Below are 72,089 nucleotides of genomic sequence, written 5' to 3'. Positions count from 1 at the left end.
GTAAAGAAGAGGAGTGAACTTGACATTACCAGCATATTGGACAGTTGTACTATTACCATTAGGTAAAGTAATCTTAACAGGTGCAATTTTATAATATGAATGGAAAAATTGCAAAGAGGAACAAACATGGTCATTTTCTCCTGAGTCCAAAATCCAGGAATAAGGAGTTTTGAGCATATGCTGAGTAGTAGTGCAAACAATACCTGAGGGTTGATCACAAGGTATCGGGATGGTGGACACTTGATTGGTAGTAACACTAGCAGCAGGTGCAGGGGAATTAACATGTTGAAGTAGAGTGATCAACTGATCATACTGAGCTTGTGTGATAGGTGTATGATTCTGTGGCTCAGGATTTTCAACATGAGATTCAGTGGCTGAGGTTTCCACTTGACTAGCATTGACAGAAGTTTTGTTCTTATTGAAGTTGGGATGACCATGCTTTTGGTAACAAAAATCAACGGTGTGACCAGTTCTATTGCAAAATGTGCAAACATGAGGAGAAGATTTCTGAAAACCACCTTTGTGTTTGAAGTCATATTTCTGAGCAGCATTCACAAGGATAGAGGAGTCATCCGTTGATGTGGTTGTATGGTGGTGACTCTCTTCTTGCACAACGAGAGAGTAAATTCGATTGATGGATGGGAGTGGATCCATAATCAACACTTGAGTTCTTACGATAGAAAATTTATCATCAAGACCTGTAAGGAACTGTATAGCTTATTCCTCAAGGCGATGATCTTGAGCTTTTTGCACTGCATGGCATCTGCATCTATGAGCACAAACACAAATAGGTAGAGGTCTATGGGAATTAAGCTCTTCCCATAAGCCCTTAATCTCAAGGAAATACTCCATAACAGACCTAGAATTTTGACGCAGATTATTGATCTTGAAACGCAAAGTTAAGATACAAATACAATCTGCTTTGGAGAATCTTTCATGAAGATCGTGCCAAGCATCAATAGCATTTTCATGAAAGAGGATGGCAGAAGCAATTCTATCACTCACCGAGTTGATGATCCACGAAAGAATGAGATGATTGCATCGTTGCCATTGTGTGAAATTGAGATAATCTTCATCAAGAAGATCCATGGAACCATCAAGAAACTTCAACTTATTCTTAGCACCAAGGGCACGTTGCATGGAACGACTCCATGTGAGGTAATTGGAGCCATCAAGCTTCGGTGTGACTGTAACAGAATTAGGGCCTTCACTGGGATGAATGTAGAAGACGGAATCAAGGTCTAGCTGGGAGTTTGGTGCGGTACGCGGAGGCATGTTTGGATCGGTGAAGGATTCACAGGAATGTGAATAGAAAATGAGCAAGATGATGAAACAAGAGCGAGATGAAAAATCAAGAATAATATGCTGATGGAGACATCTCCGAAAAAAATCAAGGAAGAGGAAAACTCAACAAGATGAAGAAGATGAATGAGAGTTTCATCAAGTTGAAAACAGTTGAATGAGAAATCTTAAAAGGTTCATTGATAATGGCTCTGATACCATATTATAAATCTCAATGAACATGGAGAAAGAAGAAGATTCTCATTAAAGGAGAAACTGTTACAGTGTAGGTATTTATACAAACTAAGCTAAGTTGTACCATAAGCTAACTATATTAGCATGTATAGAATAAAAACACTTATGTGTGTGTTTACGGTGATTTCCGGTAAACAACCGCTAGTCTTCCAAACTATAAGTAAATATGATTTGGTTACTCGCAGGATCGACTAGATTGATCCTAGGACACATAGTCAAAAAGATTGTTATTAATGGTCGTTCGAACCATATTTATGATTTATCTTTGTCAATAAGAGTTTCTTCGAATAAAATAAGTAAACTTGATAGTGACTTTGTTATAGGCAAGTATAACTTCAACAAAAGGGTAAGTAAAAAGAAGACATGAAACGAAAGCTGTTTAAAGTGCAAAGAATCTAAAATTGCAGAAATATTAAATACTTCAAAAGTAAATGACATGAAAATAACAGTACAAGAATGTAAATGGCAAGAAGTAAATGAAATGCAATAATACTGAAAAGATATCTGAAAACGAAAAAGGAATACACATGTATTAAAATGGTGGTGTCATACGTACATTTCTCAGCGAACTCTTTCTCTTTAACACTTGATACTTGAGTAATATGTGAGTGATTTGTACAAAATGAACACACAGAATCCTAACATTAAGACTCCTATTTATACTAATTTCGACCTTAACGGCCCTACGCTAATCTAATGCCACGTTTCTCATAAGAACTCCAGGGATGCCATCTGTTGTTAGACAGTTACGAAACCGTCTTCGAATTTCAAATCTTCCCGCCTAAGTCCTTCTTCGACGCGTGGCAGTGTATTTAACATTAAAACACTACGAAAACACGCTAATTAGTAATACTTTAACATATTTCATGAAATTTGCCTAAGTCTTCGAAGACATGCACTCCTATGAGCTTCAGTGTTCATCATCTCCGCTGTGACTTAGAAATCTTCACTCTCGAAGCATGGCCATCAGGAGCCATTTTCTTATCTTCAAACGATGGTCATCAGTAACCATCTCTTCTTCGAATTTTTATTCTTCGAAGAATCATATATTTGCAAAACGAAATCTTCAGCTAACAAATTGCCCCCAATAAATGCCTGTTTCGAAAAAACAAGAGAAATAGGCGTTTCTTGTCATTGTAAGATTTCGTTCCTTGCTACTCTTTGAAAGTTCCAAGATTGATGACTAACGTCATAATCATTGATGACCATGTTTTCAAAACGTCTTGTCATTTTCAAAGATGTCTTCTCATAACTTACATTCCCACGTTTTTGACCTTACTTCTTGATCATTATTCCTACATACTAGGACTAAAGCTAATTTATTTGACCGTCGTTGGATTAAATCAAAACCCGCCGCGTGTCCTTTTGTTTTACCCAAAAGATTTAAAAAGGTTCCCGTTAAACCTTTAAATACCTGGTCTTCACTTTTATACAACTTTTCATTCCTATTTCTTCATCTTCTTCAACAAAATACTTTCTCAATCAAACTTCTCTATGGCTTCATCTTCAAATGTTCTTCAACCTGTTCTAAAGCTCCAAACAACAACGCGGTCTGGGGAACGAGAACACATTCCAAACCCTAACACCGCAGAGGTGCGCGCAATTTACGCTTCTCAGGTACTCATCCCCTTTGAACTTTCTGGAAAACCTCTTGCTTTTATGGGTCCATTGCCAGGTGAAATTAATCCATCTATAAACAAATTCTTCCCTTCTTATTACAAAATTAGACCCTTGGTTAGTAAGATTAAGATAGATGAAGATGGTCATTCCTCTTTAGGAGAACCTGATAATGCTGAAGAAACTTCAACTGCACCCCCTTTGGCTCTGGCACAAATTAGATTAAACTATATGACCAACTTTGTAAAAGTATTTAGGTCAATCCCTTTAGCCAAAGATCCTGATCTATACTATGCCTGGTTAGAAAAAGTAGAGAAAAAGAAAGAATCTTTCTGGAAATCATTAGGAATATATGATTTGATTCAATTATCAAAAACAGGCTTAGAATATAACCAACCCATGTTAGTAGCAGCGGTTCATTTCTGGGATGCTTCCCACAACACCTTCCATCTTCCATGTGGGATGGTTACCCCCACTCTCTTCGATATAGCTGCTATTACAGGACTTCGACCAACTGGGGAGACCTTCGACCCCAATGATATGGATATTGATACTATTAGCTTTAATGAATCAACAGTTACTTATACTGCATTCATCCAGAAGTACCACAACACAACACAAGCAGAAGTTTCTGATGAAGAACATATTGCTTTTTTAGCACTATGGCTCTCGCGATGCGCTTTCTGCTCAAGATCCATACAGGTTGCAAAGAGGTATCTTTGCATGGCTAATCAGCTACATGCTGGAAAAAAGCTCAACCTAAGCCAATTACTCTTGGGATTTCTTTATGAAAACCTCAGCGAAGCCGCGAATCTTACCAAAAACTACCAAACTGGCACTCTACTTTTTGCTGGTCCTTTTTGGCTACTGCAATTGTGGCTTAACGCTACATTTGAAACTCACCTTCCCTTTCGAAGCAACGTCAATGAAGAAGATAATAAAATTAAGAATCGAACTATAGAAGGAACTAGGTTGGCTTACCTAACGCCAAAAGAAGAAACTGGGAAACTTCGTGAACATTTTCTAGCATATACAATGATGTTCGCCCAGCGTAATCAGTTCGATCCTTCCATGGCTCCGTTTGTACACAGAACAATTGGTCCTGAATGGTTCACCCGAAGGTTCCCATCAACATCTCAGGATCGACAAACTGAGTCTATGGAAATTTGGGAAGCCTTTCTGACCCCAAGGTTGTTTTATCATCGTCTTCGACCATCAAAAAGTCAATGCGTTCTCGTATGCTACCAACCAAATCTGGTCTCGAGACAGTTTGGGCTGGTGCAGGTAAAACCCAAGTGTTTATATGATAAAAGGAACCATATGTGCTTCCATACCTTGCACCTGACTGAAAAGGAGTGTGAATCAAAGATCAACAAATATGTTGGCGTCACCAATCTTTCTCCTATTTCCTTCGAACCTGCCTTTTACTCCACACCAGACTTTCACCAATGGTGGACGGATTACTATACTTCACAAATCTTTGACGCCGATAGTCTCACTCAAGAACTAACTACAGCTTTTGATGATGTGCAGGAGAATTTCCACAAAGGTACCTCGACTCATATTAAAGAAATCCAAGCTTTTCAAAAATTCTTTGAAACTATCTATCGGCCTGATGATCTTAGTCGGACCGTTCGTGAAGCTGCAGTTATTTTACGCGAAAAGTTTTCCGCCAAACTGGATAAGTTAAAATTTCCCTCGCATGTTCGACCAGAACTACGCTATGAAGTGGCTTTCAAACTTAATCCTCCAAAATTCCCTCCACTACCAAGTGCGGATTTTGGTGTGGCTCTGAGCCCTCCTTTTCCAAATTGGTTTGTGTGTGGCAACGTTTTAAAAGATCTTCAAGAAAGTACTAAAAAACGTGCTGATCGAGTGGTTCCGACTAAGCATACCCTAGATACTTTCAAAGGGCATCTTCATATAGATCTTGAACATGTTCGTGTCTTGACCCCAATACCTGAAGGTTTGGACTCAGACAATCTTTCGACTGACTTTTCTTTTTTCTGTTGATATACTGATTCCAGTCTCAACTACAGCCGTTGCTCGAAGAAAGAAGATTAAAGAAGCTCCTACACAGAAGGACTCTGGGGCATCTAAAAGTAACAAGCCAAGTGAGAGTGATTCCATTGCCACTAGCAAGAAACCCACAGTACATACCCATTTTATATCATTAATCTCATATAATCTGTGAATAATGCTTATTTTACTCAATTTTATATTTCCCAGAATTCGAAACCCCCGGTAGGTTCGAAACGACAAGTCTCTTCAACAGTTGTCTCAGATGATGAAGACAAATCTCCTCCTCGTACCAGGCAAGGCCATAGAAAGAGACAGAAAGCTATTACTCCTTCGGGAAAAGAGAAAGGGCTAGGTTCCTCCAAAGTTGCTTCTCCTAGCGACAAGGCGTCTTCTGAGGAATCACCTTTAAAAACTGCCAGTAATGCCTTCGTTGTCGAAAGTCATAACTCAAGTCCAGACAATATTCCACCCAAGGTATTTGGGTTTCAACCCAAAATCATCTCATAATTTTAACTACATGATTAAGTTAACATCTTACCTTGTCATTGCAGGCTGATGCTGGCACTGCTACTTCAGGTCTTAAGACTTACAATCTCACCATTAATGTCGATAAACCTCAAGGTAATCATAACTCTTTCACTTTCATCGATAAACTTCTCAAGGCCTTATCGTTCTGATCAGTGCATTTTGATGCACATTCCTTTATGTTTGTACTTAGGCATTTCTATGGTTTAGTTTGTTTATTTTTCTATTTTATTATGTTTTTATATTTTAATTTATTTTTATTGTTATTTGATTTTCGTATTTATTTTTCAGCTTTAGCAGTCTGCACGGAAACGGTCATAACTGGAGTTCCAGGAGTCCGATTGAGGCGTTCTAATAATCGACGGAAAGCTAAGAGAAAGAGCTACAATTCTTATGTTGGAGTCGAAGTCAGAATCGGACTGTAGAAGAGCCAGAAAATTCGTTGAAGTTGCAGCACTAGTTATAGTTAAGTTTCGGGTCAATTAGTTTTGGGCCTGGGTCGTCTGTTTGACCCAGCTGGATTGTAAAACGGGTTGTGCTATTGTCCCTTAGGTTAGCAGCCGCGGTACAGTAGCAACCATCTTCCATTCACGAAATTTTCCAAGCTTTTGACGATCCTGTAATGGAGAACTAATCCTAAGGGCTAATCTGCCGAATTCGAATTCCACAAAACTTTGAGGTTATTATTACTTTCAATTTAATTCAGTTCCTTTCCAATTTGTTATACGATTTCGTTTGCTTAATTCGTTCTTATAGAATATATTGGATTTAATTCGATTGATGCATGTTCCTTACTTTAATCGCGTTTAAACTTAGCTTATTCGTTAATTCGCGCTATCGATAACCGTTTGCTTAATTCGGTGAACCGTTTGCTTAATTCGGTGATTAGGAACATAACTCGTTTAGTATTGTCGACGCTTGTTTCATCAATATTGCAATCGAATAGGAATTGGTTCCGCTTAGGGAATTGAAATTGTAATAATCAATGATAAGTTGGAAGTAGAACCGGTAGATTAACCTGTTATAATCACTTATTTCAAAACAGCTTATTTTCAGAATCACTTTTGATAATCATTTTTTTCGACCAAACCAAACCCCCCCTAAATCGATTTAGCTTTTAGTTAATAAAAATCAAGAATCCTTTTGAGAACGATATTTCGAGTCAACTGTCGCTGTACTGCTTTTATACTAAACAACTCATTTTTGACCCGCGCGCGACAGCGGATCAAATTGGCGCCGTTGCCGGGGATTCTTGTCGTTATTAATTGATTTTAGAGTCTTAGGTTTAGTGTTTGTGTGTTTAGGCCGTAGATTCCTCGCAGTTTCGGCCATAACGGCTTTTTGAGTCGAAAAATCGGTTTTTTTGGAAAATTGAGTCTGATCGATAATCTGTTTTTGCCTACTGGGAGCACAAAAATCGTGGGATCAGTACTCCCTTACTCTAGAAGAGTAAGGGAATTCGACCTCAAATCTCCAAATTCATCATTTTTCTATTTTTAATTAATTATTTACTGTTTTTGCTGTTTCGAAAAAATCCAAAAAAATTTCCATAATTCTTATTTCGTCTAATTAGATGAAATTTTATGTTTTTATAATTTTATGAATTTATTTTAATCATTTTTCTTCTTTCTATTTGTTTCTGCTTGTTTGGGACATTGTTGGTATTTATGTGTTTGTTGATAACATGGATGAACAAAGAACTTTAAGGCAGTTGGCTGCCCCTGATGCGAACTATAATGGTTTATGCATTGAGTATCCTGATGGTTATGTACCTTTTGAATTGAAATATGGTTCAATACATTTGTTGCATAGGTTTAGTGGTTTTGCAGGTGAGGATCCGCATAAGCATTTGAGTGAATTCCAGGTTGTCTGCTCTGCACCTTCTGAACCTTCACTAGAGGATATTGTCAAACAAATGGCTGCAAATAATCTTCAGTATCAACAACAAATAGATTATACTCTTCAGACTTTGCAAACACAGATTGGACAGCTTGCCACTTTATTGAATGCCATGCAGCAAGCTCAAGGATCAAACCAACAACCCTTGGAAGAGCATTCTGTTTTTCAAATAGAGTTGCTTTCTGAAACTGTTGATGATACTTGTACTGATTTGCTTGCATCTGATTTTCCATCACTGTCTGATTTTGATGATGTTTACTCATGTTCTGATTGTACTGACACTAACGTTTGTGTTGTATGTGCTGAGATTGATGCTGCCTTGCAGGGTAACATATTTACTATAGGTGAAGTTGTTATCGATGAAACTGTTCATGCAACTGATACTCTTGACATCCCGGCAACCCCAAACACTCCTTCCATTGAGCAGCCACCTTCCCCCGAGCTGAAGCAACTTCCTGAAAATTTGAAATACGCTTATTTAGAGATGAAGGAAAAGCTACCAGTTATAATTTCTTCTAACCTTGATTTTGATCACAAAAATAAGCTTTTGCAGGTTTTGAAGAAGCATAAGAAGGCGATTGGGTGGACATTGGCCGACATTCCTGATATTAGCCCGTCCATGATTTTGCGTAGTATCTCAATTGAAGTGGAAGGTGAAACAAAAGTAGTGAGGCATCCCATCAATCTTTTGATCTCTGAGGTTGTGGAAAAGAAGATCACATGCCCATTCGACACTTTCACTTATCGAAGATTCTTCTTTGATCCTGGAATAAACGGCAAAGACACTAATATAAATTCCAAGTTCAGTGGACATTACCCAAAGCTACTCCATGAGAGCCCCACTTTGGAAGAAGAGAATGTAGAAGATCTCTCTTTGGGAAAGGCTGCTTATGTGATCACCTATCCTCCTTGACTACTCGGGTGTGTTCTTTCCTTTCTCTCCCTCTTACTTTAATAATTATGTCCTTTCATTGAGGACAATGCTTGTTTTAGTGTGGGGGAGGGAATTCTTTGTTTTATTTTCTTTTGTTTTCTTGTTTTGTTTTCAGTTTAAAATAATAAAAATAAATATGCATCGTTTTGAAAGTTTTAGGCTATAGACTGATTTGAGTCGAGTTTACGGAGACTTGGAAAAATTCATAAGATCGGTACCGTTCTAACACCGTGAGTCTCCTGCATATGGAAATTGATTTAAATTTGTTATTATGTTTTAGCCTTAATTCTCATTCTCTGACAGCTCTTGAGTAGTTTATTTCAGCAGTCGGCACCATCTCTCACACACTTTACGCAGGGAAGCCGATGAATATAAGTGAATGTTCCAGAAAAAAAAAAAAATAATACACCTTCTAAGTTTGGTGACCCTCACCCGGTCACTTAACCCAACGGTTGTGTAATCTTCAAAAAAAAAGATTTCAAAACTCTTTGTTAGTTGGTTTAGCGGTTTCTGGTGCTGAACTTGGTAGGGAGGATTACGGTCCGATCCCCCGCAACTACATCTGAGTAAGCAAAAGGGTTATGCCACGTAAGTACCGGAACCCCATGCAAAAAAGGGATCAGAGTCACTAACCGGTAGCCTTGCTATAAGTGTGTGGAGATAACGGGCTTAATGTGATTGCGCCTGAATGAAAAAGAGCAAAAAAGGATGAGTAAGTTAGGCTATGGTATAATAATATGATTTGAATTGGTTTGTGTATTTAGGAGGCTTATGTCTGCATATATGTGGTTAGTGTTCTTACGATGCCCTTAGTGTGCAAGATTAGTACATGGCGATGCGAACTTACCCGAAGAAGATTTGTAGCCTAGGATGAGTAACTATTGATGTATTTATGCTTTCGTTGTTTTGTTTTTCATTTTGCTCGGAGTGCAAAAGTTCAAGTGTGGGGGAATTTGATCAGTGCATTTTGATGCACATTCCTTTATGTTTGTACTTAGGCATTTCTATGGTTTAGTTTGTTTATTTTTCTATTTTATTATGTTTTTATATTTTAATTTATTTTTATTGTTATTTGATTTTCGTATTTATTTTTCAGCTTTAGCAGTCTGCACGGAAACGGTCATAACTGGAGTTCCAGGAGTCCGATTGAGGCGTTCTAATAATCGACGGAAAGCTAAGAGAAAGAGCTACAATTCTTATGTTGGAGTCGAAGTCAGAATCGGACTGTAGAAGAGCCAGAAAATTCGTTGAAGTTGCAGCACTAGTTATAGTTAAGTTTCGGGTCAATTAGTTTTGGGCCTGGGTCGTCTGTTTGACCCAGCTGGATTGTAAAACGGGTTGTGCTATTGTCCCTTAGGTTAGCAGCCGCGGTACAGTAGCAACCATCTTCCATTCACGAAATTTTCCAAGCTTTTGACGATCCTGTAATGGAGAACTAATCCTAAGGGCTAATCTGCCGAATTCGAATTCCACAAAACTTTGAGGTTATTATTACTTTCAATTTAATTCAGTTCCTTTCCAATTTGTTATACGATTTCGTTTGCTTAATTCGTTCTTATAGAATATATTGGATTTAATTCGATTGATGCATGTTCCTTACTTTAATCGCGTTTAAACTTAGCTTATTCGTTAATTCGCGCTATCGATAACCGTTTGCTTAATTCGGTGAACCGTTTGCTTAATTCGGTGATTAGGAACATAACTCGTTTAGTATTGTCGACGCTTGTTTCATCAATATTGCAATCGAATAGGAATTGGTTCCGCTTAGGGAATTGAAATTGTAATAATCAATGATAAGTTGGAAGTAGAACCGGTAGATTAACCTGTTATAATCACTTATTTCAAAACAGCTTATTTTCAGAATCACTTTTGATAATCATTTTTTTCGACCAAACCAAACCCCCCCTAAATCGATTTAGCTTTTAGTTAATAAAAATCAAGAATCCTTTTGAGAACGATATTTCGAGTCAACTGTCGCTGTACTGCTTTTATACTAAACAACTCATTTTTGACCCGCGCGCGACAGCGGATCACGTTCTGACCAAGTCTGGTTTGTTTAATGCAGATATTTCCCAAAATAAATCCCATGTTCTCTCACCAGTTTTTGAAGATGCCAGGCCTCTTACCACCATCTTACCTAATGAGCCAGTCGAAGAAAGCCAATCCACTGACGAATCCCCAGCTACTCATCAAGATAAAAACCTGGAAGAAAATCATCCATTCTCAGGTAGTGACAACGTGAATCCACAACCACATGGTAGTGAAGATACTGTATCCGAACAAGATGCTATGGAGGAAATTTCTAAACCAGATAAACACAATCCTCCAGAAACTTCACCTCTTGACACAGAAACTACTCCTGGGGCAACTTCGATGCCTGCCCCTACGAAGCCCACTCCTTCGGAACTAGAACAGCTTAAGCAAACTGATCCTCTCAGTTTTCTAAAAGCTATGATGAATGTGAATACTACTTCGCCTTCAGAACTTGACATCTCTCCAGCTGTCCTTGTAGAATCTGGTGACAAGGAAGACATTCCTGACCTCCTTCGACAGATAAAAGAAAGATTCTTTGGTGTCAATCTTGTGGATGTTCTTAGTCAAGATCCTATTAAAAGTCATAACTTGAATCAACTCTTGAAGAAAGTGGATTTGTTTCGAGTCTCGAAAGAAGTTTCAGAGGTGATTGTTTTGCTAGGTTCTCTAGTTGAAAAGCTTCAAGCTAATATTCTTCGAAAACAAAATATCGAAAAGCAACTATCTGAAAAAATAGCCTCTCATGAGTCTTCATGGAACTCTGCTGTGGATGCAACGAAACAAGGTGAGGCCCTCAAGCTTAAACATTCAGAAAATCAGAAGGCATATGATAATTATGAGAAGGATATCAACTCCTGGAAACAAGAGATAAAAGCTCTCGAAGAAAAGATAAAGGAAGCTGAGAATTGTCAGGCAACCATACAAAAGGCCAATCAACAAGATCTGCTTGCAGTGGCGCAATTGGGGATTAAACACTTCGAAACCGCACAAAATTTAGTGCCAGAGATTGAAGGATTGAAGAAACACCGGGCGTTGCTCGAACTTCGTATGTCTTCATGGGAAACTCAATATTTGAAGATCAAAAATAGTCTCCCTGAGGATTTCAACTAGCTGCTTCGAACTCTGTATTTTGTTGCACTTTTGTTTTGTAATCGAACCTTTTATAAAAATATCTATCTGTATGCTTGACCTCTATTTTTCGTATATGTTTTCCATATTCGCAAGCACTATTTTTAGCAAATCTTTCATATTCTACCAAAATATATATCTTCAGATTTTCCACAGTGATTCTAATCAATGCAACACATAACCCCGACTACTCTTCGCAGTATCTTTATTCTTAGACTTGACGTTTCTACTTCTCTAGCCGTAATCATTATTAAACAGTGACGTCACTTTCTTCAAAACGCTCATTTGAGACGTGCGTGCATCAGTTTCATGATTACTTTTCAACTTCCAAGGGCGGGAAACGGCGGAAGCCTTAACTCCCTTTTTGGAATACCAAACCGCAGTCCAATCAATCATTAAAACTTTAAACCACCCTTCATTACCTCAGGTCTATATAAAGGCCTAAGATCGTTTTCATTTCTCCATTCTTGCATTTCCTCAAACACTAACAACAGAAGAGAGAAACCTTTTCTTCAAACTTTCTTTTCAAAAAAAAAAATGGCTGCGCCTCTCTCTTACAACAACATAAAGGCTGTTATCAAGAAGGAGTTCAAACTTTGTGAGGATGAACTTGATAGCAACTTCATCACTCTTGGCAATCTCTTTGCTAACCAATAACTGGATTTCTATTTTGAAGAAATCCTGGAAGGTCCTGTTTACCCCAACATGCTTGCAAATTTCTGGATGTTTGCGTCTCTACGCATAGATCCTGAAGGGAGGACCACCATAGTTTCTGAGGTTCGACACACTCATCTCAGCATCACTCCCACCACCATTGCTAACCTGATGAGATGCAACAATTCTGGGGAAACATTTGATGACAACAGCTTCAACATGACTACTCATCTTATGTTGAGGACTCTCATGGACAACGATCCTTTTAGTGCCAAGGTTATCAGGATCTGGCATCAAATGCTTGTGGGTAATTTCCGTCCTCGGAGGCTTGACGAAAACAACATCATGGTCGAAGACTTGGAGTTTATTCTCTGTGGTCTTCGAGGGAAGAAGATTAACTTCCCTTTGATGATTTTCAAAGGGCTTGTTGAGGCCGTTTCTGTGGCTACTGCTGGTCAGGGAAACGTAACCTGTCTTCCGTATGGTAGACTCCTCTCTTATTTATTCCTTAAGAAGGGTGTCGTGAGGCGGATGCGCACTTCTGGATCCATGGACATGTTCGAGGCTGAAAGCTTGCCTGTGCTGTCCTTAGAAGGATTGGATCAGAGGATTAATTAGCCAATATTTGCCCTAGGTTTTTATGCTTTCCCTTTTTTTTTTTCAGGAGTTCCTGGGTCATGTCCCCGGATCTCTTTTTGTAATGCTTGTACTTCTATGTTTCAATGACAAAATATTTTGGTGCTTCTCTGACTCTTTTTCTTAATTTACCATCTATTTTGATCGTAAAGCCATTTTGATCAATGCAACACATATACTTTGGTACATGTCTGACCATTTTGGCTTTCGTAGTCCCCTGAATGTCTACGTTTTTGCAATCTTTACTTCGTACATGCTTGGTTTATATCTCTTTAGATATTTTCCGTTTACTCTCAAGATCCTACGATCTTCTGCTAACTCTTCAATTTCATAAGCATTATTCGAAAATACCTTTAAGATTCGAAAGGGTCCTTCCCAGTGCGGGGACCATTTACCAAGTGCTTGATTCGTTCGATCTATAGGTAAAATAACTTTCCAAACTAGGTCATTACTAATAAACGTTTTACCTTTCACCTTTTTGTTGTATGCTCTGGATACTCTTTCCTTTTGCCTTTTTATCATTTCCAGCGCTCGAAGTCTGTCTTCATCCAAATCTACTAACTCATTCATCATTAACTCCCAGTATACGTTGGGAGGAATATCTGCTTGTCTTTGTACCCTTACTGACTGTAGATATATCTCGATTGGGAGTACTGCATCATGCCCAAACGTCAACTGGAAAGGAGTTGTGTTTGTAGCTTCTTTTGGAGATGTTCGACAAGCCCAAAGTGCTTGGTCCAAAGTTTTATGCCAATTCTTGGGTTTCTTTCCCACATGTTTTTTGATAAGGCCAATTATTATTTTGTTTGCTGCTTCAACTTGTCCATTTGCTTGAGCATAGTAAGGTGTAGAAGTAAATAACTTGAAACCTATTTCTTTGGCAAAGTCTTGCATTTTTCGTCCAGTAAAGACCGAACCTTGATCAGTTGTTATACTTTCTGGGATTCCAAACCTATATATAATATGTTTCTGAATAAACTCAATCACGGCCTCTTGATCCACATTTTCTAATGGTATTGCTTCGACCCATTTTGTGAAATAGTCTATTCCTCCTACTAATATGTATCTTTGGCCTTTAGACGACTTAGGGTGAATTTCTCCGATCAAATCTAACGCCCATCCCCTGAAAGGCCAAGGTTTCACTATTGTACTTAATTCGTTTGCTGGGGCGTGCTGGATACCTGCATGTTCTTGACATTCTTGACACCCTTTTGCAAACTCTATGCAATCTTTTAACATGGAAGGCCAATACATTCCATAACGAAATAAAAGCCATTTCATTTTGTGTCCTGCTTGATGTGCACCACATGCCCCACTGTGTACGTTCGACAGAGCCAAGTATGCTTCTGCTTCACCTAAGCATTTCAACAATACCCCTTCAGGAGTTTTCTTGAATAATTCGTTTCCCATCAGGAAATATGACAGGGCTCTATATTTTATCTTCCTGTCTGTATCCGTCGAAGGGCTTTTTAGATAGTTTATTATTGGACTCCTCCAATCTGTATCTGCTAATGAGTCTATGTTTAGCACTTCGAATTCTCCTTTGTTGGCGTAACCCAACTGTGAATTCTCCAGATCACTTGGGGAAAGTTTAGTAGACATTGCTCTCCCTCTTACTTCAATCAATTCTTCTAACTTTTCTTTTGATACCTTGTATCCTGAAGCTAACTGCGCCAAGTCGTTTGCCTCTTGGTTATTCATCCTTGATACGTGTTTTAATTCCACATATTCGAATTTCTTGAGTAGCCTATTTGCTATGACAAAGTACATGATCAAATTTTCTTTGATGCACTTGTATTCCTTTGTCAGTTGTTTAATGACCAATTCAGAGTCCCCTTTAATTTCGACTCTGGTTGCCCCCAATTCTAACAAAGCTTCAAGCCCAGCTATTAATGCTTCGTACTCAGCTTCGTTGTTGGAGCATAGCGGACCCTCGATTTTATACTTGAGCTTTGTTGGAATTCCATCAGGAGAAATTATCAACAAACCAACTCCGGTTCCCTCTCTGTGCGTTGAACCGTCGAAGTATAACTTCCAAGGTTTTAAACCCACATACTGTTGATGACTCTCAGCTACTGCATGGTCGACAATGAAGTTTGACAAATTTGACCTTTCATTGCCTTGAGAGGCTGAAATATTAGTGAATATTCAGTTAGGGCTAAAGCCCATTTACCGATTCGACTATGCAGTATAGGCTTGGATAACATATGCTTAATAACATCACAATGAGACGAAACATAAACATCAACTGGCTTTATATAATACTTAAGTTTGATACAAGAGAAATACAAGCACAGGCAGAGTTTTTCTATAGCGGTATATCTAGTCTCTGCATCATTGAGTACTCTACTTAAGTAATAAATGGCTCTTTCGATGTCGTTCTCATCTTCTTGCGCCAGCATGCTGCCTATTGTTTTATCTGAAGCTGAAATATATAGGCGCATGTGCTTCTTCCCATTTGGGGGAGATAGAATTGGTGGACAAGTCAAGTATTACTTGATTTTATCAAAAGCTTCTTGATGTTCAGCATTCCATTCGAATTTTCCTTGCTTAAGCCGCAGTAGAGGTGAGAAGGCTTGTGTGCGTCCACTCAAATTAGAGATAAATCTCCTTAAGAAGTTTATCTTTCCCAATAAAGATTGTAGTTCTTTCTTCGTTGATGGAGACTTGGTTTCCATTATGGCTTTCGTCTTATTCTGGTTAATTTCTATTCCCTTTTTGTGGACTACAAAACCCAAGAAATCACCTGTCTGCACAAAGAAAGCACATGCCTGCACAAAGAAAGCACATTTGAGGGGGTTCATCTTCAAGCCATGTTTCCTCATCCTTTCGAATGATTGGCTCAGATGATTGAGATGAGTTACATCTGAGGTGGATTTTACCACAATGTCATCTATATATACTTGCATGAATGTTTCTATGAAGTCATGGAATATAGAATTCATTGCTCTTTGATAAGTTGCCCCAGCATTTTTTAAACCAAACGGCATTACAATCCATTCGTAAGTACCTATTGCCCCTGGGCAACGAAACGCCATTTTGGATACATCATCTTCTGCAATAAAGATCTTATTGTATCCAGAATATCCATCTAACATGCTCAAATACTCGAAGCCTGCTGCTGAGTCTACTAGCATTTCTGCCACAGGCATGGGATACTCATCTTTAGGGGTGGCTGCATTAAGATCACGAAAGTCTATGCATACTCTTAATGAACCATTCTTTTTAATTACAGGCACTATATTAGCAATCCATTCAACATACTTTGTAGTTTGGATGAACTTGCAGCGTAGAAGCCTTTCGACCTCTGCTTTAATCTTCGAATGAATCTCTGGCGCGAATCTCCTGGGAGTCTGCTTTATAGGCTTCTTTCCTTCCTTTATTGGTAGTTTTAATTCGACCAAATCTCTTCCTAGACCGGGCATCTCGTCATAATCCCAAGCAAAACAATCTTTGTTTTCCTTCAACAGTTTGATGACCGTTGCCTTTAATTCTGGTTCTAGTTTCGCGCTGATATATGTTATTCTTTTTTGATCTTCGTCTCCAAGATTTACTTCTTCGAGTAGATCTTGAGCTAACATCTTTATATTTGGTGCCATTGGATCTTTTTCGAATCCCAAAGGCTCTTCATCGTAAATTGCATCTAACCTTTGACTCGATTCTTCTCTTATGGTTCTTTCGACTTGAAACGAATCTTCAGAAGATTTGGAACTCATATGTATCTCTAAATCTGTGACTTCCTTCTTGGTTAGACGTGTGTCAATCTTCGCATTTGATAGTTCGGCCTCGAGAGCCGCCTTTCTTTTATTCTCGGCCACGTAAGCCGAAATCTTTTCAAAGAAAGAAAACTCAGACATTATTAATGTCATCGTCCCAGCCTGTCGGCCGTTCTGTTGGATAATTCTCCAATGGTGTTGGATCTGCTGGGCCATCCATGATCTCTCTATCCCACTGGAATCCATTTGGGTGTAGAGTTAAATAGTACAACGCATTCTTATTTGGGGTGTACATCTCTTCTGCCGCATGACAAGGACTTATGTTTGCCAAATTCCTATCGAAGTTAGTTTTATTAACCTGGTTAACTTCAGCCATATAGTAGCTCTAATCTCCTTCGATATTCTCTACTATACCGTCTTCCCTCCAAATTGTCACCCTTTGATGCATTGTTGAGGGCACAGTTGCCACTCCATGAATCCATTCTCTACCAAGCAAAAGGTTGTAGTTTGCTTTTGCTGGTATAACCATAAACATAGTTGGCCTCGTGACTGAGCCTACTGTCAAATTGACCTGAACAACTCCTAGTGTTTGTCCTATCTTGCCTTCGTAGTTAGATAAAACCATGTTATGTGGCCTTATATCAGTATCGAACATACCAATTCTTTTTAGCATGTATTGAGGCATTAGGTTCACTGCTGCTCCCCCATTAACTAGGACTTTATTGATGCCAACATTCTCAATTTTAGCCCTGATATAGAGTGGCTTCAAATGATTTCGCATACCTTCATCAGGCCTTTCGAAGAAAGCGTTCTGTTCTTCAACTGCACCGTTATTCAGCACATAATAACACACAGGTCTGTGTTTTGCCATTTCTTCGATGTCAGCCTCCTCGCAGTCTTCAACTTCCGTTTCCTGATTGAACTCATGAGGAAGCACGAACACAACATTGCAGTTGAGGTTTATGGATGCATCTTTTCTTCTTCATCCAAGATCTTTTCAGCTTCGAATAGCCTGCGTTCCACTGGAGGTTTGTCTGACTTTGCCCCCTGGCGTGGGACTTGGTTGCTACTAGACTCTCCAGCTTCTCTTGGCATGTATTCCTTTTGAGCCTTTTTTATTCTCTGATGCCTTCTCCACTGGGATCGGGACATAGGATTTTTTCCTTTGTAATTCTCCAATCGATACACCTCTCGATTTGGTTTTTGAAATTGCTTCCTGTATGCCATTGCAGTTCTTCCTCCTTGGTCCCAACTCCGCCATTTGTTTTCTCTTGCACCAGCTTGCACCCATCTATCCCTGGGTGCATCTGCAGGGACTTTGAATGTTACCGTTCGAACTCTGGGGTGTGGACTATCAGGTCTCTTCGTGGGAGTCCATATGTCGAAACCGTATAGGTTAGGACGCAACCCCTGAGTTTCTCGACCCATGTAGCAGTACACACGTTCGAAGGATCGTGCCAGCATTTCATCATAGACTGCCCCACATCTGGGACATAGTGCAACTTCAGTATTGCCTTTGTGACATCTGACCAAAAATCCTACTAAGCTCTCCTCCATCCTTGGGTACACTTGTAGTAGGGGATTTGGTTCTCTCCCTGGGTGTTCCCATCTTTCGCGTCGAGCCCTTTCGAAGTTAGCTTCGACCCTTCGATTCAGCATGATCGAACACCTTGGGCACATCCATTGTTTTCCACCGTTCCTCTCATGACAACCCCAAAGGTAGTCCTTGAAGCTTTCCCCTCTTAAAGGAACTTCAATACCCCCCTTTTTGCCTTGTTAGCCATGTCTCTATTTCACCAAATTCAGAAACTGGACGTCTGGCGCTGACCATGCTAACGATTGCTGGAGGAACTTCAGAGATCTAGACTTTCTGGAGTTTCATTCTGAGGTCTTCAGTGGCCTCGCTGTTCTCTCCCCTCGAAATTTCAGTTATCTCTGTCCTTGGAGATTCTTCGACATCAGTATCGAAGATTATATGGTTATTCATACTCTCAGTAGCCTGCTCTCCATCGAACACTGCCTTAGTTTCTGCAACTTCGACTTCAGATGCCTCCACCATGTTGACATCCACTGGCTCACAGAGGCTAGAATCAGCGATGTTCAGAGGATTGGTATCGACCTTCATGTGACTCTTGGTCTTGTCAGCAAACTTCAACCTCCCATCTTTGATAGCATTTTGAATTAGATCGCTGAAAAGAAAACATTGTGAAGTTTTATGGCCTAAAAAACCATGATATTTGCAAAAACCTCTCTTCTTTCGTTGTTCTAATGGAGGAATTTTGGAATTTGGAGGCAGTATCATTTGGCCATCTTTTACTAGTAAATCAAATATCTCGTCACATTTGGTGATGTCGAATGTGTAAGTTTTCTTAGGGAACCTATCATTCTTATCGTTTTCTACTGGGTTTTTTCCATTTGCAGGGTTGAGTAATTTGCAGGCATAAGGTGGCTCTTCTCTTAATTCAGCCACATCTATTTCGACTTCTTCAGGGTTGTATGAGTCGCTAAGAGACTCATCACCAGCGTCCTCTGCTTCGACATACGCTACCCTTTCCTTCTTATAGTTTTTATTTGCCCTAACCTTTTCTGCCTTCAAGCGTTCGACTTGTCGAACCCTATCTGCTAACTGGGCCATATCCCTAAGATACTGAGTATCTAATTTCTTTCTAATTGAATAATCTAAACCCCCTGCAGCCATTTCGACTAATTCATGTTCTGGGACAGTTGTGAAACATCTAGATTTCAACAGACGGAACCTATTCAAGTAATCATCAATTGGTTCTGTAAACTTCCTCTCAATACTAGCCAATTCCTTCAAACTTATCTTGGTTTGACCCATATAGAATTGTTCATGGAATAACCTTTCCAAGTATGCCCATGCATCTATCGAGTTTGGTGGCAAAGTGGTGAACCAAATGAACGCATTCTTTGTTAGCGAACTAGGGAAGTATTTGATCCGTAAATCCTCGTTTCCTGCTAAATCCCCTGCTTCTGTCAAATATCTGGCAATATGTTCCACAGTTGACTCGCTAGTTTCGCCTGAAAACTTTGTAAACTTAGGTACCTTAGTGCCCCTAGGCAATTCTGTCTGCATAATGTAATCTGATATGGGGGACGTATAGTTTGGACGTCGAAGTCCAGTACTAAGGCCATTATTGGCCATAACCCTTTCTATCATGGCAGTTAGGTTATTTTCCGTAGCCAGATTTTCCCTTCTGACTCTCTGGACAATCTCATCTGGATGTTCGTTCCTACCCACAATCCTTAATCTGGGTCGCTCTTCTTCTTCCGTTTCCTGTCGAATGGGAACGGTTCTTTGATTCGAAGCCTCTAAATTAATCACTTGAGTTCCTTCGATCGTTTCTGTTCTTCGTGAGGGGCCTACATCCCTAGTGGCTGTCCTAGATGGGGGATCCACATCTTGTATACGCTCCAAAACAGGCCTCACTTCTTGATTCAAAGGCTGTTTGTCTTTTCTTCTAGGTGGTGGCACTCCCATGAAATCTGCCATTCGATTCATTTGAGATGATATCTTTTGGAAAGTCTCCACGTTTTCCCGATTTGTACTAGCAATATTCGTCGCTAGTGGGTTCAAAATTGAAGCCAACTCTTTGGCCAAAGCCCCTAACATATCATGGTTGCTTGCATCCATTTCTTGCCGGAATGCTGCTTGGTTATTTGTGGTAAACATGGGTATCTGGGTAGAAAAACTAGTGTTGTGTGCACTTCAACCCACTGAACCAACATTTGGCGAAAACGTCGCATTATTAGTTGTAGCATATGTAGGCCCAGCCCCTCGTACGCCTGTTCCATATGGGTATGGCATTCTGTATGGGTTATTTGGCCTCCATTCGAAAGCAGAGTTTGTGCCTTGACTAAACAAGTTATTTGCAGCATTTGTCGAGGAAAACGGTATATCCTCTGCGCTTGTGGATGAAGGTGCAGTGGTTGACACTGAAACTGGAACAGTCCCTAATGGTCCTGTATTATTCTCAAGGATGGCCTGGGAATTATCTGCAGGTCTTGACCCATTTGGACCTGGTATATCCCGTGCTCCTTGAGTGGAAGTCGAATTTGCTGCGCCTGATCCTGAACCTTGTGGGGGATCTTGATCTCACCCTGCACTGGTCGTGACGACCATTTTCTTGTTGTACCTTCGTTTGGGAATCGGTTGTGCACTGTTCGTTAACTTACCGTTCCTAAGGTTCATACAAGGTCTTGATATTTTCTAGACAAAAATAAAACAATTGATTAAAAACAATCTGGTTGACACAGTCCCACTGGGCGTGCCAATTTGTTTACGGTGATTTCCGGTAAACAACCGCTAGTCTTCCAAACTATAAGTAAATATGATTTGGTTACTCGCAGGATCGACTAGATTGATCCTAGGACACATAGTCAAAAAGATTGTTATTAATGGTCGTTCGAACCATATTTATGATTTATCTTTGTCAATAAGAGTTTCTTCGAATAAAACAAGTAAACTTGATAGTGACTTTGTTATAGGCAAGTATAACTTCAACAAAAGGGTAAGTAAAAAGAAGACATGAAACGAAAGCTGTTTAAAGTGCAAAGAATCTAAAATTGCAGAAATATTAAATACTTCAAAAGTAAATGACATGAAAATAACAGTACAAGAATGTAAATGGCAAGAAGTAAATGAAATGCAATAATACTGAAAAGATATCTGAAAACGAAAAGGGAATACACATGTATTAAAATGGTGGTGTCATACGTACATTTCTCAGCGAACTCTTTCTCTTTAACACTTGATACTTGAGTAATATGTGAGTGATTTGTACAAAATGAACACACAGAATCCTAACATTAAGACTCCTATTTATACTAATTTCGACCTTAACGGCCCTACGCTAATCTAATGCCACGTTTCTCATAAGAACTCCAGGGATGCCATCTGTTGTTAGACAGTTACGAAACCGTCTTCGAATTTCAAATCTTCCCGCCTAAGTCCTTCTTCGACGCGTGGCAGTGTATTTAACATTAAAACACTACGAAAACACGCTAATTAGTAATACTTTAACATATTTCATGAAATTTGCCTAAGTCTTCGAAGACATGCACTCCTATGAGCTTCAGTGTTCATCATCTCCGCTGTGACTTAGAAATCTTCACTCTCGAAGCATGGCCATCAGGAGCCATTTTCTTATCTTCAAACGATGGTCATCAGTAACCATCTCTTCTTCGAATTTTTATTCTTCGAAGAATCATATATTTGCAAAACGAAATCTTCAGCTAACAGTGTGTAACAGTAAGTAACTAACTCCTAACTAACTTTGTGCAACATTATTGAGTTGTTCATGCATAGTATTTGATAAGGGGGTTTAATAGTTTTTGAGTTGAGATTCAGAACCTATGTGTAAAAACAAGAGGGTTTGTGTTGTTGGGTTTTGAGTTTGGAGATGGTGTTGCCGGAGAAGATGGTGGCGACCACTGTACGCCGCCGCCTTTCTCCGGAGGATTGTGGCCGGGATTTAGAAAGGTGGTGAAGAAAAGAATATGAAGAGTGAGAGAGATGAGGGTGTGATGGTAGACAGAGAGTAAGATTAGAACAATAAGGATGTAGGTTTTGTTTTATGTTCATTACACGTAACAAGTGTCCACCGTGACACTGAAGGACTATCGGTGGATTCGTGCACGCGCGTCCACTCTCTTACCATACACTCATTATCATCAACCACTCACCACGCATACTCCAGTCAATGCTAGGAGATCAGCTGCCAGGATGGAGTCTTTGATCAACACGCGAAGACCACTCCATACAGGATTTTCCAACAACCTTTCATGTTGGGCTTTGGACGAGTTTCATAATCTCACTCCCAGCCCATTTATTTATTTCTTTCAGTAGCTTTACTTTATTTTAATTAATTTTCCTAATTCATAAAAATATAAAAATATATATATATATATTTAGATGATTAATTCTTTTAAATATGTTTTATTTAACACTATTAATTTATTAATTGGTTCTATTAAAAAGATTATTTAATTTAATTAATTATTTAAGTAATTCGATTTGGTTGTATTGTGTAATTTATTTATGGATTTTAATTGGTTTGGTTGTTCGATTTGGTTCCATTCCTATTCATAAACAATGTATCAAACTCCCCCTAAAGTTTTGTAATAATTAGTATTTAGTTTTGTCTACATATTTATTTAATTATTCATCTTCATTTGTATGTGCACAACCAAAAGATCATCTTGAAAATTAATATTCGATTATGAGTCATTTTAAACCCGTAAAGTGATAAAGCTTTTAAGTATCGCAATGACCACACAAGCACACTTACACGCTGGTTTCTAGGCCTTCTTACATTATGAAATATTCGATCCATTGTTCCAATTGGTCGTCTGGAGGCTAGTCCACTTTGCTAGCTTACACTTAAAAATTAGGTCATCTTTATGCACTTTATCATTTATGTTTGTGTGAGCCAAATTATATGGGCTTGTATGTTTTATTTATTTTACTCTCAATTATCCACACTTGTTCACTTCACACACTTAATAATTGAATCTAACTTTAGTGTCTTGGTTCATATACAAAATTCTCAAATAAATAAGGGTTTCATAGTTATGGATAGGCGTGCCTATTCTCACTAGATTAATCAAGGATAAGTCATATGGCTTGTGATGATTAATCATAACCTGACTCAAGTACTATTGGTCCATATACCAAATTCCCAAGTGAATAAGGGTTTCACACTTGGGAGTAGGCACGACTATTCTCACGAGATTAATTAAGGATAAGTTACATGGTATGTATTGATTAATCATGGCCCGAATAAAGTTCTCTTGACCCGTATACTAAATCTTCAAACCTCGATCTAACGTCGAGTGACTTTTTCTTAAAAATTTTTTTAACATAAAATTGGAAAAGATGGTTGGAATGCTTATATCCCCTCTTTCTCAAGTGTTTAGGTTATTAGTTCTTTTTCAACTTGCAATCCTACACTTGTTTCCTCAAATGAACCCTAAATAACAACCTAACTTTGTTTCACTTCACCTTCTTTTAATATTAAAACTATTTGGGATGAAAAAGATGGCCAGGATGATTATGTCCTCTCTGTCTGAGTACTTGGAGTGTTAGACGTTAATGCTTATGTTCCAATGCTTGTCACCCACATAAAAACAACTTCAATTCATCAAACTTGTCTTTTTGCTCTTATGCGACGTCGAAAACCTTTTCACAAAGAGGGTATGTTTGCGCCATTTCAAAAATGAATGCACGGCACTTAGCCTTTCATACGAGGTAAACAAGTCGAGGTTCAAATGTTTGAAATGTCTAACGTGTCATTCTTTAAAATCAACCCACAAACTTCTAGCTTTTTTCAACAAGAACTACAGAGTTCCGACTTTCCCGTTGCACAAGGGAGTACGTAGACACAAAGATGTGATATATTGGCGAACTCAAAATCATGTAAAAACAAAACCCTTCTTCTTTCTGCTTTCTCGGTCATTAAGTAGAAGTTAGCAAATTATCACACTACCACTCAAACACACACGAACTAAACGGTTCCCATCGACTACGATGGATGTGAGGGGTGTAATACATTTCTCTTACATAACCGAATCTCGTACCCTTTCTATTGGTTGCAATGACCATTCTTCATTGGATTTTACTCGATATTTTCTCGTTCCTTTTGGGACAAATAAATCTCGATGACGACTTAATTGCTCAATATTTTTCGAGGCGCTACAACAACCTAGTGATAAACACAACTTTGAAAAATTGTTACACTCGTCATAAGCAGAAAGGAAACCAGAATCCAGTCAAACTTTACTGCCAACCATGAGCTCAAAATTGGGCTAAAGGATTTATACATCAAATCAGCTGTGAAAGAATGTGTTTTTGTGTTGTTTGTTTGATGATACTAATGTTTTCTCCTTATCTCAATTTGTACAATTTTTTAATAAAGCACAACCATATTGATGTTTCTTGCAATGGCAAGGTTGTGCTTATAATGTAACCTACAGACTGAGGATGGCTTTCTGAAAGAATCATGTCAGGTTTGTTGGATAGCTTGAGAAGAAATTCAGTGCCAAGGTATGCAAAGTCATCCTTAGATTGCAAAATGTTATTTCGATCTAACATGTACCCTCATTATTTGTTTTCATCTGAGTTTAGGTCCTTATTTGGAATGCTTGTTGAACTTTCTAGTTGTTTTAATCTTTGACACAATTATTGTATCTTTACATATCAATAACATGAACAAGTCAAAGCCGGAAAAAGGTTGGTTAAAAAGTAATTTGGATGCTAATCTGAGTGTTGAAGGCAGTTGGGGAATTAGAGTTATCATTCCAAACGACCAAGGTCTCCCAATGGCGGCAGCAACTCATATCAGCAGCAACTCATATTATTTAAGCTTAAATGCAGTTTTAGTCCCCCTATTTTACTTTTTTTGAACTTTTAGTCCCCCTATTTTATTTCTCCGCGTTCTGGCCCCCTATTAAACTTTGACTGGGTTTTTTTGGTCCCTCCTCATTTTGGTCTATTTGGCAGTTGTAAAAGTTGATGTGTCACATAAAATATCCTGCCACCTCACTTATTGAAATTAAAAATCTTAAAAATCAAACATATCAATTTTTAAATAAGTTTACTATTAAAAAAGTATTTTAAAATAAATTAAAACTTGTAATTAATTTTTACTAAATCCTATTGTGAGTTGGATGTGTGAACCGTATTTTGCTTCTCATCCCCTCCCTTTTGTGAGCTCCACCTTCATCAATTTGTTCAAACCCTAATCCGTGTGAAACTTGCACCTTCATCAAGTTGTAAAATTTGCAATTCTCCCAAGGAAGCATCCGCAGCAAATTTGTTCAAATCCTAATCCGTGTGAAACCCGTGTGAAACCCTAATCCAACCATATTTTTCAAACAATCATGTCTCAATTTTCCCAAGTAAGCATTCGCAGCAAATCTCCTTTCATCCGTGACGAATGCAGATGTGGGTTGGATGCACCATTGATGACAGCATGGACTGATGCTAATCCAGGACGTCGTTTCTATGGGTGTGGAATGTATAAGGTATTGAAGCTCTATAAATCACTTTATTATACGCTTAAGCCCTGTTTCTGTTTGATTCGAAAGTAACTTTTTTCATGCGTTCTTTGTAGATTCAGGGACACAAAATGTGCAAACCATTTTGTTTGGTACGATGAAGAGATGACTCCAAGAGCAAAAGAGTTAATTTCTTCATTGAATGAGCAGTTAATTATAGAGAAGAATAAAGCCAATGAATTCAAGCAGAAGGAGAATGAATTGACGATGAAGATGAAATTTGTGAAATTGCAGTTGAAGTTTACAATTAGGATGGGCATTGTGTTATTAATGGGACTAGTTGCAACAATTGGGATGCACATTAGGTTTCGAAACAACCATGTTGTCATGCTGTTGATTAGTTACTTAGGTTTTTAAACCATGTTGTGATGTTGTTGTTTAGTTGGTTAGGTTTTGGAAACATCCATGTTGTGGCGTTGTTGTTTAGTTGTTTAGGTTTGTGAAACAACCATGTTGTGGTGTTGTTGTTTAGTTGTTTAGATTTGTGAAACAACCATGTAATGATAAATTATGAATGCATTAATATTGCTCCAAATTTGTGTCATTGCAGTATGTGTGAATTAATATTGCTCTAAATTATGAATGAATTAAATTTGCTCCAATTAACAAATTTGTTGTGGATGCTTCCTTGAGAGAATTGCAAATTTTACAACTTGATGAAGGTGCAAGTTTCACACGGATTTCACACGGATTAGGGTTTGAACAAATTGATGAAGGTGGAGCTCACAAAGAGGACGGGATGAGAAGCAGAATACGGTTCACACATCTGCACACATCCAACACACAATAGGATTCGTAATAATTAATTACAAGTTTTCATTTATTTTAAAATACTTTTTTTAATAGTTAACTTACTTAAAAATTGATATAATTATTTTTCAATGTTTTTAATTTCAATAAGTGAGGTGGCAGGATTTTTTATATGACACATCAGCTTTTACAACGGCCAAATAGATCAAAATGAGGAAAGACAAAAAAAACCCAATCAAAACTTAATAGGGGGACCAAAAAGCTGAGAAATAAAATAGAGGGACTAAAAATTTAAAAAAAGTAAAATAAGGGGACTAAAACTGCATTTAAGCTATAATATAATACGATAGTTAATTTATTTAAGTAGAAAAATAAGTCTAAACCTATAAAACTTTGTTTAACAAACCACATACTATAAAATGAAAGTAAACCATTCATATTACTATTTATATATTGTCAATTATATTTATTTATAACACTTTTGCTACAACTTCTTTAAAACACTTAGCTTTGACATTTTTAACAAAATGAAAGTACTTGATCCATGTACCTCTAAACTTCATTTGAGCATTTTTCCTAGTTCATTTTGAAGATGGAGGGTCATGATTCTTTTAGATCTACCTATGAATTATTGACCAATAAACACAGCTGGTACACTTGGTTGGCATCCAAATTGAATCAATGCTCTTTCAATTTGTGGCCCATTTGTCATCTCATCAAGCTCATAAACAATAGGGTTTGCACCAAAGCTTCGTATCAATGACAAGATGGAGTGACTCATACAACATGTGCTCTTGCTGAATATTACCACAGCCTTATCACTCACCAACGTTGTGATCATGTCCATTAATTGATGTTGGTAAAGTAAGCTCTTTATCTTATGTGTTATTTGGAGGAATCTTTGGAAGATTTTTTGAGCTAATTGGCTTGATGTAGAAACTAAGCTTGATAAAGGGATTTATATAGAGGTTGATTCATATTAGTTAACAAACAGATCACAGTCTGATTCAGGAGAAATTCCATCACTTTTGAAGGATGTTTATTCCCATTTAATTCAACTAAAATATTGAAAACGGGTTCATTTAATCTTTACCATATTCTTACAACTTAACTTCATGTAGATTCTTTCTCTCAAGTTGACATTCTATTCCCTTTGAAAGATCGATTGATTTAGAATATAAATAGGCTAGATACTTTGATTAGAAATGTCTTTAATATCATTTCTTAATGATTTTTTTAGTATTTAACACACAAAAAATATTCGATTACATTAAAATATGTTCACAGTTTATTTATTTTATATATTTTCACATAATTTTGTGTAAAAAATATTTACAAAATAACTTTTCATAAAGTTTTAAATAAAAATTTGATTTTAATTGCTATACTTAAAATATTATTTTAGATATTTCATCATTTTATTGAAATTTTTTATGGATATCGAAATTTCAAAAATTCACTTAATTTGGAAGCTATTTCAAATAATTTTTCATTAAAATAATTTTTGAAATATCAATTTTTGAAAAAATTGCGATTTCAACTATGTTTTAATCTTCAATGTTGTATGTTTATTTTATAGGTTGTTAAGTGATTTAAAAAATCCAATTTTAAAAACTGTATTAAAAAATCAATTTTTTATAAAAAAAAAAAATCCATTTTTTAAAAGCAAAAACAACCGTGATAGGAGACATTTCAACAAGAATAAAATTCTCGCACCATACCATTTAAAACAACAATTCAAAATAAAATATTATTAAAAACTAATAAGAAATCCGTGCTCTCGTACGAGTAATATATTTATGATATTGTCAAAATGACCCAAAGAAATCAGAGTATTTGACATTGTTCAAAGAACAATCATATAATAATACAATAATAATAAAAGTTTCGACAATCTGAGTGTTAAAGGTCTTCTATATGTATTGTATCAAGAGAAGAAATAAAAACAAAGAAGTGTTACAAACAATTATATCATTGTATAGACTTGTAACACGAATCTTCAAAATGAAGTGAAACGTTGGACTTGAAAATTTTAATAAGTACAACAATGGCATTTGCAATTTACTTTGTAGTTGGAAAAAAAAGAAGAGATATTTGTAAGTAACACACCTTTCAAATGTTTTGGAACACTTCTTTGAATACAACATTAACGGTAGTACTCATTGGTTCTCTATCTTGACCATGACTAAAAACTTCTTTTGGCAAATACAAACCAACATGGTCTAGAGATTGGCCTTGAGACTACTTCAAAGTGCATACAATGTTAGAAATATTTTTGGCTTATACAACAAATTCTAAATTTTGATTTTATAAAATAAGTTGATGTTTAAATGTCATTCATTCGAAGATACTTAAGTTTGAAAGAATAATTTTAAATGTGATTCTGCCAAAAATACTTGAAGTTTTATAGAATTAGTGGAGAAGTAAGGATTTGTGATTTAGTAGTAAACTAGATTTAATTAGATATTTTTATTTTTTTAATTAATTAATAGAGAAAATATGAGAATATGAGTTTTTGGGGTAGTAAAATAGATTTTTAAAAAATTAGGGAGGTGCGTGGAGTTATAAAGAGTTGAGGGAAGTTTTTAGAAATTAATTAAAATCAAGGAGAATTAGGTTTTACTTATTTAAGAAATAAAATTAGGGAGAATTTGTCAGCATGTGAAAATGTTGTGAAAGAGGCAAAGGAGAGTATAGCAAATCCTAGGAGAAGGGGCTTCCATAGCCAAAGCTTCAAGTTTCTTTAAATTCGAGGTAGGGGAATTATTCATGTATGCATGTTTAGAGGTTAACCAACCTAACCGAAACCTCATCGTGCTTAGCGATAGTTCTGAGTCTCGTGAGAGTTCTATAGAAGATTGTGATGAAACTTATAGTGCCTCTTCTAATGTGATTAATAATGAGTCTTCTGAAGAGGGTAATGGATGGGTTATGATAGTCCTGTTGAAAACGGCGTAGATGATGTGATTTTTTCCTAATTCTACCTATTGAAAATTCGTATTCTATCGTAGTTTCTCGTGATGTGTGTGTCAGAGCATTCCTCGAGTAGTTTATTTTGAGTGATGTCAAAACTAGGTCTTTATAAGTAGAATGTATTGGACGATATCCTTTTAGCCTAAGGTGCACTCTTGAATAAAAATATTTCCATGATCATTCTAAACCTGTTCATATGCTTGTGGATCAAATTCACCAGACAAAAACATGGTTTTGGATGAAAATGCATACCATAGGTCGATGCATAACTCTTAGAGGTCGACATCCACTGAATAAGAAAAGGAAAACTCCATGAAAACACTTCTGCCAGGCATAGGTCGACGCACATAAGTTGTAGGTCGTCACATAGTCCTGTGTAGGTCGACGCATGGGGTCCCAGAGGTCGGCACATGTTGTACAAGTCACATCCAGACCTCACTGCCTTGTGTAGGTCGACACATAAGGACCTAGAGGTTGACGCATGATGTGCATGTTTACCTCTAGACCTCACTGCCTTGTGGAGGTCGCGCATCACTACTATTTTGGCATTTTTTGGCACAAATTTTCCTTCTTTATGCCTCTTTCTCACACACATATAAACACATTCATGCATCTATGTCAATAAAAATTTGAAATCTGAAAGAGACAAATATTATTCTCAACTTCTTTCTTTCTCTTGTTCATTCATCTAATACACATAATCATATCTGCTAGAGTGGTCATAGATTGAGAGTGATAACGTCCAAGGTTAGGAATTGGTATATTCCGATTGTGTGAATAATTTTGGGGGATTCATTGAATAAAACCATTAGGATTTTTTTCCTCCAATGTCGGATTAACTTGAGGGTTTTTGACAAGAACCTTTGGATTTGTTTCAGTCGAATGAAAGCCTTGAAGAATGGTGGGTTCGGTCAAGGGAGTAACGGTAGATAGAAGATCAATCAAAGTTTTGGGTGACAATAATTTGTGATTGTAATTTAAACGAGTGAAAGCCTTGAAGAGTGGTGTGTTCGGTCAAGGGAGTAACAATAACCAGAGGATTGATTCGACATAGTTGGGCGACTTGATCTTGCTTAAGATCAAGGAGAGATAAGATAAAAAATAAACATCAAAACTGAGTTTGTTTGTTTGTGGCTTTAACTTAAAACATTTTGCAAAGAAATAAAAACTATCTCAATTCCCGTTTTGGAATTGGGGGCAGACGTAACCGTAGAGAGAACGAACTATGAACTACCTAAAAAAATATTTATGTTCTTCTCTCCTTATTTCTCTATTACTTGCTATTAACACTAGTATACAATTGCTAAATTGTTAATAATTCTAAGTGTTTAAATTGTGATATAAAACAATTTTTGTTTTGAGAATTGCAATTGGATTTCACAATCAACAACACTTAGATAATATTGGCTTGTAATCAATTTCATACCAAGTGTTTGTGAAATTGATTATGCATAATAACATTTTCACAACAAGTGTTCGACAAATTGACTAAGTCAATTTTGTCAATTATATATTTCATTGGAAGCAGGTGCTTGAGTGATTAATTGTTCAAATAACTATATTTCAAAACCAATTGATTCAAGATACTTCTCATCTTTAGTATCTCTCACATTTATTAAAGGTTTATTCGTATATCCGATTCTACCAATAGCAGTTCGGAATAGACGCAAGTCATCGATCCTGGAGCACTTCCGTAAGCCATCTTTGAAAACAATTTATAAATGAACAATTTTTTTTGTGGATCTATTCATCCCCCTCTAGATCGTAGCCTAGTCTCTAACAGTGGGGAGGATTCATTGCCACAACATTTTTCGAAGGCATTCTCAAGTTCATAATTATAATATCTTTTTCATGATAGTTGGACGGACATGGTTTAACTAGAGCATGAAGTTCTCGTAGAGTCCATAAATGTTGAATAGTACCGCTGGCTGGATCATGAATTGTTGGGGACGATGTCCACCGTTGGTTGCGCCCAAAGTATGGATAGTTATCGAATAGATGTGGGTCCATCTTCTAACTGGTCGGTCTCCCACATCGATTCGATAAAGGGGAATTGTAGTTGTTTTGATGGATGTTCCATCTCCTTTTACGAGTGCATATTCTCTAAGTGAAAATTCACACAACCCTTCGACGAGTTGGTGTAAGGCGTGCTAAGGCATATGAGAATAACCATTTTTAACCCAAATTTTCAATATCTTCAGTGTGACGTGTACCTCCGTATATAGTTTTCGAGGACAAGGTTGATCTTGCAACGCCAACTAGTTAAAGTGTCTGGTGTATATCTTGAAAGTTAGAAGAACTTGAAGGATCATTACTTATTCTTAACCCCTCAAACTCCGAGGGCTCACTCCGTATTTTGAAAGGTCCCTGAGGGAGAACCTTCCTTAATTAGCCCCCTGGTTCACAACCAGCAAATTGTAAGGATTGGATCCAAAATTGTCGGGTTCAGAACCGCTTCGATAGGGAATCAAACACACATATTGTCCCCTCTTAATCTCTGACTTTAAAAAAAGTCAACAAAAAAAGATTTGATAGCCTTTTATGAGCAGTTGGGTTATGAAGAAGGAACCAACCTTTCAGATTAGTGTCTGATATAGATAAAAGGCGATTCTTTAATAATGGGATATTTTTGGACAAGACCACTTCTCAAGAAAGGACTAAGATTTGAGGTCATTATGGACTACATGATTCCAATATGCTTTTGAAACGAGATCTACAGTTACTTGTTCCATCTGAGTGTGACTATTACAACGATAAAGGCTTTGAATCGGAAGAAATCTTATTTTGAAAATTCACAGTGATTTGAATTCAAATTCCCACATATGGTGTTGTTGTTTCTTTCAAGAAATAGAATTGTTGATGAACTAATGAGATGGACTATCACTTCAATGGTGTAGATATCTAATGCAGCAACAAATGAGTAAACCTCGGAGATTAATACTTTAACGCTAAAGTCATTTATGAGTCAAAAAGAGACAAAGTGAATTGTGGTGAAAATCATTCATCTAATTTCATGTGATGATATATATATATATATATATATATATATATATATATATATATATATATATATATATATATATATATATATATATATATATATATATATATATAAATATTTGAGAAATGTTAACCAGTGCCCTTAAGTCATTCTTTAAGTGATTAAAGTAGTAAGTATTTTAGAAATACGTATATTCAATATATTGAAAATGCATTGAAAATTGAAATATTAATTTTTATAAAGAATATTTTTTTTATATAGTATCCCTAAAGAATGTCCTGAGGACAGTGGTTAGTATAACCATATATATATATATATATATATATATATATATATATATATATATATATATATATATATATATATATATATATATATATATATATATATATTTATAAAAGTCATTTAAAAAACAAAAAAAAACATATATTATTTAATTATTTTAAAAATACACATATTTCCGCTTTAACGAAGATTTGCCACTGTGTGAAGTGATTTCGACTGCGGTGAAGGATTAATATTGTGGCCTACATCTCAATTGTGAAACTTTTATCAAAACTGCCTAGGGTACCATACGTAGAGTCTTAGGTATCCCATCTATACCCCAAGGAGCCATATATAATATACATAGTATTGTCGACTAGTATAACACTGTTTTGTATTCCATGAACGATGAATCCGATATCAAGACTCAAGTGAGAAAGTGGAAAGGCATTGAATTAAACAGTTATCTTTCTCCGCATCATCATATCTGTTTAAGATCAAAGAGAACCAAACCCAACTTGCATGATACAAAGAAGGCAAGAGATGATAAGAACACATCACCATTTTAGCAAGTGGAGTCGATTAATTAATCAAGATTCTCATTTATTTATTTATTTATGTGCATATTTAAGAGGTAGGTATGTATATCTTTCATTTTAGATAAATAAATGTGTTCACAATATAGATGTAAATATTTTAGTGCACAGAGGGGGAGTCCTATTTGGGGCCCACGTATAGAATTATTTTCTCTCAAGACGGGAACATGAAAGAAAATCCTTCCAAAGAAAGTTTAAGGATGGAAACAGAATCCACGCCCTCTGTTTCACGCACTACAGGAAAATTTAATACTTCCTCCGTTTTTTATTATAAGTGGTTTGGAAAAAAAATTTATATTTAAATATAAGTCGTTTTATAATTTCAATGAATAATTAATACTACTTTTCCTATTATATCCTTAAATATTTATTATTCTCTCCTTTCAATTATATAAATTTATCTTCCACATGTCATTAATGAAGGATAATTTTGTAAAAACCTTCATAATTTCTTATTTTCATACAACAATTATTATTTTTCTTAATCTGTGTGAAAAGTCTAAAACGACTTATAATAAAAAACGGAGGGAGTATTAGCTACGACAAAATTACAAGCCATTGACAAAAATTAAAGAGATAGAGATTTTGAGTTTTGCTCTGAGTATTATTTAAAGAACGATTTGAAATTACACGTGTTTCTCAAAACTTAGAGAGAGAAAACGAGTGTCTCTTATATAACTATAAGGAAATAAATAATCTAATATAATAATGATTAATTTGTTAAAAAGTTAAAAAAATATTATTTCAGTTAAAAATTCATTTTGATAACTTGAGATTAACCGCTATTTGGTAGCTAAATTATGGTAGTTAATGTGACATTTTCTTGTAGTGAAGGTATCTCCCTTACTAGAGAATAAAACATTGTTATTTTATAAAAGTAAAAACATATTACAAATTATTCCCATAGCGAAAGGTTCAAGATGGATTAAGTAAATGAGGATATGAAATATGGGGTTTCTCATTCCACTAAGGGCAGACAATCCGTCCTTTAGATACGTTGATCATCGTCTGATTATATTCAACGATCATCTTCACATCACACCTCATTTAATACGAATGATTTTAACCGATCACACTATATAAAGAGGATAATGTATCATTATTGGTTTTAAACCCTTTCTCATTCTTACACTATTTCTTATTCTCTCGTTAACTTGGACGTTGGACGTTGGAGTGTTAACTTTGTAGGTTAGCCACTTCTCTACTATATTGAAAATTTGCTCCACCAATCTAAGATCTCATCTCACCATTTCACTTGGTTCTCTAACCTAATAGTAATGTCATTTCGGGGATTCAACTTCAAATTCATAAAAACTCCAAAAAGAACAATTGTTTCTCTGTCAAAGATCTAGGTCTCCAATTCTTTCTTCGCGAACACCAATCTCTTTTTGGATAACCTAATACTGAACTCCTAAAGCTATTGTGAACTAAAAATTACTTGATTTTCCAAAGTCGCTGCTGCAGATGGTGAAGCTATCAGAACTCATCCTCCTCCACCGAAGATGGAGGATCTAGTCTTAGAAACCCCACCCTTTATTACAAGGCCATGAGATTTGGCTCCCCAAGGGTTAACTAGGGAGCATCCTAATATTTTTCAACCTCTCAACCATTACCTATGTCTTATCAAGGCAAATCTTCAAAGTGGTCTCCTTTACAACCTATGGTACCTAGACAAGAGATGCTTGCCTACCTCCAAGTGTTCAAGCCAATCTAGGCATGCAGGCAGCTACTAACCTATTGAATAGTGTGTACATCTTGGTGCACCAGCAAAACTCTTAACTCCTAGAAGATAGGATCTTGAAAATATGAAGAAAACTTACAATATGTCCCTCCGAGAGATAGCAAGATATAAGAGGTGGCTTCACGTGAAAGACCCTTTGTGATACCAGAGTCAATCCCAACCCAATCTTTGTCTTTTATTTATAAAGTAATAATGTTTAAGACATTGCCAACACATCAATCCACAAGAAATATCAATTATTCACATGAAACCTTACCATCTAATCTGAACATGAATGCCACAACTATAAATCTTGGATGTTACATCATGAAAGAAAAACATTGATGATAAAAGCACTTGAATTATATAGTTATATATTTGTAAAATCAACGAATGAGGCGACACAGGACATTCTTCATTAGGCTCCCGCCCAATAACTCATTGCCTAAGAAGAGCCCCCACGTAATAGGGAGCCTGCCCTGAAGGAAAAGGTGGACTATGAGGTATACCTAGCCTATAACCACAAATTTAAGAAGTCTTGGTAATGATTCCCTAAGAAGTATGCAGTACGCAACTTCTCTAGTTAAGGTGGAGCGATTACCGCTTCTTTGGAGTTTCCAAATCCAAGTCCATTAGCTTTTATAAATATCTCAACCTTAAAGTTGATGAGATATTCTAAATACACCAGAAAATACCCTACATAATACACAACTTCTCACGTCCCTTGAGATTGCTCTCTCCACCAAAATCACCTAAGTTAAAACCACCAAAAATATTTAAAGCCTCTGACCACCCCTACCAGCACAGGGGTGCAACATTTTTGTAATTTTCTAGCTAGTACATTGGTGTCCACCGTGGAGCCCTAGTAAAACAAACCTAGGCCATACATTTTATCAAAACCACAACTTCGACGCTTACCAATATTACCACAACACTCTACTCCGCGTCATTATAACATCTGCCAACATCCACCAACCGAACCCTCATACACCACCGTCGTGACTACCTCAATAGTTCCACCTAGATTTGCAACCCAACACCACCAACCACCCTTTGGCGATCTGTTCGCAACTAATTCCATTAATTCAGCTTTGGAGTTGCATTATACAACAACAATAACTCAACAAACCACGGTCAGCTTCAGTGACAACTCGTCGGTAGGTAATATATTAGCTCCAATTTGTTTACATGTTGTTGCGCATATTATTTCAAATATATTTGTTTAATATTATCGCTAGATTTTGCTGGACTTTCGTTGATGATGTTCAAATATTGTGGTAATCAGGGCCGACCCTGGGCCCGGACAAGCAGGCCCACAACCCAGGGCCTCAAAATTGTAGGGGCCTCAAATGGTGGTGGAATTAGGAAATTATAATACTAAAATTGTAAAATATATATTTGTCCGCTAAACAATTAGACAATTCGTTGCTCTTAGCGCAGCGGATAAGCCATTTATTTGATTCCATAGTGTTAGCAGTTCGAGACTCAGTGGCTTTCAAATTTTTTAATTATTTCCTTTTAGTTGTTCATTTAAATAGGCAAAATTAGTCAATTATACTTTAGTTCCACCTAATTACATAGGTTTGCAATGAATTTCTTATATAATTTTTGTGATAATTAACATTCCTTAAATTTTAATTATAAAATAATTTATATATAATTGATTACAATTTATAATGATATATTAAATCAAATTTTATTTTAAATGATGATTTATTGTTACTCCTATTATTTTTATTTTTATTTATTTTAATATAAATTTTAAAGACTATTTATGTTATAATTAAATATTTAAAAATTTATCACACAATTAACTCATTTATTATCAAATTTTTATAATGAAATAAAATTCATTATCATTTGTCATATAAACTTTTTACCAATCAGGTAAACCTGCGTATTAGGGTCAGGACATGATTTACGACTACTACTCCTATATGTTTTAGCCATACGATTTGGTTTTCCGCAATTAAAGCAGAGAAAACGTCACTTTCATTTCTTTGAGATTGTGGATGTGGCCTAAAAATTGGAGCAACATTTAAAAAGATTTTCATTTTTTATTCAATTGATATATTTTAATTTTGAATTCTTTAATAATTTGCAGATGACTACTTATTTACATTAAAACTTTTTTTTGTTAGAAACATCCAAAACTTCATATTTTTGTTATTGTCTCCGAAATTGTTCTTCATTTTGAAGGCGAGTAAAACATATTTTTTTTATTAGGGGTCTATTTATTTGTTTGTCTTGGGCCTCTAAAAAGTCGGAATCGGTCGTGGTGGTAATAATATAAACATATCTGCTTGTATATGCCTCTGTTTGCACTGATTCAATTCCCATAATGTCGAATTCATGTCTCAATCCCGTTTGCATAGATGCTTGTTATATCTTTGGAGTGATGTCGATTTGAACTTGTAGGTGACAGTATCTTACATTGCATTATGCATACACTATAACAGTTTGTGTTTTTAATGGATTATGATGAGCACATTGTACATTAGCAACTTCTTGGATTTTCTTGTATATGCATGCGACATGTGGCTTAAGTTGTCCTTGGAGCAATTCTTGCATGGACACGACCCTAAATCCACATTCTTAGGAACAACCAATAAAAAATAGTACTTTTAAATTTATTTTAATTTTAATTTTGTTTTAAATTGAATTCATGGGGTGGTTGAGATTATGAAGGAGAGAGAAAAATCAGTATTTATTTTTTAATTAATTAAAATTTTGTGATTGGTTGTGTGTAAAACAATTTCTTAGGTATGTGTCCACCTAAGAATTTTCCTTGTCCTTGTGTCTCATTTAATTTTAAGTACTGTGTTAAAGGACTTCTGTTACATTTCTTCACATTATGGTTACTTGACTTTATATCTACATTATACTATTCGTTACTTTACTTTGTTGGCACGTTACATTTCGTTATCGTTTCCCTTTCATTAAAGTTTACGTCCCATATTACGACTTGGTTGCCATGATTGCGTCTCGTGCTAGCAATCTTTTGTTTTATTTGCGTTGGTGCCATATGTTGATTTCACTGTGTATATATCTAGATTTAAATCTTGTAGATGATTTTGAATTTGCACCCTCGCCTTACGTGAACTGAATTCACGTCCTCGCGTTATGGGAACTCAATGTTTGTCCTTACTTGACAATTCGCATGTGACGTTACTCCGTACTTTTACTTAATGTGTGCGTTGAGACTTTTTTGTTCTATTTATCCCCATTTTGTAAATGTACCTCCATTTCTCAATTGTTGTACTTTACTTCTATTTTCTTTTGATTTTCATTTTTAGTTAGCAAGTCAATTTAGATGATTAAATAATGTGACAACTAAAATCAACCTGTTTTCTTGAATAAAACCACATGATCAATATCAAGTGCTTTTTAAAAAAACAAACCAAAACACTTTGCGATTAAAATCAATCATCGATTCGAAGACATTTTCAAATCTCTTTTTAAATCAAGCGCAAATCAAATACTTGGTCAACACCAAGTCCATTTTCAATCCAAATGGAAATAAACACTTGGTCAACACCAAGTTCCCTTTTCAAAATCTTTTAATAATAAAACCGGTCGAAAAAGGAATGGTTATGTTGTACTTATCCTCTCTGTTTCCCGAGTATTTGGATGATAGAGGTACCTATATTATTGTTTAAACACTTGTCTTACGTGCAAAACACATTAAATAATCTAATCTAGTTCGGTCTTTAATGGATGAAAAATAATGGTTTGGACGTACTTATCCCCTCTGTTTTTTGAGCATTTGGATGATAGTCGTACATAGATTCCCGTTTGAATGCTTGAATTCCATTAAGGACGTATAACTTAATTCGTCTTATAAATTTCATTAAAATTGATTTGGTTGACAAAGGAATAGTTAGGACGTACTTATCCTCTCTGTTTCCCGGGTATTTGGATGATAGTCGTATCTATCTTCCTGTTGTCACCATCTAGAAACAATTCAACTCATCAAATCATATTTTTCAGTCTTAGTGCGACACCCAAACGTTTTCATAAACAAAAGATGCTTCGTCCATTCCAAGGCGATGCAAACAACTCTTGGTTCCTACCACATGAGAATAAAAAACATTTTTCGCTCGAATGCGACGAGGACATAAATCTGTGAGAATCCAATTTTTTTATCCATTCTTGATGCGATGCAAATGTTCGCTTCTCGATGTTTTGGGTATCAAGAAATGTTTTCCATTTGAATTCGATCAAGAGTCTTTTCCTAAAATTAACCAACACACAAACATTTTTTACCACAAACTACGAGGCTCTGATTTTCCCATTGTACCAGGAAATTCGTAGACACAAGATTTTGAAATCTTGTCGAGCACATTAATTAAAAACCAAAAAAAAAATTTCCTTTTCTTTCTCTTGTAAATAATTTGCAATAAGTAGAACATCGCAAGTAAATAGTCGCTAATATTCTTTCACAAGACTAGCTAAATTGGTCCCGTTAAATACAACAGATGTGAGAGGAGCTAATATCTTTCCCTTGAATAACCGGCTCCCGAACCCTAATTTGGGTTTGATGACCATATCGTCGTTCTTTAAGCTTTTTATCGATATTTTTCCATTCCTTTTGGAATATATAAAGTTCGATGTCGACTCTGTTGTATTTTAAGCGTGCAGGACGCTCAGGTATTTTTTTCACCAAACATTTTTCCTTTCTTAAATGCTTGTGTGCCAATGTGTTTTTATATCTAAATTATTGCAATGCAATTTTTCCCGCCTTTTTTATTTTGACAAAGGTGGGGGGATTATACTCTAATGGGGATTAGAATATACTTTCTACTTAATTAAGGGGCAGTTTAACTACTCCAACAATATTTGTTTATTTCTTTGACCATCTCCTTGAGAGATGCGTTGTCATCATAAAAAAGGAGGAAGAATGTGGAACCATGTTTTGTAGATTAAATAATCAAGAAGCTCCCATTAAACATGCTCTTAGTGATACATATTCTTTAGATGATGAAAACTAAAAGGAGTATCTAATTCAAACGATTAAATATGCTAATAAAGAAGTTAGGGCTTGATGATAACTAGAAACATCTTCTAATGATGGAACTGGAAGTGAAGAAATATGATGACTCATTCAAGCAAGTGTCTATATGACAGGATTACCCGACAAGTCTTGAAGCTTCAAAATGTGAAAGAGAGGAAGTGTAAAAGGTCTCTTTGTCACGTCTGAGTGAACAATGTGTTGTTAAAGCATAAATTCATTTTCATATAGTTACACGACTAAATCACACACATTAAAAAAAGTTTTGAAGTCCTACAAGTTGAATCAGGATCTGTCTCAATGTTTTTGGACAAAATTTGCACTATCCAATTGATTGACACGTATACCTAATCGATTTGGTTAGAGCAAAAACTCTCCTTATACATTTAAGACATCATCTTAATGAACTAAAAAAAGGCTACATATCCTTTCCCTCCATTTAAACTAGCTTAAACATGTGTTTTGAGGCCTTCCAATCGGTTGGTGCATGATGCCAATTGATTGGTACATTAAAATTGGCACAAGAATTTTTTTTTTCGTTTTTGTAAAAATCTCTGGCTTATAAACAAAGGTTCTTCCCTTCATATTTTCACATCCAGAAAATGTAAACCTTCTAATCTCACTCATCACTCTCTCTCTCTCTAAAAATTATTTTATTTAATTTCTCTCACTTGAAGAAATTAGATGTAGCTCTTCAAGAAAGTCTCCGTGTATAATGAGGTATATGTTGTAATTCTAGAAAGATATTTTTCGTAAATTCACCAAGGAGTATTTTCTACCGGTTGAGTATTTTATCCATATAGGATTTTTTGTTTGGGTTAACAGCTAAACTTGTTAAAAGCTTTGTTTTAGGGAATTTAATTCTAAGTCGTCATTTCGGTTCGTAAGCTCAGGCCGTTCAAAAGCTTACTTTGGCTTGAGATTATTCCGGTTTAAAATCTCAACTTGGTTTTCGTTATTTTGGTCGAAACCTCGGTTCGGTCCATAACTTTATCCTAGTCAAAAGCTTTCTTTGGTTTGAGATAAGCCTAGTCTAAAATCTTAGTGGTTCGTGGCCAACCTAGTCAAAACATCACTTCGGTTTGTGGATTCATCCCATTTCAAAAGCTCACCTTGGTTTGAGATAAGCCGGTGGAAAATCTCGATTTATCTTAGAAACTAACTACTTCCAATTGTTGTTTGGAAAGAAGACTAGCTGCTTCATTTCGATGTCTTGAAGGAAGACTAATTGCTTCCCTCAGATGTTCATTGTTTGGTTGGAAGTTAGCCTTAAAATTCTTTTTTTCTTGTATAAAGGAGTTCAAGAGTTCAACTTCCTAAAATCTCTTAAGTATTATTGGATACTCTCAAGATTAAATCTTGGGGAGAGGATAAGGTTACTTCATTTCGATCAAACCTCTATAATTTATGGTATTATCTCTCTTACCCTCAACTCTTTATTTTCTGCTTATTTATCTTTCCGCTGCTAATATATTAAATCATTTTTGAAATCTTTTTTAACTAGAAAATAATTATAAAGGTTTTTCAAACTACCATCTTTTTGAAGCACACAATTCACGCCCCTCTTGTTTGTGGAGTCACATGTCCTACATATTTTAGATCAACCAATAAATTGTTGACCAATAAAGATAGTTGGTACAATTAGTTGACACCCATTTGAAAAAGTAGTGGGGAACAAACACACAATATGCAATCCCAAAATTGAAACGTTTCGTAGCCTTTATGTGACACAAGTGGTAACGTGACTAGCTAAGGGAAGGCGTAGTTTATAGTTTATTCGAGTTTGTGTCTATCCACACGGAACTACTACAAATTATGCTTCTAACGTCGGACATGAAATGCGTTTTACCTGGGCAATAAAAGCGAGGAAAAAAATGTCGTCATAAAAAGTAAAGCCTTATCACCCCCGGTGTTTAAAACCCCGGGGTAAAAGTTTATGAGCGCATGAGTACGAACCCCAATTTCTGAAACTTTTATTATTTGCAAAAACTAGCATATTTTTATCTCGGTTTATCAAGAAAATCGAGGGGTCATTAGTTTTTTTGAATCAAACTAGTTACAATGTTTACCTTAATATTACATTCTTTAATAAAACTCGTTATAGTGTTTACCCAAAATATTACATTAATTGTCCATGAAGATCAAATGTTGGATCTTCTATTCCTTGATATTCTAGGAAACTCTTTCCTCAAAACCAAAAAAAAGGGTTAGGTAAATTAATTTTCGGAATATCTAGATTTTAGATCTTCAAATCATATAATTTTAGGATAGATCGAATGTTGGGTGCAAGGATGTTTTTAATCGATTTTGCGTGCATTTGTTTTTTATGTGAATAAAAAAAGGGTTATTCAGAATAAGGGTTAGATAAATAAATTATTTTTTTGCTCAAATAAATATTTTAAAACACAAACCTTAAACCCAAATAATTTTATGCTCTTGCAATCTATCATAGAGAACTCTTCATGGCAAACACTCTTGTAAACCTTAAAATCTTCACGATAATACTTGCTTGAGAGGCACAATTCTTGGTATTCAGAATGGAATCCATGATAGAGAACTTCTTTATAATGGAAGTTATTTATGTTTCATGCGAATCACTAATGATAATATCTTGAATGTTGATAGTCATGAAATGGACGACGAGGATTTGATAAATTCCTTCAATTTTAATGCTAAATTATCCCCCGATTTTTAGAAAAAATGACGAGTTAGAACATTTAATTTACAAATAAAAATTACAATTAATATAGAGGTTCCAATTTTAACGCTTTATTTTATCACTAAATGACACCTCGATTTTTAGGAACACCGACGAGTTAGAACATTTAATTTACAAATATTGTTTTTTATTAAAAGAGAGGTTAGAACACCGACGTGTAGCACATGCATTAGAATCATATCACTAGAATAGCAATATAATCAAGTTTTAACGTTTCTTTTAGATTTTCAAATCGTTGTGTCTTCAAAGTATGAAGTTCAAACATTGTTTCAAAGTCTTTGCCTATTTTCAACGTCCTACAACCAACTTTATGTTTCATTGTTTCAAATTTATTTTTTTCTTATAAAAAATGGATGCAAATCTATTGTTCATTATCAGTGAAAAGTATGTTGATTTCAATGATTTTGAATGTTTTCAATCAAAATTGAGGAAAGCTGTTAACAAACAAAAGTTGAATGGTTACTTTAACATTCTACATGGCCCCACATACACTAACTTTGTTAAATAGTTATGGTTGAATGCATCCGTTGTTCCAGCTGGTCATCAAGATATCATCAAGTCTTATGCCAATGCCACTCATTTATACATTACTCTATTACTGACTGCTATGACAATCAACTGTGAAGAGTTTTGTAGTTGTATTAAGAATTATGAATTTAACAATGTTTACACAACCCACCTTCAACGAATTTTTGCCAACCAAAATAATCTCTCCAGTCCAGCTTCTATAATTTCAATTGCAAAATTTTGGTTTCAACTTCTAGATGCAAATCTGTGCCCAAGAGAGAAAGAATTGGAAACGCTTACTTGGAATGATAATCATCTCGTGTTATTCCTCACCTACACCATTAGAGTTAATCTTCCTCTTACCATTTTCAACTTCTTGAAGGAAATGATAAAGACTTCTCGGGAGGAAACAAATTTTCTCATACCTTATGGAAGAGTTCTTTCTAATTTTTTCTAAAAGTTATGGGTAGTTAGGGGTGATGTTGAAGTTGAGTTCACTGAGTTGTTTGAATTTTTTTATTAGTTTTCTTTGTTGTGTTGCTTATTTATTATCAATGAAATATTTCCTTTTTCTATTATTGTCTATTCTTGTTTAACAAAGTTTTTGAGAATTACTGATTAACTAAACAAAACATGGCATCTAGAAAAAGACGCTAAGTGATAAATCTTTGAAAAGAGTTTTAAATGCGGCAAAGGGGATTCGAAGCGAGGTTCCTTATAGCTCTATTACATGGGTTCTCAAAAAATATAACAAGTTTATTATTTTTTATGGATTTAAAAAGGAGCTAAGTTATAGTTGTGTTATAAAAATAAAACATTGCGCTCCCAGGACATATCCTCTCTGTTTTTAGGATGTTCGAGATGAAAGCTTTGTCATAAAAAGTGTTATTTGTTGTAGTAAGGGAAAATATAGATGATAATATTGTGACTTATTTTTCTAGTTGGTATAAATCCTTCAATTGCAACTGCTTATAAATAGGGGATTTGAGTGTTTAGAGGTTTACGTAACTTTTGGCATTCAAACTTATGATCTCTTTCCCAGAAAAACATATTCATTTCCTCATCTCTGAAAACATAAATAGAAGCAATCTTTAATTCCTTTCTCTTAGTGTTTTCCTTTCTTACTTTTCTTCTGCTTAATAAATCTCAAATAACCGGGTACCATCCAATGTAACACCCTTCTAAAACCCCATAATTTTCACGAATATTTTAATAAATAAATAAACGTAAAACAAAGCAAGAATGTCACATATTCATAAAACTTCATATAACAATTAATTCTGCTCCGTAACACGGGTTGTAAAACATTTAAACATAATAGCATCTTTAGTGCCATGAATCAAATTAATTCAAATTTCACAGCGGAATAAATATCTCTTAGAAACTTCTTCATAAATTAATCATTATCATGAAAGGTAGTTTAAACATCGAGAAAATCATCATACTTTATGTTTATAACATCATGATTATAAAAGTAATATAAAATCTTCAAAATAACAAAATGCTTAAGGTTCATAATCAATCGATCCCAACCCCGATCTTACATATCAGAGCAAGGTCCACTAGACTCAACGAAAACTAAATAGCGCACTCCGAAGCTACCTCTTATGCTTCCTGCACTAAACTTGACCACCTGCGCGTTACCCACGTGGAGGTAACATTCAAACAAAAAGGGTGAGTAAATCATAATCATTATAAAAGACATAAGGAATAGATATAGCAATCATATCAAGGAAACAACAATCATATAACATCATTTAATGCATTCCATCACATAACAACAATTACCAGCTCTTCACGTCACAACATCATCAATCCAAGAATAAATAAAATACATCACTTAAAATGTACCAAACATCATCTTCCAAGAATCAATCAAGGATATCACTTATTCCAAGTATTGTGCAATACTACAAATAATGATGTGTAACTTCATAAGACTCATGCATGTGATACCAAAACATCACTGATGACTTAGTCATCGTTATCTCCAAAGATCCCACCAATAGGATCGATTCCCGCTTGGAACCGGAGCACATCACATGTTTCACTCAATCCATACTATGGGATTGAGGCCATCACTGGACAAAAACGTCCTAACATCACTGGATAAATATCCTGCAAACTTCACTGGACAAAAGTCCTACAAATTTTATGAATGCATGATGTGCAACACCACATAAAATACGACCACGACTAGTCAAAACGCATCATCATTCATCATACTCATCATACATCATCACATACTTCATATTACACACATCGTCATATCATCATCGATTCATCATATTCATCATGTACTTCATACATACATATATCATCACAATAACATCAAACATCATAGTACACAAGTCAAGTAACGACGTGACACGGTTAATTCAACTTCGTAATAAAAACATATTTATTATTAATTCATCACAAGGCATCGTTATCTCATCATAAGGAAAATACACATCATATCAATAACATCGTTATAAAGAAAACACAATTCAAGTTGCACTATGACATGGTTACGTCAAATCGTAACAAAGGGCATACTTCTTATGTTAACACTACATAGCTCATCTCATAATCATAATACAAGTACTAAGAGACTACATATTATGAATCCTTTTATTCCACCATGGTATAGTTCAGCGTGTTAGCTTTCCAACGCTTCAAACGATGCATTAATCGGAGTCTAGAAACTCAAGTTATGGCATTCAGAAAATCTATAAAAAATTGGAAGCTGTGAGTCAACGCAAAACCTCCTTAGGTCGACGCATAGATAATTTTGTCTCCCTCGGGTTCACTCAGGCCGACCGTATGGTCGACGTATGGCTGTTTTATGCAGAATTTTTCTGCGATTGTGTTTCTAGGTCTGCAATTTTCTTGACCCCAAAACCCACCTTTTCCATTATTTTTGACAATTTTAAGCCTTCTAATACATGCCTAAATTATGGTTATCAACTACATCATCTTAACATAATTCTTATTAATCTATAATATCAAAACCCCAAAATTCCAATCAAAACCTAAATCATCTCTTCGATTCTTTTCACATCAGTTCATCATAAAATTCTAAAATCTCCATGTACTCCACATCACAAGACCATCATCATTAACATACATTAATTTCATCAATTTCATGCCATTTATCTCATTATCAAAATTTCACCAAAACCCCAATAATCCTACAATTATATAAGCCTTAAATCAATTATAATAACAATGATAAAACTCCCATTACCTTAGATTGTAGTTAGCTTTGATTCTCGTCGTGTTCTCTCTACGAATCCTTCCGTGTTCTTCGTGCCCAAACTCTCTCCCTTTGTCTCTTCTCTAAACTTCAATTGCACAGAATGAATTTCTCTTCCATCTTTTCTCTTTTTACCCTTAGGATCCCTAAAATGGCTTTCCTCTTTTTGTCCTCACTTAACCTCTTACAATTTACTATTTCTCCCTTATCATCTCAAACACAAATATTATTCTATTTTATTAATTAAAATAATATTAACTAATTATCTTAATTAATATATATCATCTAAAACACTCTATAATTCCCCAACACATCAACATCATCAAATAAATCACCAAAACATTATATCACACCTCATCTTCATCAAGTCATCACAAATCACCACAACATCACATGAATCATCAAAATATCACATAAGTCAAATACTTCACCAAAAATCACTAAAACATCATCGATATCAAATGCTTCACAATGACTCATACATTCTTGCTAAATTAATTAAATAAATAATTAATCTAGAATTCAGGGTGTTACATCCTAAACTCAAGCTTTTATCTTCAACATTCCCTATTTACTAGTTAGTATAAGTTATAGTACGATTGACCTAGTGAGTGATTCCAAAGGTAAAAATTTGTCTGCCTCTATACTAGGGACATTTCCTAATTCTTATATCCCTCCTCTTGGTCATAATCACCAAGAACCAAAAATCATAACTTTAGCTGATTGTTCTGACTCAGAAAGGGTATCTAGGAATTCCTTGGAGGAACGAACTTCTTCATTCGGCTAATTAGAAGCCCTTTTATCAAATATTGACGGAGAAGTTAATCGTGTCGGGGTTCCAATTCCCTCATCTTGACCGAGGATGAGATACTAGCTAACTAGAAGGGGATACAATGCACTAAGGATTATATTTTGATTCCCTTGAATACTGATAATTGTGAGCCCAAAGATGTTGAAAGGAAGGCCTACTTGGACCTTCTAGATTGGTCAGCCACAACGGAGCATGAATGGATAGATGCAAAAGTAGAGGGTACTCCATTTGTTATGAGCACATAGGCTGCCATGGATGCCACTAGAATTGTGGTTGGGCATCAACTAGAACGATCAATACTTCAAGTGGGATCATAAAAGATGAAATGTAGTTCCTTGACGATGGAACAATCTCGATACACGAGTGTCTGTTCAAAAAATAGTACTATAGTTGCCTTTTTCTGCATTTGAGGTACCCGTCGTGAAGCACTTAAAAGTTTGTCCTTCTCAACTTCATCTGGGGTCTTAGGCATTCATGAGGGTGTTTCATATGTGTTTACAATATAAATTTCAGAAAACTTCCCTTGGGCTACTCTTTGATATATTCTATCGAAGAGCACCTCCGAGGACAACTTATGTGATTAGGGGCTCATTAGCTTCTATCGAGTCAATCCTTAGTTTGACAGCTTTACCTAGGACTAGGGGATTTTCTAGGGCATTTATTGGTGGTGAGGCCCCTTATGTTGGAGGCCCATCTCTTTTTGGTGTTATCTTCCTGCCAAGTCTTCTAACTTATGCAGGAGTTCATTCTCCGATGCACTAGTCTAAAATTCACTTTAATCGAGACGTTTATTCCTATCGTACCAAGTCGAAATTTCTTTCTCAAGATGATATGGAAATGAAGGAGGGAATGCAATCTTTCTTCCTCCTTCTGAAGTGCAGTAAGCCATGAGGAGAGGAAAGAGATATTTGGTGAAAGTTGAGTCCTTTTGTTTTTTATGACATGTTGATTGCGTTTTGCACATAACATGGAAAATATGACCAAGATGAAGATGGTCTATGACCTTGCAAGTGCTCAAGGAATTCATGTTGTGGTCTCTCCTCCAGTGATCATGACTCCTTTTGCGACCCTTGCTCTAATTTCGGCTGCCAAGACTTCTACTTTTGCGCCTGAGGTAGATCAACTTGTGAATGTTGTAGCCACTTTGATTATGGAGGATTCGTCCCCGTCTTCGGTTTCAACAAAGATGGCCCGAGATGAAAATCAATGATCACCTCGAGATGAGGGGTCTCCAAAACGAACTCGTGTTACTGGAGATGATGTCTTAAAGGAGGTTTCTGATATCATCTCAACATCGTATTTATCCTTCGTTCAAAATATATCTAAGGAGGATAAGATGGAACTTGTGTCCGAGATTACTTAAAATATATTCAAGGCTACTTCTCTATTTTCCCTTGTTTCTGTTAGAGGGGAAACATTTGGACTCCAAGCAATCCAACCAAGGAAGGCATACTTGGAAAGGAAAATATGAAGCTATGGAATTAAGGTACTCTACTCTCCAGGAGTAGCTTGTTGCACTGCAGAAGAAGTTCAGGATGCCAAGTCTTTGCAAGAGAAGGCAAAAATCCACGACTCTCCTTCTACTATGACTGCTCTGGTTACTAAGTTGAAGGGTGCCGTCAAAGTGGCGAAGAAGCGGTGTTAGCATGTTTCTGATGTTGTTGAGAAAAAGACAGGGGAGCATCAGAAAACTCCTATTTGATATATATATATATATATATATATATATATATAGTTGAAGGATATTCTTACTTTATGAGTAAGTTAATAATAGTTACTCCAAATCTGTATCATTGATTCTTCTTAATCTAATGATTAAAAATAATAAATAATAATTTAATTATTTATTATTTTTAACCATTAAATTAAAAAGAATCAATGATACAGAGAGAGAGAGGGGGAGAGAGAGGGGGAATTGATTCATATAATAGTGAAGTCTTTTGCACGTGGTCATGTCAATGTAGGAAAAGAATAATTAAGATATTATGAGAAAATTTCGGAGAATTATCGATCAATTGTTTACTTTCATTATGTGTTACATGAAAGAGAAAACTAAAAATTGATTTTCAATATTCCAATTAAATACCAATCAACTTCGGCTTCTAAAACTAATCTTGGATTTGGGTAACAAACATACCTCAGTCTGATGCAGGAGAAATTCCACAACATTTGTAGGATGTTTACTCCCATTTCACTCAACTAATCAAACATTGAAAACGGGTCCATTTAATCTTTACCATATTCTAGAAACATAACTTCATGTTGATTCTTTTTCAAATTGACATTATTCCTTTTGGAAGACGATTGATCGTAATGTTTTTATCATCATTATTTAACACACCGAAGATATTCAATTACGTTTTAATTTGTGCAAAATTTATTTTTAGCTTAGTTTTTAATATAAATCAGCTAAGCACACAAGATTTGAAAGGATACATCTTAAAAAGAGAATGAAACTCTCACGTTTTACTATCTAAAACACCGACTCAAAGAATGAAACTCTCACTTAGAACTGATAATGAATCAAATTAATTCGAAAATAGTTCAAAATTCGATTCGAAATTGTTGAACTAGATTCATGAAACAAATGAGCTGAATATGAGCTAAAGACTAAGTTCATTAACAAAATGAGCTGAACTTAAACTATACATAATTCGACTTGTTATGTTCATGAATCAATTCGATTATATATGAGATAGATTATATTGTCTTTTAAGAGTATGTTTAAAGATTTGCTCTTAGTATCATATTTTCTTTTAATTTAACGGTTTTAATTGATAATTTATATTCTCAAGTCAGAAAAATATTTCTACAAATAATTATACAAATAAAATTAACATCGAATAAATTATAATCTTATAACTTTTATTTTATTTCTATATTTTTTATTTTAAAAAGTATTGATTTAAAATTTTAATTGTTTATATATATATATATATATATATATATATATATATATATATATATATATATATATATATATATATATATATATATATATATATATATATAGACTTTTAAAAATTATTTTTAAGTCCGTGAAATAAACAAGTTGAACCTAATAAGATAAATCTAACGAGTTGAACCGAGATGTTCGTGAACTTCTTAACAAGTCGAATTTGAGTTCAAAAAAAGTTTGTGATGAACTCACTCGAACTCGGCCAATTCTTAACGAGTCGAGTTTGATCATGAACTCGAATTCGAACTCGGCCAATTATTAACGAGTCGAACTAAGTTGAGGCGAGTTCTGTAACAACCAGATTTTATTAATATTTTTATTAATTATATTAGTAATTATACTATTTGGTATTTTTAATAATTATTTATTTAGTTAGTTATTATGTGATATAATAATTATTTGAAATATTTAATTGTATGTGTGTTTGTGTTATTTGGGTTAATTATGTTGTATAAGAGATAAAGTTAATTGAGCCTTAGTAGTAGAAACATAATAGATGAATTATGGTTTAAGTCCATTAAGAAAAAAGAGATAGTAAGAGTAGAAAATTAGGGTTTTAGAGTTGGAGTCTCATAACTTATTTTTGGGGAGAAAGGAAAAATAGAAAAGAGAAGAGAAAGAAGGAAGAAACACTTGAGAGAAGAAGAAAATTATGGAGGAAGCCTTAATTTTCGCAGCAAGTTTCAGCATAGAGTCACCTTGGAAAATCGGGCATATCTCTCAATCCAACAGTTGGATCATTATGGTACTTGGACACAACGTTTCTGACTCATAGAGGTAAGTTCTGACCGGAGCGATTTTGATTTTGAGGGTTTTAAGTTTGTCTGATAAGTTGATTCCCGAACTGGTGTTTAGGCGTGTCTCCAATTGATGTTAGAAATGATTTCTTTTAGAGAAAAACTTAGAGCTATGATGAAAGAGTCCATATTTACCAAGGTAAGGGTGGGCTTCAAATTATATAACCAGAAATATGATGATTGTATGTGGGATTAAGGTGTATGAATTTTTCCATGGATTATTTGTTGTGATTCTGTCGTGTTGATTCGATGAAATTAGTTGTTGTTGTGGTGATAATTGTTGTTGTTTTATGCGAAGTTGCAGGATGTTTCATTGACGATGTATACCTCTATTTATTGGTATAGCGACGATATAGGCTTATGCCTTTATGACGGTGATGTTGTTTGTTGTGTGTGTGTTTGTTGCATTCATATACATATGCAGTTTTGGTGACGACATGGATTGGCAAATTAGTGACGAAGGCTTATGCCTTGATACCTCTGTTAATTCACAATTGGCGATGGGGGCTGAAGCCCTAGATACCACATGCATGTGAAATTGTAGAGTCTCATTATATGTGGCATGAGTGTGATTTAATTGTGACGTGATGTGACTTGAGTTGTTGTTGAATATGACGATATGAAGTGAATTGTGATAATGTGAAGTTGTAATTATAGGTTGTTATGCTAATGACTTGTTGTGACAGGTACCGTATGGAAGATGAAAAATAGTTGTTATAACTATTATTATTATGTTGTTGATTTTGTTATTATAACTGTACAGTTTTAAATTGTTGTTATAGTTGTCGTCTGAAAGTTGTAAAGTGATAATTTTGTATGATTTAATTCTAACATATTAATTATCATACTTTTGTTTATATTTTTCGATATCTCACCCCTTCTGAATGATGTTTCCCTTACCGTGGGAAACGGACAGGTACTCAAGATACACTACGCCAAATTTAAGCTGTAGCAGCACAGCTACTAAAGCGCTTTTAGCAAAAGCGCTCTCGTAGGGTTCGTTAAAAACAAAATTAATAAACAAGGGAAAATGATGCAAAAAAGCGCTCTGGTAGGGGGGGGGGGGGTATGAGAGCGCTTTTAAAAAGCGCTCTGGTAAGGGGGGGGGGGGGGGTATGAGAGCGCTTTTTAAAAGCGCTCTGGTAGGGGGGTTATGAGAGCGCTTTTCAAAAGCGCTCTGGTAGGGGGTGGGGTACAAGAGCGCTTTACCCTAAAAGCGCTGGTATAGCTACGTCTACTAAGGTTCTTTTCAAAAGCGCTTTCATAGCCTTTTTAAAATTAAAATTTTTAAAAACAAAATTCGTTTCATAATCCCTAATTCCTCATTTTTCTGCCATTCACGCTAACTGCCCAGAAAACCCAGAAAAGCTTTCTCCCTCAATCGTTCACGAATTCAACTTGCATTCAACCATTCACGCATTCAACCCAGAAAAGCTATCTCCCTCAACCTTCGAATCTGCAGAAACTCCCTCAACCTTCGAATCTGCAGAAACTCCCAGAACCTTCGAGAGAAGACGAAGGAGATTTTGAAGTCGAGAGAAACCAATCTCCCACAGCTCTTCAATCTGTATATCACAAGGTTTTCCTTCTATATCTTACTTATTTTACTTTTCAATGGTGACAGTTGGACTTTGTGCATGGCTGAAGAGAAGAGAATCATTTATGAAGTGGCACTGTTATAATAGAGGTTCTTACTTGAAGTATAATAACAATTGCACAATTTTGGTCCCTATTATTTTCTCCCTGTTATCTGTATGAAATGATTCTATTTCTTTAGGCATTTTGTTTTGTGTTAGGAGCATTCTTGATACTTGAATTGTCAGTGATTTTGTGTAGTTTTGGTTTTGTGGTTGGTTTATTCTAATTATGTGTGTTTATTATAAGTTATCGTGGAGAGTTTTGTTGAAATAGGTAGAAAGCAAATTGTGAACTTGTTATAAGTTGATCCTATAACCTTACTCAAAAAATGTTTATGCAAGTTGGTAAGATGAAATAAGTTATTCATAAGTCAATCCACAGTCCAAACACATTCTTAGTAAAAAAATGATTATAAGTCTCTGAAGAGATTTTGAAAAGGTTGAGGTAAAGAACCTGATTACAATTTATTCTAGTAAGGTTATTATTTAAAAGACTTTTCATTGCATGGTCTAGAAAACTCTGTAATTTTTTGTTGTTATTGAAATAGTACCTTGTAATCTATTTCGTATGGACCAAAGCTTGGAGAATATAGTATTATGTTTCTGGGGCTGACATTTTTAGCTTGGAGAATATAGTATTCTGTTTCTGGGGTTGACATTGTTACTGCTGTTCTTTAAATTATCTTATCATGCTGAATTAGATTTTAAATCGTTTCTTTAGATAGATTTAGAACCCAATGTTAGTTGACTTTTTTTTTGATTATCTGTTTAATTCTGTTAAAAAGCTTATGTGGCAGCTTGTATAGTTAACAAATTTAATTTTTAATCTAATTTCTGCTAATTTGATTCATGAACTAAGTCTAACAAATTAATTGTTGAGTCAAGTTTGAACTATGTTGTAGTAGTTAGAATTTCCCCTAGTTTTGTTGTTTAGTTTAAAAGTTCTAAAGATCTTAAGACGGATATTTGCAAAGAAATCTAGTTGAATTTGCCATGTTAGAATTTCCCCTAGTTTTGTTGTTTAGTTTAATAGTGCTGTTTTGAGAATGTCTGTCTCCAAATGAATATTTTCCCTTCATTTTGCTCCAACAACCAAAGGTGAATAATAATGAAGAGTTAAAGCATTTCAATTTGTGTTTGCCTTTGCTATGCTAATCTACTATTGTTTCGTGTGTAGTGATGTATTTGTTAGTAGTGGTGTATTTAACTGCATCGTGTGTGTGTGTTTAATTTTACAGTTACTTTGAAGTCTCTGGTTTCTACTTGTACAACGCCGATTCAAACCTACCCGTCTCCCACATAAAGTCTAACTCAGGTTACTACCCCTTTCTTCTTGCTTATAGTTTGTTATTTTCTGCTTATAGTTTATTGTTTATGGTTCTATTTAATATCAATTTAGTGTCTCTCAACCAGTTTTTTGGTTTGTGGACTTATATTACCTTGAAATAAGGTAATGTCTTCTTTAAGAAATCGGGTATTCTGATTAGGTATTCTATTATGATGATAGCTATTTATTATCTTGACAGCATTCCTTAGTACCTGATAGAGAAACCAAGAAGCATTTGTTTAGCTTAATTAAGACATGGATAAGACATGGATGAATTCAAACCGATTGTCGAAAGAGTACGAGAAAGGGGTATGGGAATTCGTTGAGTTTGCGGTTGCGCACTCCGAAGACCCGCTTCGAATGCCGTGTCCTTGCCTGGGTTGCTGTTATGGGGGTAAGGTTGACGGGAATAAGTTGGCATCCCATTTACTACGGTTTGGAATTGATAGAAGTTATACATGTTGGACAATGCATGGTGAGAAAAGTAACGGGAATGCTGAGTCGAGTTGTAATAGGAAGTATGCTTCAAACGACGATTGCACAGACACATACGATTGCGATCGAGTCGAAGAGATTGCAAAGCGCTTGAAGAAGATCTTGCGGATTGTCCCAAAATGTTTGAGAGGTTGGTAAGCGATGCAGAGAAACCGTTGTATGAGGGTTGTACAAAATTCACAAGATTGTCTACGGTGTTAAAGTTGTACAACTTAAAGGCGGACAATGGATGGTCGGATAAAAGTTTCACAGAGTTATTAGCCCTTATGAAAGATATGCTACCAGATGATAATGTTCTTCCCAATCGAACGTATGAGGCCAAAAAGATGTTGTCCTCTATTGTCATGAGCTATGATAATATACATGCATGTCCAAACGATTGCGTTTTGTTTCGAAACGAGTATGCAGCGTTGAATGAGTGTCCTAAATGTGGTGCCCCTCGATATAAGAAAAAGTTGTCTCCTGATAAAGTCTTATGGTATTTTCCTATAATTCTGAGATTTAGACGCATGTATCGTAGTGAGACCGATTCAAGACACTTGACTTGGCATGCAGATGAAAGAATTATTGATGGAAAGTTGCGACATCCGGCAGACTCACCACAATGGTCGAAAGTTGATACTGATTATCCTGAATTTGGAAAAGAAGCAAGAAACCTTCGGTTGTCATTGTCTACTGATGGAATGAACCTGCATGGTATTCAAAGTATCTCGCATAGCACATGGCCTGTGATTCTTATGATTTATAACCTACCTGCGTGGCTATGTATGAAGCGTAAGTACATGATGTTATCTATGCTAATTTCTGGGCCTAAACAACCAGGGAAGGACATAGACGTATACTTGGCACCCTTAATCGAAGATTTAAAGTTTTTGTGGGAGAACGGTGTGGAGGTTTACGATGGGTATAGGAAGGAAAGTTTCAACTTGAGGGCGATGTTGTTTGGAACAATTAATGATTTTCCAGCATACGGAAATCTATCCGGGTACAGCAATAAAGGTCAAAAGGCGTGTCCTGTTTGTGAAGACGAAACCGATACGACTTGATTGGAGTTTTGTCAGAAGAATGTCTTTCTCGGCCATCGTAGATTCTTAAATTCTAATCATCACTACCGTGGGTGGAGAAAAGCATTCAATGGAAAGGCCGAACATCGTACAGCCCCGCCTTTTTTGTCAGGTGATCAAATTTTTGAAAAGGTGAAGGATATGAGCACTCAGTTTGGCAAGCCTTTTGCACATTCACTTGTCAAGGGTGGGTGGAAGAAGAAGTCAATTTTTTTTGAACTTCCATATTGGAAGTCGTTGTACGTAAGACATTTCCTGGATGTTATGCATATTGAAAAAAATGTATTTGACAGCGTCATAGGTACGTTACTCAATATACAAGGAAAGTCTAAGGATGGCCTCAACATAAGGAAGGACATGGTAAACATGGGAATGAGAACTGAATTGGGACCCGTGACGAAAGGAAAACGAACATATCTGCCACCTGCTGTTTACACTCTATCTAGAAAGGAGAAGAAAACATTGTGTAAGTTCCTCAGTGAAGTTAAAGTTCCAGAAGGCTACTCTTCAGATATTAGAAGACTTGTGTCCATTAAAGACCTCAAGTTAAAGAGTTTGAAGACGCATGATTGCCATGTTATAATAGAACACTTTTTACCAATAGGTATACGTTCTATTCTGCCAGAAAAAAGTAAGAAGCGCAATAACTAAGCTATGTTTCTTCTTCAGGTCTATTTGCAGTAAGGTGGTCGATCCCGCGATCTTACCAACATTGCAAAAAGAGATAGTTGTTACTTTATGTGATCTTGAAATGTATTTTCCTCCCTCGTTTTTTGACATAATGGTTCATCTAGTCGTTCATCTTGTGAAAGAGACACAATTGTGCGGACCAGCGTATATGAGATGGATGTACCCTGCTGAACGTTATATGAAAATATTAAAAGGGTACGTGAAAAACAGAAGTCGACTGGAGGGTTGTATTGCCGAACGATACGTTGTTGAAGAAGCGGTTGAGTTTTGTACTGAATATCTGTCAAATGTTCAATCAATTGGACTCCCCAAATCTCATATTGTCGAAAAAAAAGAAGGAAAAAGGCTAATTGGAAATAAAGTTGTGACAGTATCAATGGTCGAACGGGATCAAGCGCACTTGTATGTTCTGCACAATGAGATTGAGGTTGAGCCGTATGTTGAAATGCACAAGGTTGTTCTCCGAGATTTAAATCCAAATAGAAATGAGAGCTGGATAGTACGAGAGCACAATCGAAGTTTCATACCGTGGTTTAGGGATCATATTTATTCAAAGTATCGTTCAGATCCTGCTTCAGTAACAGAAAGGTTGAGATGTTTAGCCTATGGTCCAAGTGTAATTGTGCTTTCTTATAGCATATACGCAATTAATGGATACACATTTTATACCAAAGAACAGGATGATAAAATTACTATGCAAAATAGTGGTGTTACCTTGGTAGTTGATACTGATACTCAAGAAAGAGATGCTCCGGGTACAAATGCTCCACCTGATACTGAAGCAAAAGAAGTTGCACGAGGCATCACCATTATGAAGGGAATCGTACGACATAGAGACCAAGGATTAGTATACCATTTGGAATGGAATTCTGAAAACCAACCAATTGGTCCTAATTCTGCAAAGTTGACAAGCTATATTGGTACACTTGTTCGTATGCATAGTCCAGTCTCCGTAGCTAAATGGAATCTGAAAAGCGAAGAATTGGATGCGAAAAAAAGCGATTTGGGACGAGCTTCAGGTATATATCATATATGGTTGTTGTTATTATCTTGACGATAAATTGTTTAAATTACTTATACTAACACACTATGCGTATGTTTTTTTGCAGAGGACTTTTGAGATACTAGATGATCGTAGACGCTACATACTTAGTTTGGCCGGGAAAAGATATAGAGGGTGGAAAGCTTTTTTGACAAACACCTATCTTAAGGATAAAGATGGAAACTTTCTTGAAGAGGCACCGGGACGGCCAAAAAAGTATGAGATCTTCATTGATGAAAAAGATTGGGTTGAGTTTGTAAATCAAAGAGATGAAGATTTTCGGAAAAGGAGTGCCACGAATAGTGCGAGAGCATCCAAACCCGCGTATCCATACAAAAAAGGGCGTTTGGGATATGCACGCTTAGAGGATAAAATTGTAAGTAAATAGAAATGCGTTTTAATTAATTGTCTAAATGTGTTTTATTTGACGATTTTATCATTTGTGTCAATGCATAGTTAGAGGAGTCTAAAAGTGAGGAAACTTCACTTCCTGAACATGTGTTGTGGAAGGAAGCTCGTGTGGACAAGAATCGAGCTGTCGATCCCGATGTTCAGAGAGTTTATGCTGAATGTGTAAGTATAATATTGTGTCTTTAATTAAATCAAATGTTTTTTAATATATAAATGATTTTTTATCTCCACTAATAATTATTGAAATGTAAATGAATTACAGAAGACATTGTCGCAATCGGTGTCCACCGGTGAGGACCAGGATGATAGGAGCATACTTAGTAGAGCACTAGATGCTCCTGAGTATCCCGGTCGGGTGAGGGGTAAGGGTCATGGTGTGACTCCAACCTCTTTTTACAAGCATCCTAGGAGAAGAAATCCTTCAACTGAAGAAGTCTTGCAAAAATTGCAGGAATTGCAAGCACAAGTCTCTGAATTGCAAAGAGATAAAGATATGTATATGAGAGAAAAGTGCAATACTGCATCGATGAAAGAAACTAGTGATAAAGCTAGTTTCAACTGTCAAAGAAAACTTCCCGAGGTAATTATAAATTTCTTTTCCTTACAAATTGTTCTATTTTATTAACGATAATGACTTTATATTTACTATTGGTTTAGGGCATTTCTTCTTGCCAACTATACTTATCGTCACCGTCTTATCGCCTAGTTGGCAAGGGAAAAGTGCACAACACTGTGGGAGATTTACTTCACCATAGACCGCTCCCGGATGGACACTTGAAAGTATCGGTGGATGTTGTATTAGATCATGATGCGGTGCTACCGGTACCTGACATGGTTTCAGAGACGACATTGCTGCGAGATGCAATAGGGTCATTTGTTGCATGGCCCTCGGAGCATATTATCATTGGTGATGAGGTATATTCAAAACCATTATGAATCATTTAGTTTTAGAATGTCAATTTTGCACCGTTACTTTAATTATTTTTTACATTTTAATTTTAGACTGCTCCTACAAAACCCGCAATTAAGGGCAAAGGGATTTTACAGGAGGAGGAGTCTGTTGCATCACTAAAAGAGGTACATTTAAGGTGTTAATATATAATTTGAATGTAAAACTCCATGATTTTATATTTTATCGATCGTTATTTGATTTTTAGGCATCTGCTCGGGAGTCACAACAAGTGACACAGGTCGTTCGTAGCGTACCGCCTAAGGGTCCTCCGAAGCAAGCGGCAAAAAAAGGTGGTTCTTTTTTTCCTCGATATCGGACGATGCTCGGAACACTTGTTGATATGTCCGATTTGAAGGAAGGTGCTCTCCGTCAAATCAATATGGAGGAAGGTATCTTTGGTGTTGAATTCATTTCACATATTGCAATAGATGATTTGGAAGAGATTTTTACACAAGAACAACTAGGCGTCGCTAATATGCACTCGTACATCCGGTAATATTCACTCATCCGATATATTATTTAATTAGTCGAACAATTTATTTACACATTATGTTTATTATGTTTTTCACTCATCCGCTAATATGTTTATAATGTTTTTATTTAAGGTTGTTGCATGACAGAGTGTTGCGCGGGACTGCATTGTCAAACAGATTCCGTTTCGTGTCTTCCGCCCATTGCAGCAGAATGACAATTGATTCGGAACCGGAATCAGTTAGACAGCGCTTAGTCGATAGATTCATGTCATCCGGCAATACAGAAAGTCTGATTCTTTGGGCGTATAATACCCGACCAGTAGGGTTAGTTTCTCATTCTTGGTTCATTTAATCTTTGTTTCTTTTGCGTAGCAAAATTTTTATATAACCTATTGTTTTAATTTATAGAGCACACTGGTTGTTGCTTGCTATAAACCCGATAAGAGAAGTTGTATATTTTCTGAATTCGGTAGATGGTGAGTGGAGCAATTATCCGACTATGAAGGAAATTATTGATTTGTAAGTGGGATCGTTCTAAATATTCTTGTATATTTATATATTTAATTATTTGTGAGATTGATCTAAATATATGCTTTTATATTTTTGTTAGATCAATACAAGTGTTCTGAAGTCAACGAGACGCACAGGTATCCCGGACTAAATCAAACAACATTACTTGGATCAAAGTGCAGGTACATTATTTTTCACAATTTTGCTTATAATATTTATGCTACTTGATAAAACAAGACAACTATAATTTCTTATTTGTTTTTCTATGTAGTGTCCGATACAGCGGAACAGTTCAGACTGCGGATACTTTGTTTTGAGGTTTATGAAAGAAATCCTTCAAATGAATCAATTACAGATTCCAATCACGGTATGGATTTATAACTTAATTAGATAACTTCTTATAATTTATTACATTTAACTAAATCATTCATATTATGTTTTTATTCTGTAGTACTTTGACGAATTCCGTGCTGCTTCTTACCCGAAACTTAAGTTGGAAGAAATCAAAGAGGAATTGTGTCAATTTTATATTCATCAGCTATTCATGTAGTAGGATTTGTGTCGATTTGAAGAGAATATTACAGTACTCCAGAATATATGGTTACTAACTTTGTTCATATTGTTGCCAATTAATATTTGAAGTATAATATTGTTGATGTTAGAGATTTAGTTTGATTGACATAATGATGTATATATATATATATATATATATATATATATATATATATAATTTTGGATATTATAATGGTATTATATTAGTATATATATAGTCCTACCTATGGTTGAAAATATATCGTCGAAAATATATTACTGGTCGAAAATATTACAGGTTGAAAATATATTACAGGTCGAAAATATTACAGGTCGATCTGGGAGGCTGAAATTATAGGCTGCACTTTAAAATATCTCATTTAGCAACGACAGCGCTTTTAAAAAGCGCTCTTAAAGGTCCACATACGAAAGCGCTTTGTTACAAAAAGCGCTGCCAAAGATAAAAAAAAGAAAGAAAAAAAAACGCAACCTACCAAAGCGCTTTTGGAAAAGCGCTCTAGTAGGGGGGCTACCAGAGCGCTTTTTCCAGCAAAAGCGCTCTTATAGGGGGTCTACCAGAGCGTTTTTTCCAGAAAAAGCGCTCTTATAGGGGGGTCTACCAGAGCGCTTAGCGCTCTTATAGGGGGGTCTACCAGAGCGCTTTTAAAAGCGCTTTCGTTACCTACGCCAGCGCTAGCTATGAGAGCGCTTTAAAGCGCTGTTAAAGGCCAAAAAAGCGCTTTAGAAGCCCTTCCGTGTTGTAGTGATAGCGGTGGAAGTTTTGAAGTGATTTTATGAAGTCTTTAGTTGCTGTTAGTCGAGTTGGTGTCTTGCTCTGATACGTAGCACTCGGGGGGATAAAACGATTGTTTGAATTATTATTTCTTTTGCTGAATTTTTATATGGTTTTGGTTTAAATTGTAACTTAAAGTTATCGTGCAATGATGCTACGACTTGAATTGAATATTTATGAAGTTGTTGATTCTGCAGCGAGTTAATTATTGAATTTAAACAAAGTGATTTTTAGTAATGATTTGATTATCGTTTTAAATTTATGTGCTATGTATATATGTGAAGGCAAATAAGCCGTAACTGTTTTTAAAATGACGAATATGTGATACCTCAAATGAACTTGTTTGAAATTTATACTCCAATTTTTTGTATAATTTATCAGGTAGATTTGGGGTGTTACATTGATCGAATTTGTTGAAATTGGAGTATAAATTTATACTCCAACTTCTGTGTGTGTGTGTGTGTGTAGATTTGGAGTATAAATCAATACTAAGGTCAAGATTCAAGCATTCCTTAAAATTGACCGAATTTGTTGAAAAAGGATTCAAAATTTGGAGAGAACAACAAAGAAGTTGGTGGTTGAATTGATATCACCACTAGTTTAAAGCCAACATGGATAGTAATTGCAGTATGCCTTATAACCTCAAGTGAGAAAGAAGAAAAAATGCTTTAGCACTAACATATTTACGACCGAGTAAAGGAGACGCAACACGCCGGAGTTGAGAGACAGCAGCATCCGGATGTCCGACGACCTATCCTTAGGCGACAAAGTTAGGTGGCTGGGAGGCGGCAGGTTGGAGGACGAGTGTCGATCGCAGCCCAAAAAGTTCTCCTATCGGGTTGGTTCGGTTCACGAATCTATTTGTTAATGGGTCATATCTTGAACCCATTAAGGATTTGGTAGTTATAAATATAGTTATCTCTCATTTATTGGAAACTTGTGGTGCTTAAAAAAATAATTCTAATGAAAAGCAATTAGTAGAAATTTCTTAGTGTTTTTTCTTGGGATTTGACAACATTTTGGGTTATTAAAGAGATTTAGGAAACACTTTTTGCACCTTAAATTTGTGTGATTGTTATATTAAGAGTGGAAAATTTTGAGAAACACTTGGATAAAAAATAAAATTTAATTTGAGAACTCCAAATGTTATTTGTGTGTTACTATATTGTAATCTCTTATAACCACTTTTAAAATATACTGAATTAGAATGTGTTTTTCTCCCTAGACATATATGTTTTTCTCCCTAGACATATATCAGTTTGAGCAAACTAAATTGTTGCTTAAAATTATTTAAATAATTGTTCTTGTTCTTTATCTCACACGTCAAAATATCAATGTGTTTAAATTATGAATTATTCTAACTTAAGTGTTTAAATTATGAATTATTCTAACTTTGAATTATTCTAATTTTTCACAACAATAACACAATACTTGAACTTTTATTTCACTTCCTTTTTCATGTCATCGATATACCATTGTGCTACTTTCTTAGGAATCAGTGAGTTTAATTAATAGTAGAAATCATAAACAATTTTACATTTTCATCTATAGTGAAATATGGACTTTTTCATATCATACTGCTAATTTTAAAATATCCTTTGGAAAGTGAAGTGATGTGGCAAAATAATTGATTTTTTATTGAATTTTACGACAAAACAATTTTATTTGACAATGTATATAGGCGTAACAAAACGGGCCATCCGCTTCTATCCAGCGTCCGTCCCGTCTTAAGCCCGTCAAAAACGAGTGGGACAGATAAATCTGCCAAATAAAATGGACAAAAAAAATCATGCATGCCCTGTCAAGTTGGTGGACCCGTCTATTTTTTTATTTATTTTTCTCCCATTTTTTTTAAAAGATTAATAATATTTTTTGTTTCAATTAAATTTTTTATTTATTTTTTAAAATAATTTTTTATAAAGTATTTTTTAAACAAATTTTACCTTAAAAAATATTACTTATATTTGCAAATAAATATATAAAATAAAACCATAAAAAATTTAAATTACTAGAATTAACTAAAAAATATCGAAGTTAAGATGAGACGAGCTTAACGAATAGTTGGGGCGGACTTTAGCGACAACGGACTTTGGCGGGGCGAGCTTAGGCGGGAGCGGGTGTTGGCAGAACGGGCTTTAGTGGGCGGCGGACTCAAAATTCCAATTCAACCTACTAATTTTTGACAGGTGCGCGAGTCGGCCCGTCAGACCGCCGTCCGTTTTGCCACCGGTAAATATATTTCCTTGAAATTTTGAATGAATGTTGTCAATATATGTTCATATTACCAAAAAAAAAGACGAAACAGAAAAATTGTCCCTATATTTTTGGAAAGTCAATTAGCATATTAAATATGAACGTATCATGTGTCATATTCCTAATTTCAAAATTTTCTAGTCAATGTAATTCAACTTATGAAGCAAACATGCCCTTGAGTTAATATTAACAAATAACATATATGATTAGTTGAAGAAAAAATATTGGGAGTATTTTATCATTCTAAAATGAAATAACCAAAATGGCAAAATCAACGTGAATTTGAAAGGGATCAAACGTGAATACCGACCAGCAAGAATTCTAATTCAATTGAATATGGAACAAAGATTCCCTCAAAGTAAACATGATTAATAGGAACAGTCAACCAAGGAATAAATACCCTAGAAGATGAATTTATTGATTAAGTCGAACTTTAAAAATAGTATTGATATTGTGGCCTAGAGTACAGTAGTTAGAGAGCTAGGGATCCCTTCTATACCCCAAAGAGCCATATATAATATACACCTTGTCGACTTTTGGAACTATTTAGTATTCCCTGAATCTGATGCTAGGACTGAAGTGAGAAAGTGGAAATGCATTGAATAAAACACTTATCTTTCTCCACACATCATCTTTGTTGCCTAGGATCAAAGAGAACCAAACCCAACATGCATTTTATATGAAGCTAAGAGATGATAAGAAGACATTCACTCTTTAGCAAGTGGAATCAATTAATAATCAATATTCTTATCTATTTATTTTGGGTGGTGAAGAACACATCCATTGTGCATCAATGGATAGAAGTTCACAATATTATTGATAACTTGCAAAATATTGAAATGAGATTTGATGACGTGGACAATGTTATACGATCTTGTTGACTTTGTTATCTAGATCATTTAACCATTTTAAGAAATCGCTTATTTATGGTAATGAATGCACTATTAAATAAAAGAGGTCTAATCGGCTACAAGAACAAAATAGTTAACTAAGATGAAAAAGTTGAACGTTAAGATAGTTTTGAAGACTTGAATGTTTAAAGAGGGACGTGTGAGAGTAAGAGAAACTAAAAGGGGGAGAAATTTAAGTCCAAGCACATAAGGTTTCACAAGTCGAAGTACATATGCCTCATTTGTCATAAAACTAACCACTTCAAGAAGAATTGTATTTAGAGGGCCGGGGTAACCAAGGTGATTCTTTTTAAATTGTGGTTGTCTCTAATGAGGATGTTTATGAGATTATTGATGTGTTAGTGGTAGAGCTATCAAAATGGGCCGGCCCATGCGGGCCTCGGGCTTTTCAAGACCGAGCCTAAAAAATCCATATTTAAATGACTCCATTTTTACTACCCAGGCCCAGTCCTGTTTGGCCTGCGCACTACCCGGCCCTAAGTGGGCCCCGGTCCAAAACGGACCTATTTCTAAAAAAACAAAATTTTCTCCTTATTTTTCTAATAACCATGCAATTAAAAGTTACAATTAAAATGTAAAACAACACATTAACTTAATTTCAACTATTCAAAATACATCAAAAATTATTCAATGTAGCACACAAAATTAAATAACTTGTTCCAACAAATTTTAAGATATAAATATTCATGATAATTATAATTTTATAACAATCATTACAACAAACTGTTATAAAATTTTATAACAATTATAATTAGATTGATGGGATATTATTTTATAGCAAATTATTATATATATGATTTGTACTAACTCTATCCTACCATAAAAATTACATCAGAACTTTTTAAATCTCATTTCAACCTTATTTTTAATTAGAATATATCATGGTGTCTTTTCTATACTATCTACATAATTATATTATGATGAAACCTTTTAGTTTGAAATTAAGTCAAACCATCAACTTTTGTTTAATATTTATACCTTTATAATACAAAAAAATAAATTAAAATACATAATACACAAATTGTTTATAGCATATCTTTATGAATTAGGAAAGGATAAATTTTAGTTAAATTAAAAATTTTAATTTTTTTCGGACTGGCGGGCTACCCATGGCCCATACGGGTCGGCTCATATTTTTTAGGACTTTTTCAGGTCGGGCTTAAAAAGGCCTGGATGTAAATGGGCTCGAAAAATAAGGCCCAAGCCCTAACTATTTTCGGGCTTGATGGGCCGGCCCATGGGCTTCGGCCCATTTTGACAGCACTAGTTAGTGGTAATGATTTTTAGACAGATAAGAGCTGGTTCATGGACTCACAATCCTTTTATCACAAATGTCTAAAGAAGGTGGAGTTATCCGACTTGAAAGTATTAAGGCTTGTAAGGTTCACCTTATTAGAGTGGTTCAACATAAGATGTTTTAAAATCTTGAACTTTTTTTACGCAACTTTATGTACGTTTATGAATTTAGGAGATATTTGTTGTCAATAAGAATATTCGATGATTTAGGTAATGACACTAAAGTTGAACATGAGATGTCGAAAATTTTGTATAATGCATTGATAATTGCCAAAGGATTTAAATGTGCAGATTGTGTGCTTTGGATGGTTCCTCTATTATTAAAAAATGCATCAATCGCCAGTCAAAATTTTCATGATAAAACCAAACTATGTCATTTGAGATTAAAGCATGCTAGTGAAATATGTTTGGTTGAACTAGCTAAGTAAAGTTTGTTAGATATTAAAAATTAAATAAGTTTACTTATAATCATTGCAAACTACGCAAACAACATAGAGTGAAGATTGAAAGTGGTATAGATAATTCTTGTAGACCATTTATGTATGTTCATTCTGATCTTTGGGGTTCGATAAGGATAACACTCAGAAACTTGTTTTTATTTTCTCACATTTAATGGTTATTTTTATAGAAGATTACATATTCCTATTTTGAAACATATAAGTGACACTTGAAAAGCTTAAAGAAATCTTATATGAAATCAGTTGAGAGAAATGTTTTAAAATCTGATGCGTCATCAAATCGGTGAGGGCATTGGATTAATGGTTCATTGGTCGAACCATTGTGTCGCTGATCGAAGTGCATGACAAAATCAGACAATTTGGTTGAATAAATTGGTCTCTATAACAAAACTATATATTTATTAAATCGATCGAACAATATGACTTAGTTTTTGAAAAATATCATGATACTTACAAATTTTCAAAATTTCAAAATATCTTAATTTCACATGTTCTTTATTTAAATTCAATTTCTAAATATAATGATCACACATAACAAAATAATATAAAATACAAATCTAAATAAATTTTAAACCATGTCTAATTGAAAATAAGGGAAAATTATTTCAAATAAGTTTGGAATAAAGTCTAATTATATTTTTTTATTTTTTAAAAATATCAAAACGGCGTCGCTTTGTCCTAGAAAAAATAAGCATGCATTTGACCCGCCGGTTTTCAAAAACTGGCGGTTCACCAGTTTTTACCAGTTTTGACCGCCTCTCATTGGTTCAATAGCAATCCAGGTCCAGCAATTACACCACGCCTATGAGCCCTCTGATTTCTATTCGACTGGCCGATTCAGTCTGGTTTTTAAAACACTGGTTAAGAGTATAACTTATATTTCTAAGAATTGATAATGGGCTAGAGTATGTTTTGATTAGTTTAATGAGTTTGGAGAAAATAAGGTAGAAATTGGCATATAACGCTAGTTGGAATATTGCAACAAAATGGTCTAGCTGAATGCAGTAATATGATTATTTTAATGCAAGAAAAGTATATTATATTGAGAGAATAGTTACTTAAGAATTTCTAAAGTAAGCTTTTTGTTACCACGACTTATGTGATTAAAATATGTTCATCCATATGAATAGGCTTCAAGACACTTATGGAGGTTTGTAGTGGAAAACTCATAAACGCCTCCCTTTTCGAAAGTTTTTGGAGCTTTGACTTGGTCACATATCATGCAAGACAAGCTTCATGCCATATCTATGAAACATGTTTTCTTTGGTCATCTTGAAAGTGTGAAGGGATACAAATTATGAAAGAATTAACTGGGAGAGCTAAAGTTTATCATAAGAAGAGATGTTACATTTGATGAGACTTGTAAGGGGATAAAGTTTAAAGACGGGGGAATATATAGCTTAAGATAGAGGTTCCTACTAGTTAGACTAAATATGAGGAGTGTGTTAAGGCTCTAATTTCTATTTATGGAGATGTGAAACCTATAAATGATGTTAAGGATGTTAAGGTTGTTTGTGCGATATCAAAAGTATGGCTATATCAATCTTATTTGTTAGGATTTTAATGTGACTGAAAGGTTGCAAGACTCATAACAAAATTCAAGGATAATTTTGAAAGAAAAGAGATTTAGAAATGGTTGAAGGTTGTGAGTTATAAAGTGCATTCATTGTAGAAGAACCATACTTAGGACCTTATGAATCTATCAAAGACACAAAACATGCTTGGTAGCAAGTGGATCTCAAGAAGAAGGAAGTGATGGGAAATCGTGAATAAAAGATACAATGGAAACCAAAATTTTACCTTATGTTGATCCTTACAAATAGACATGATCAACGATATTATGGTTCCTGCTTGTGGCAATTAACCGTAAATGCAAAATCCATAGAACCATCACGACCATTGAACAAACAACAACACCTCTACTCATTCTACACGAATATAGTATCTTCAATCTCAATGATATTTGTTCATAATGAAGACTTTTAGAGAGATAGAAAGTGTGTTAAGGGTTTCACAAACCAAATTTGGTCAAGTATGAATACTTCAACACAAAAATTCTATTTATTGAACCACTTGTGTGAGCTACAAGTTGGATAAGCCCACTTATACATATTGTACCTTATGTTGTACTTCATTTCACTTAATCTCAGTGTATCTTACGGTGTACCATATTTTACTTAAGTGTACCGTGCCTCAAGATGTTCTGTATTCCAATTAAATGCATCATACCTTACGGTTTACCATATTCCACTTAAGGACATTGTACCTATAAATTTTATTTGAAGTGTTTGTTTAATTTGTAATCTACATTTAAAAAATTTCATTTCTTTATTAATATTTATTTCACTATATATTCTTAATCAAAATAAAAAATAAATAACAAAAACAAAAACTATATAACTCATGGTTTTGTAAGTGGCTTTAATATCCGTAAAGGGAAATCACTATTAAAATACACAGTCGAAACAAAAAAGTCCCTTAAGTTGATGCCTACAAATGGACATAATCAGTGATGGTATTGTTACCTGTGGTGGAGATTAACTATTGATGCACAATCCAGATAATGATCATAACCACTGAACAAACAACATCACATCTACTCATCCCACATGAACAATGTGCTTTCGATCTTAGTACTAGTTATTTTGAATGAAGGCTTTGAGTGTGACAGAGAGAGTAGATAGGGAGAATGTGTGTGTGTTAGAGAGAGAGAGAGATTGAGGCTAGGGTTTAACAAACTAAATTTGGTCAAGTATGAATGCTTCGGCAATAGGATTTTTTTTATAGAACTGCTTGTGTAAGCCGTAAGCTAAACAATCTCACTTAAGCACATCATAAGTTATAATGTACCTTATTTTACTTAAGTGTATCGTGCCTTCTGGTGTACCATATTCCACTTAGGTGCATTGTACCTTACGGGGTTTCGTATTCTACTTAAACACATCATAACTAGTGGTGTACCATTTTCCACCTAAGTGGAACATATACAATGTTCAGCAAGACCACACAATTGAATAATCTTCACTTATTAATTGTATATCTAATCAATTTTTCCTTAGGTTTGTGACCTTGTAGGTTCTCATGGCGTTGACAATTATAATAAATCACACGTTTAATATAATAAATAATGAGTGGTATCTAGCAATATGTCACTCTTATCTAAGTCATAAAAATATTATGTGATCTTACAAAACCTTGCCATAATAATGTTTATGTGTAAAATTACCATTTTCCCCTAATGTCTATATTAGACATAAGGCATAGACTGTGTTACCATTATCTAGTTAAATATTAGGGACTTAGATATTTATCCTGTTATGTAGGATGAGAAAATTTCATCTAGGCCGCTCATGTTCGTCAACATGATTTTTGGGGTACCCATAAATCATATTTATAGTTATTCTATTTCAAACAATGTTTGAATGTCAATAAAGTAATCAAATCCCCAACTAAGGTCCATAGTGGTTTAAGATTGCAGGGTACTATACATCATTATCACCTTGAGAATAAATTATGACGCTTTCATAGCATAATATATAGTTTTCTCAAGGCGGTTCAATCCAATTTAAATATTACTCTTATAACTTTACCTATTTGAAAACTTGATAACTCTTTATCTATGACATGTGATATGTGATCATTAGTCTATCCACATTTTAATCTTAGTTATTTAATGTTATTCCTCTTCAAAATTAAGCTTAACTAGTTATACTTTAAGAATAATGTCCTTATTTTTATGGGGTCTTACGATTAAGTTGCACTTAATGTTTCATCAAATGTACTAGCTATTATAGGAACTTCATTACTTTAGAAAAACAAACATAATAAATGAATGCCTTATTATTAACAATATATAGTTTGATACAAGTACCAATTTCTATTAAAATTATTGGCATATAGGGCTTACACTAACGATAATGTGTTATGGGGACTTCCGTACCAAGTTATAAAGCAATACTTGTAGAGTAGGGTTTTACTCAAGTGAAGGGAATCGATTACGATGAATTTTTTTTACTTGTGATAAAACATCATTCTATGAGGGTTTTTATGGCTATTATGAACCAATTTAATTTTGATTTAGATTCAGTGTTTTAAAAACCGAATCGAACTGGCAAGTCGGACCAAAAACTAGCTAGTGGGGTCACAGACCTGGTCTAATTGTTGGACTGGTTATGTCGTTGAACCAGTATAAACCTACCAAACTGGTCAAAACCGGTAAAAAAACTGAAGTTTTTAACCATAGATCTTGAAGAGACACTCTACAAGGAACAATATAACGTACGGTATTGTAGAGAACAAGTCTAAGGCGTGTCTTTTAAAGAAATCTTCATATGGGGTGAAGTAAAGTCCTAGGAAAAAATATCATCACTATGATGAATTTATGTTAAAGTAAAATTTTGTGAGAAGTGGTTATGATATTTGTGCATGCATATTCAAGAAGTTGATAAAGTCATTCTCTACCTATTTCGATATGTTGATAATATTTTGATGAAACGTTGAAGCGAGGAAAAGATCATATAGATCGAAGAGATTTTAAATGGATAATTTGGGATGAAATATCTTGGTGAGACAAACACGTTCTTAGTTATGGAAATCATGACAAATCGTGAAATAAGTTAATTGTTCTTATCTCAAAATATTCACTTAAAGAAAGCGATGAATAAGTTAGGAATTCTTCATGCTAAAGCCTTTTATACTCCTTTGGTTTATCATACTAAGCTTTAAGTTATGGAATTTCTTGAAAACATATATGAGAAGAAGATGATGGAGAGTACTCCGTATACAAGTGGGGTTAGAAGTATCATATGTGTTATGGTTTCTAGTCGACCAAACTTAGCCATATGCTATTAGCATAGTAACTTGATTTTTGGAAAATCAGGATTGGGTTCAATGAGAAGCTTATAAGTAGATGATGAGGTATTTTTATTGGTTATTTGTATGTTGGTTTGAAGTGCACAAAGTGTTAGAACAAGATTTGTTCTGATCAATTATCTTAGTTTTGATGATAACAATAATATGAATTTTGCTTAAGATAATATGGTACTCTAATCCAATGCAATTTCCTTTTCAGGAAATATATAAAGAGTATGCATAATTCAGCGCTCAGAAGCTTTGTCTCAAAGGGTTCAGCATGCAACATCAGAACATGGTCTGGCAAGACATCAGAAGATGGTCGAAGCAGAATCAGAACATGGGTCTATGGAAGCATCCGAAGAACATGAGATCAGAAGCACTGAAGTTCTGATGGTATCACGCTCAGAAGCACTTCAAGGTCAGAAGATCAGAAGATGCTTTGCACCAAGCTGTTTGACTCTGATGATATTCAAACGTTGTATTCACAAACATCAGATCAGAAGGAAGTACAAGTGGCAAGCTACGCTGACTGACAAAAGGAACGTTAAAAGCTATTATAGGCAACGTCAGTAGACACAGCGTGAACAAGGCTCGAGGTAGTTGACAAAAGCGTATAACATTAAATGCGATGCTGTACGGAACACGCAAAGCATTAAATGCACTCAACGGTCATCTTCTCCAACGCCTATAAATATGAAGTTCTGATGAGAAGCAAGGTTAACGATCCTGAACAAAAACAACTCCTATTAACTTGCTGAAACTCTGTTCTACTCAAAACTCAGAATCTTCATCTTCATCAAAGCTCACTACATTGCTGTTGTAATATATTAGTGAGATTAAGCTTAAACGTTAAGAGAAATATCACAGTTTGTGATTATAGCTTTTAAGAAGCAATTGTAATACTCTTAGAATTGATTACATTAAGTTGTAAGGAACTAGAGTGATCGTGTGGATCAGAATACTCTAGGAAGTCTTAGAGGTTATCTAAGCAGGTTGTAACTAGAGTGATCGTGTGGATCAGAATACTCTAGAAAGTCTTAGAGGGTATCTAAGCAGTTGTTCCTGGAGTGATCAGTGTGTGATCAGAAGACTCTGGAAGACTTAGTTGCTGACTAAGTGGAGAACCATTGTAATCCGTGCGATTAGTGGATTAAATCCTCAGTTGAGGTAAATCATCTCTGCGGGGGTGGACTGGAGTAGTTTAGTTAACAACGAACCAGGATAAAAATAACTGTGCAATTTATTTTTATCTGTCAAGATTTTAAAGCTA

At 35.2% G+C, this 72,089-nt stretch overlaps 1 protein-coding gene and 1 pseudogene across 1 annotated transcript; one reads left to right on the top strand and one right to left on the bottom strand.

Annotated features, from left to right (window-relative positions):
- The first annotated feature begins 25,599 nt into the window (after positions 1 to 25,599).
- Positions 25,600 to 26,133, top strand: LOC131652117 (uncharacterized protein At4g04775-like). The gene is made up of 2 exons (XM_058921898.1): positions 25,600 to 25,736; positions 25,833 to 26,133. Exons 1-2 carry the CDS (start codon positions 25,600 to 25,602, stop codon positions 26,131 to 26,133), a joined length of 438 nt encoding a protein of 145 aa, XP_058777881.1.
- Positions 26,134 to 26,946: 813 nt separating this feature from the next.
- On the bottom strand, positions 26,947 to 27,443 carry LOC131614866 (monothiol glutaredoxin-S1-like; annotated as a pseudogene).
- Positions 27,444 to 72,089: the final 44,646 nt, after the last annotated feature.

This window comes from Vicia villosa, linkage group LG1 (assembly GCF_029867415.1).
Source record: "Vicia villosa cultivar HV-30 ecotype Madison, WI linkage group LG1, Vvil1.0, whole genome shotgun sequence".
Taxonomy (NCBI): domain Eukaryota; kingdom Viridiplantae; phylum Streptophyta; class Magnoliopsida; order Fabales; family Fabaceae; genus Vicia; species Vicia villosa.
This window is presented reverse-complemented; position numbering and strand designations above follow the sequence as displayed.

What these genes read in the sequence shown, in the direction of transcription:
- LOC131652117 (XM_058921898.1), top strand. Translation starts at nt 25,600, where the DNA reads ATGTCTCAATTTTCCCAAGTAAGCATTCGCAGCAAATCTCCTTTCATC. An exon ending in CGTTTCTATGGGTGTGGAAT is followed by an intron (nt 25,737 to 25,832) that starts GTATAAGGTATT and finishes CGTTCTTTGTAG; the next exon opens with ATTCAGGGACACAAAATGTG.